The following is a 71,116-nucleotide window of genomic DNA, read 5'->3' as shown; positions in this document are numbered from 1 at the left end:
GACTGAACTTTCTAGCCATTTCCGAGAGTTCCGATTTCCTCGGAGTTTTTAATATTAGTAAAATGCTAGGCATAACAGGAGCTTAAGGAAAGGCCAAGAAACACATTCACGGGACTCATCAGTAGGTGATCACAGCAAACCTGAAGTCCCACGTGACACAGCATTTGAAATACAAACCTGAAAACTCACTTCATGTTACCAGAAGTATTCTTCCTCCCTGAATTTCATGTGGGGCTTGTTTTAAAGTATTTTATGTAAATATTTTTGTCATATTTGGGTGTTTCAAATCATCAAGTTCTAGAAAAATGTAATATCTATTTGTGTTGTATCATCACAACAAGCAGAAATACTACAAATGACAGTAACAGTAAGAGATCACACTTACACAATCCTTTAGACTTTAAAAATTTTTTTATTAGTTATTGATGGACATTATTTGTTTATTTGTTTGCTTGTTTTTATGTGGTGCTGAGAATTGAACCCAGTGCCTCACACATGCTACCACTGAGCCACAACCCCAGCCAATCTAAAGAATCTGATTTAGACTTTTTAGTCAAACTACGTACTATATGGGGCTGGGGATGTAGCTCAGTGGTAGAGTGATTGCCTAATATGTATAAGGCCCTGGGTTCAATCCCGAGCACCACACAAAAAATTAGATACTATGTCAGATTTTTATTCATAAGAAAATGAACCATTTCTATTTATATTGGATTATACTATTCAGTATTCAATGCTTAAAACTAAATTTTATAAAATATTAAAGTTAAATATTTTAAGTATATGTTATTTAAAGTACAAAAAAAAAAAAAAGACTGGGGAGGTAGCTACTGGGCTGGTAATATAACCCCACAATATAACACCTACAAACCTTTGTTATATTCAAATGATCCTTATTTTGTTTTGCTTTATTGTACATTCAAAAAAAGTTGGGTAGGAATTGTATTTGAGTAGTAAAATGTTTAAATATTTGTAGAATATTCTCTCAAACAATTTCTAAAATAATTATGTAATCCCTTATAAAATTACTTATTTATATACATATTTACATGTATTTCCAACTTTACTTAATTACTAAAATCTAAAATGCTATGAAACAAAAAACTCTGGCAATTAAACTATGACATTCCATCAACTGCAAGATGTACTGAACATATGGTGGAATAAGATGTGAAGAAATGAATCCATGTAGTACATAAAATGCCATTCACCACTGGTCATTTTGCAACTGTCATTGCATTCATAAAATATTTCTGATTTTAAGAGCTTATCATGCTTGTTGCTATCTAATCCCCCACAAAAAGCATTCTCTGTGACTAATCATGCCACTTAGGTAAATGTAAGAGTTTGCTGAAGTAGGTTAACTATGATTCCTTAAGAATCTCACACCTCCACTAGATCTGGGTGTTACTGTCTTGTCTGAGAACAGTGTCTCTGCTCTGTGAGGGACGAGGCATTAAGGACTCCAAAGCTATAAATAAACCATTTAGGCAATCACTGAAATTGAGGCCGTTCCTTACTTGGTGTGTAATGGTGGTTGGCTAAGGGCAGATAATTATTGGTATCTATTGGTTTCTCAAGTACCTGATGTATATGTCTCTTTCAAAAACCCTCACATTCCTTCTTTCAAAAGGACTTATCAACTATGAATCGGCTAATATTATAAGTGGCTTTGGACATCTACATTAATGCTTACTATTTACTACATCCGTAGGATTCCTTCTGTATGCATCTGATGAAATACAGAAGCCATGCATTAATCAGGAAGACATTATCACACTCACCACAGCTATACAAGATGGTCTCAGGAAAATTCCTATCATAACAGTCATAAGGTTTTTATTTTTTATTTACAATGAGATGTGAGTTTCCTTGGCTTTTATATATTCCCTGCATCTTCAGGTTCATTTTCTGAAGGAAATGAATACCCTAATACACAATAATTAGTTTGAAACAGAGATTTCTTGGTTTCATAACATCCAGTGTTGCCTCCTTCATCACAGCCTCTGACTGTATTGAACTCACAACGTTGTTTTTCTTGGTGAGAGTCCTATGCTATTGTAAGGGACGTCTTCAGGAGAAAGGGCTACAAGTTTCATAGCACTTATAAAGTTGCTTTCCCACAGGAGTTCCACTTGGGTCTACTACAATGACATCTGTGGCCCTTCTCTTACCCATGAGCTCTCTGAGCAGATGTGACTAATCAGAAAACGTTCTTATATTCCCAGTAACTGCTTGGAGGATTTTCTCTTTTAAGCTGTGATTTCTGGTGGCTAAGAAGAACTGATTTCTGAGTGAAGACTTTCTGGTCTTCTTTGCATCCATGAGGTTGCTTTCCTGTATGAGTTCTCTGGTGGCTAGAGTTGGCAATGTAGCAAATGCTTTCTTATGGTCACAGCTTTACATGGTCTCTCTGCTGTAGGAATTCTCTGATGCACAGTGAGAGATATAGCCATGATGGCTTTATCAAAAATAGTATATCTAAAGGGTTTCTCATCTGTATGGGCTGGCTGATGTGAAATGAAAGTCGACTTACAGGACAAAACCTTTCCACATTCACTGCATGTGTGATTTCACTCCTCCGTGGCGATATTTGTGATATTTAGTGAGGACTGACTTCTGGGTGAAGGCTTGTGGGCCTTCATTGAATCCACAGCAACTTCACTCCTATGTGAATTTGCTGATAAATCATGAGATATGCCTTTCTGGAAAAGGCTCTCACACAATTCAAACCTTCATATGGTTTCTTTCCTGTATGTTCTCTGATGCACAGTGAGTTTTCCCTTTGGTGTGAAGGCTTTCGTAATACAGTGCCTTTGAATGGTTTCTCACTTGTATGGGTTCTCTGATGTATAATGAGGTTTTTCTTAGAGTTCAAAACCTTCCACACTCACTGCACTCGTTGGATTTCCTCAGTGCCTGGTGAGTCTTATGATTAGGCACATCTGACTTCTCCATGAAGACTTGTTGACATTCAATGCCTCCCTGAGGCCTCTCTGCTGTGTGAATTGCTAATGCAGTGTAGACTGAGCCTTTTTAAAGAAGGGGCTTTGTAGTCAGAGCAAGCATACGTTTCCCGTCCTGTGTGAATTCTCTGATGTATGGGGAACTGTATCCTAAGCATGAAATTTTCATGACACACTTTGGGTCTGAAGGGTCTCTCTCCTGAATTAGTTCTCTGATGAGAAATAAGGTTTGACTTTCATGGAAAAGCTTTCCTGCATGTATTGCATCTGTAAGATATCCTGTCTGTGTAAAGAAAATCAAAGAAAGAGACACAGAGACAGGAAAGGGAAAGAAAGAGTGGCTGCCCCTCCAAGCAGCCGGGCTTATTTATATCAAAAGTTACCTAGGCTGTTAGCACAATACTAAATTATTATTTAGTATTCCTTTAATCAATGTGCTAGATAAGAGAGATCAAAGTCCAGGCAGATTAAGACACAGCCCTTTCCTCCAAGGATATTACCAGAGTAACTAGATCCTGCACCTGTATAGTTACCTTACTTGCTTCAAGGGTGGAAACTGCTGGGGATTCCAAGGGTGGAAATCAGAGTGCCTGTTACCCCCCGGGATTTACTCACCAGAGGAACGCTTTCCTGTTCATTTTCATGGTCAGAATACCTACATGTCTATGAGGCCTTTTCTGAATATCAATAAGCACAGACCTGGTCCTGAAACCTTTCTGACATTGATACAGTCTCTCGTGTGAATTCTCTGATGTGCAATGAGCTGTGTCCTGAATATAAAGGCTTTAACACATATTTTGTAGTTGAATGGTCTCTCTCCTGAATGAATTCTCAAAATAAAATGAATTTTGATGGCCAAAGAAAAATTTTCCCACATTTGCTGTAGGTTTTGTAGTAAGGTTTCTTTTTTTCTTTTTTTAATTTTTTTTTATTGCAGATGGATAGAATACTTTTATTTTGTTTATTTTTATGTGGTGCTGAGGAATGAACCCAGTGCCCCACACATGCTAGGCAAGTGCTCTACCACTGAACCATAGTCCCAGCCCTGTAATAAGGCTTTCGGACATTGACTGTCATCCATGTCCCATTCAGCGATAAAATTTGGGGTTCCCCTGCATGGAGTAAGCTGGCTGCGAAATAAACTAAGAAAGAGAAGGCAGTGAAAAAAACCACATGAGACAGAAAGTGATTTTAGAAAGCAGGGATAGGATGGCTCTTCGACCTTAGGGGTCAAACTTCCACACCGGAAGAGAGAGAGTGAGAGCCCGTGTTTGCTTTATTACATGGGGGAAACATCAAAAACCAAGCAAACATGGTATTTCTTTTGCCAAATAAGGTAGGAGGTGGGCTGTCCAGTTTCCAATGGGTTATGTCCAACTCCCTAGCCCAGTGAAGACAGAGGTCAGTGCATTGTGCAATCCATCGAGTGGGAAGAGCCACAGCAGATTGCAATGCCAAACCTAAATCTCCTTGGCTCAAGGTGGAGTGAAAACTCTCAAAGGACTCGGGGTGGCATCCACATCAGTCTCACTCTGGTGTGAATTTTCTGATGAGTAGTGAATGTTAGCTCACTGGGAACAGCTTGCCTAAAATTGCAGCATTTGTGGGATTTCTTGCATGCTTAGCTCTCTGAGGCATGGCCACGAGAGGTTTACAAATCTTGCACATTTATTGCATCCATAATTTCTTTCTTGAAATACTTGGACCATAATTAGTGATCTCTGACTTCTGAAAAAAAGCCAGTGTACCCAAATGAGCTTAAGCTAGATAGAGAAGAGGTACAAAGAAAGGTTACCTTTTCTTTTTTCTTTACTCTAGAAAAACATTAGACAGTTAAATTTGAGTGACCTCCTTAGGTTAGATAATAGCACTGTATCAATATCGATGTTCTGATTTTGATAACTATATTCTGGTCATGCAAAAATGCTCTTGTTTTAAGGAAATATGCACTTAAGTACTTAGGGATAAATATATACCTATGTTTGGGGTTACTATGTATATATATTTTAAAAATATGATAGAGTAAATGTGGTATAACTTTACGTTTAGGAAAATTTGAAAAAATGTGCAAGAAATGTATCATTTGGAAATTCTGAGTCTAAAATATTTGGAAGTAAACACTTTCAAATAGAGAAAAGGAAAAAAGGAAAATGTTCATGAACACATATGTAGCAACACTACTCAAAATGACCTGAATGTAGCAGATAAAGAGACTGTGTTACACTCACACATGCCACCCTGCAAAGTGTCCTGGTACTCTTGAACCAGGTCCTGAATGGTGTAAAATTCACCAAGTTGTAGACTTTTTATCTGTTTAGTTTCTATATACATGCTATACAAAAAACCTTTCAATAAATAAGTAAACAGAATGTGTATGCAATCATCATGATCATTAATAGGAGGATCCTAAAAAGAATTTGCATCTTGTGCTAACAGTAATATCTACCATGCGGCCAGCGCAATGGTTTCATTAATGAGGTTCTTGGCATAAAAGTTAGCTAGCGAGATCGAAATAAACACACAGACTCAGTTACCTTTTTTCTATGACCAGGTCCGAGACGGCTCCCCTCTCTGGTTCCCTCCTCTAACTGCCCGGCAGGGCAGCAAGGATTACTCAGGGCTAACAGGAGAGAGAGAGAGTGAGCATGCCAGGGAGTAGCCTTTTATTGGGGAGCAAGAAATTCAGGGGATAATTCCATCCAATGAAGGTTGAAGGGGGTGCCGCACTCCAAGGTCAGGGTCAGTGATTGGGCCTCCGGGGTCAGTGGTCAGTTACACCCCCACACGGACAGGTTCTCTCAACAGGAGAGGGCCGGGAAAGCTCCGACACAGCCAGAGCGCCTCAGACCCTAACTGGGAGTCACCCAGTCACGTGTGAGAATGGCTCCCGACATATTCCCCCTTTCTTTTCGCAAAAATGAGGCGGCGGTTCACTCTCCGGAGTTTCTGCATTCTTGTTCTGAAGACTCGCCATCCTACAATTACAATGCAATAGAGAATTAGCAGCAAAGAGAATAATCCAATAATGTACCAGGCCGAGTGTTTGAGAATATTTCCAGGGTTGAATCCATTTAACTCCTTCAATATTTGGTTAGCCAAAGAAGAAGGATCTGAAAAATCAGCTCTATTATTTTGAATGTCTTGGATATGGTGATGAAGTTCCAGAATATCCAAGCTATTATTACTATTTTGCCAAATACCTAACAAATGGTTTTTAACCTTCTCCCAATCCCAGAGAGAAGCATTGTACTTGGCAGCTGTAACACACACATACTTATAATTAGCATGGCATTTAAGCCTTTCTTTAAATTTTAAGGCTGAAAGTTCATTACCTATGTCAATAACAGTTGCCTCTAAGGCGTTTAATTTAGTTTCAATCTTTTCATCAATATTTACTTGATTACGCAGAGCCTTGGAAGTATTTTGAGCTAAATTATTAAGAAATTTTGCAGGCTGAATATTTTGAGACAATGTCAGAGACGCAGAGACAGTTGAGGCAATAAAAGAGACTAGCGCCAAAACACCAACAATTATAACTCCAATAGCACGTTTAGGTTTTGCCAGCTGGGCATGAATTTGCCGTAAGACTTGTAAACCAGCATCAGCATACCATGGCTCTGAAATATTAGCAGGTAATAAAACGAAAGAGGGCTGATGAAGTATCAGCACTCCTTTTCCTCCATTATACCTAGTAATACAATTGGTTAGGTTACATTTTTTACAAGTAACAATATATCTGTCATCTATCCATTTAACTTTTACATTTCCAATAATTAAAACATAAGGAGATTGGACACAAGCTCGTAAGCCATAGCAAGATCCCTCTTTACAGTTCTTGCCAATAAATCTTGGTAAGGGTTTGTCTGTAAAATGTAAGAATTCTGAGGCAGCAATTAAACGCCAAATATCTTTTTGAACACCACCTTTATTATAAGTCAAAATATTACTAATAAATCCTGCAGGTGTCATAGCAGAATTTCTTCGTAATTGTCTCTTATCAATTTTTGGAGACCAGTCTAAAATATACCCACTATCTTTAGACACCTTATGTTGTACAGGAAAGGGATTTATACAATCCATCCATTTAGGAAAGGTGCCAATCTCAATTGTAGAACTATTTGGACAGTGGTGTATCTGTGGAGGTTTTGCAGAAATGACTGGCTATTTATGGGAAAGTCCCATCTTAGTTACTGATCTAGTATTAGGTTTTAAATCTCCATAAATAGAATTATTTGTCAGTCTAGGTCTACCAATCGCTGTCTTTTCTTCGAATGATACTTTCAGACAGCCAGCATGTTTATCGTGGGACCAACACAAGGGTAATTGGGCACTATAGCCAGAATAATTAAATCTAGTCACATGATTGGGAGTAATATGAGTATCTGTAAATCCTCCCATCATGAATGAGTCATTAGTAAATACTGGAATAGATTTTCCAGTCAACACAGCTGGGTGTACCAGGGGTGGATCTTGGAAATATGTCCAGTAAGTGTCTACTTGATCCCCCTTTACCTGACAGCCCAGTAGGTCAATTACTGTTGTTACCATCATCATTGGGGTCCTGTTTTCTCCTAGGTCTCGAAGTATTCGGGAAGCCTGGGTTGTTAGCTTCTTCACGTCTTTTCATGAAATCAGCTTTTTGGCTGGGTCAATCTGGTCTTTCTTCATCCTTTTCCGATATCTCCTCCTTCTGGATGGGGGCTCCTCTGGGACGATCCTCAGTCGCTTGAATCTGGGTTCTATCTCTTCCATGTCTGATAGCACGTTCAGGCACCCAAATAGGACGAGAAGAATTTTCTGGGAAAATACAAGCATGCCCTCTGCCCCATATAAGCACCGGGTCTGGGCCCTTCCACTGGCCGGTCTGTAAATCTTTCCACAAAACTCTGCCTAAAGGGCCTGTTACTGAGGGAGACATTTGTCTCTCAGCAGCAGTGTGACCTTCTGCGTCACAGTTTAAAAAATTTAAAACAAACAAGGCATGATTAAGGCTATTTTGGGGAGTCATAAGCCTATCCCCCCTTTTTAATTTTTGTAATTGACGTTTAATAGATAAATGAGCTCGTTCTACAATGGCTTGACCTTGGGGGTTATAAGGAATTTCTGTTTTATGATTAATTTTAAACTCTTGACAAAATTGTTGAAAAGAAGAGCTCACTTAAGCTGGAGCATTATCTGTTTTAATCTGCATAGGGCATCCTAAAACAGAAAAAGCTGCTAGGCAATGAGAAATTACATTTTGAGAATTTTCCTTAGTACGTGCTGTGGCAAAAATAAATCTAGAATAAGTGTCCATTATGACATGCACATAACACTGCTTACCAAATTGAGGAATATGAGTTACGTCCATTTGTCAGATTTGATTTGGTTTTAATCCACGGGGATTTACCCCTGATGGCAGAGATGGAGTGTGAATAACACACTTAGGGCATTGGCTTACAATCTGACGAGCTTGTTCTCTAGTAATATTAAATTTTTTACGTAAGCTAGAAGCATTTTAATGATGCAAGGAATGGGAAGCTAGTGCACAGTCATATGAAGACATCTGTTGACAAAAAGCTACGAGTCTGTCAATTTTGTTATTACTTGAGGCTAAAGGTCCTGGAAGATTAGTATGAGCTCGTATATGTCCTATGAAACATGGATATTTCCGCATTAGCACTGTCTTTTGTAAATTATGAAATAATTTAAATAACTCTTGTGATGAAGTATACCCAATAACTGAAGTTTCAATATTTTTAGTAACTCCGACTGCATATAAGCTGTCAGAATAAATATTAATAGGCTCATTTGCAAAGTAAGTTAAGGCACAAATCAGAGCTTGAAGCTCTGCTCTTTGGGCAGAAGTATAAGAAGTTTGTATTACCTCTGTGTGAACACGACTATAAAAACCTGCTTTACCTGAACTTGATCCATCAGTGAACACTGATAAGGCTTCATCTATAGGATGGGCACGTACAATCTTTGGAAAAATAAGTGACGTTAATGATGCAAATTGTATAATCTTATCACGAGGATAGTGACTATCTGGCCAGGAAAATCAGAAAAAGCTATTTGTCATGGGTTAGAAGTTTGAAAAAGCCAATTAATCTGTTGAACAGAAAATGGAATAATTATGATATCAGGTTCAGATCCAATTAATTGTAAAATCCTAGTTCTACCCTTAATTACTAATTGAGCTATAGAATCATGAAAAGGAATTAATGTTTTTTGAGGGGAGTGGGATAAATAAATCCACTCAATAACTCCTAATTTTTGCCATATGGCTCCTGTTGGTGTATGTTCAGTTGGAAATATTAATAAATACACCATTTCCTTAGGATCAACTCTAGTAAGCCGTGCATTTTTAATTGCATTTTCAACTTTCCTTAAAGCTGTTTTAGCCTCTAAAGTTAGCTGACGTGGAGAGGTTGGAGAGGGATTTCCTTGTAATATCTGAAATAAAGGACTTAACTCAGAAGTAGTTAGTTTTAAGGATGGCCTCAGCCAATTAATATCTCCTAATAGCTTTTGAAAATCATTAAGGGTATGTAACTCCTTAATTCTTATCTGAAGATTTTGAGGACGGATTGTACGTCCTTGAATTATCTGACCTAGATATTGAAAAGGAGACACTTTTTGAATTTTTTGAGGAGCTATGCATAAACCCATTGCTGTAAGCGAAGTCTCTAACTGAGTAAAAATTTCTGAAAGTAACTCGGGATTAGCATGAGCCAATAATATATCATCCATAAAATGAATAATATATGCATCAGGAAAGCTACTTCTTATGGGATCTATCGCCTGGTCTACATATTTTTGGCACAGAGTAGGACTATTACGCATTCCCTGTGGGAGTACTTTCCAGCAATATCTTTTAACAGGTTCCTTAAAATTAATTGTTGGGACAGTGAAAGCAAATCTCTCACAATCTCCAGGATGTAACCTTATAGAGAAAAAACAGTCTTTTAAATCTATTACCATCAAGCTATAATCTAAAGGGATGGCTGTGGGAGAGGGAAGTCCTGGCTGTAAGGATCCCATAGGCTGAATTGCATGATTTATTGCCCTTAAATCCTGCAGCAATCTCCAATTTCCTGACTTTTTCTTAATAACAAAAATAGGTGTGTTCTAAGGACTAAGCGTTGGCTCTATATGACCAGCCTGAAGTTGCTCCTCAACTAACCTATGAATTATTTTAAGCTTTTCCCCTGAGATGGGCCACTGAGAAATCCATATAGGCTCCTCTGTGAGCCAAGTGATTTTTTCAGCTGTCTTAGGGATCGGGGAAGTACTCAGGGCCCCTAATAAAAATTTTGGCTTGGAGCATTTACTAATCTTTGTCGTGGAGACTGGTTTGTAAACAGATACTCTTCCTGAAGGGTCTCCTTATCATCTCCAGGAAAATACCTTTGACTAACTTCCTCAACTGATCTCATAGAGTTAGGAGTAACTAATAATAATCCCATTTTGGTGAAAATATCTCTCCCCCATAGATTAGCTGGTAAAGGTTCTGTGCTGCCGCCATTTTGAAATTGGGCTTTTAAGTCACGTGGCTCAGAAGAAATCTGAGCCCCTCTAGGAATCTCTTCCGCATTTTTTTCTCCAGGAAGATTGTTTACCTCCTCTGGAAGACTCTCTAGGACCTCGGAGGTATCTCCTTTCTGATATTGCTCTCCATACTCTCCCTGCGGAGTAGCCTGATTTTGCAAATTTAAATTTACATTTTTAACTTTGGGCCTGGTCCCTAGTGCCTTTGTTTTTAAGTGGCTTAAGGGAAAAGGTATTAACTTAGCCTCAGGTGGATTTTCCATTTGAATAGACTTGATAGCCCGTTGAATGCCTTTTAGCAGGTCTTCAGGGGGCCACGAATTTTGGCCCATATATTCAAAAAGACAAACTTCCAAAGCTGTCCAGGTTCTCTGAATATTATCTATGCCTCCAGGTAATTCATTAGAAAGACAGACCTTTTGTAACTTTCTTCCTAATTTCTCCCAAGTAAGTAAATTTGGAGATTCTTGTTCATAAAACCAAGGACAATATTTACCTACGATCTCTAAGAATTGTAATAACTGAGCTTTCTTTATCTGTTTTCCTTTCTGATTAATTATACTGTCTAAAATAGTTACATTTCCTTATAGGTAGAAGTTGAATTTTTTATTTTAATTAATTTAACGTCTCTTTCCTTCAATATCTTAAGGTACTTTTGTGACCCAAATTGTCACCACTTCCTTTTGTGACCCAAATTGTCACCACTTCCTTTATCTTTTACTTTTTTCTTTATCTTTATAGCGCGCTCCCACTCAATCTAGCTAATCTAGAATGCCCCCCTCGTGGGCGCCAATTCTACCACGTGGCCAGCGCAATGGTTTCATTAATGAGGTTCTTGGCATAAAAGTTAGCTAGCGAGATCGAAATAAACACACAGACTCAGTTACCTTTTTTCTATGACCAGGTCCGAGACGGCTCCCCTCTCTGGTTCCCTCCACTAACCGCCCGGCAGGGCAGCAAGGATTACTCAGGGCTAACAGGAGAGAGAGAGAGTGAGCACGCCAGGGAGTAGCCTTTTATTGGGGAGCAAGAAATTCAGGGGATAATTCCATCCAATGAAGGTTGAAGGGGGTGCCGCACTCCAAGGTCAGGGTCAGTGATTGGGCCTCCGGGGTCAGTGGTCAGTTACACCCCCACATGGACAGGTTCTCTCAACAGGAGAGGGCCGGGAAAGCTCCGACACAGTCAGAGCGCCTCAGACCCTAACTGGGAGTCATCCAGTCACGTGTGAGAATGGCTCCCGACAGTAATAGGATGCTATTTGCAGGGACAGTAGGAGGGAGGATGACATGTCCTGATTTCCAACTTAAAAGTATCCTGTTGTGTGTGTGCATATCAGTTATCACATTGACCATGTCTAAAATATCATGACACAAGTATTATCTTTAGGTTACTGGTCTACATGTAGTTGAGAAGTTTAGTAAAGATATGACATGTCACACAAGCATTTTTCTCAGATTGTGTTATGGTTTAGACATAAGGTGTACCCCAAAAGCTTATGTGTTAGACAATGCAAGAACTTTGAAAAGTGATGAAATAGGTTTATGAGAGCCTTCATTTAATCAATGAATTAACCCACTGATAGATTAACTGGGTGATAATTGTATCCAGGTGGAGCATGGCTGGAAGAAATTGGTCACTGGTGCTGGGTCTTTGGGGTTTATATTTTGTTCCTGGTGAGAAGAGTTCTCCCTACTTCTGGGTTTCCAAGTCCTGAGCAACTTTCCTGTACCATGCTCTTCTGCCATGATGCTCTGCATCATCTTGGACCCAGATCTATGGAGCTGGCCATCTATGGACTGAGACCTCTGAAACTGTGAACCCCAATAAACTTTCTCTCCTCTGTGGTCTTCTTGTCAGGTAATTTGGTTGCTGTAACAAAGAGCAGATTAAAACACATTATAATCCAGGTCTTTCTCCCCATTCTCCAATTCAGAAAGACTGAATTTTCTATAGGTTCTTTAAATACCTCCCATACCACTTTTTATATCTTTATTTTATAATTATGTGGTGCTGAGGATTGAACCCAGTGCCTCACATATGCTAGGCTTGTGCTCTACCTCTGAGCCACAACCCCAGGTCCATCCTATGTCACTTTTTTCAACTCCAGTCACTGTAAAAAACTATTGTATTTAACAATACAGATGCTTCTGATGTTTAATTTTATGTTAAGGAATTTTCTGGTTGAGTGAAAGATTAAAAGAAACCTCAGAGCCTGCCAATCTCCTTTCCCTGGCCCCTTCTCTGTGCAGTTGAATAGCCTGGGAAGAGAGAATTCAGCGTCTCAACTGAGTTTCAGCTTCTCGTCATTCAGGTGGAAGAAACCACAATAAATTCCAAGTAAATTCCTTGCGCAATAGTAATATTTGTAATAGTTGTTTTTAACATCTTTTCTGTAATTCTACCACCTGTGCCACTTCTAAGTCCCTTCACATTGACTTTTCTTGATATGGGTCGTATTGTCCTGCTAGTTAAGATTTGATTAAGATGCTAGACTCTTTTACAGTGGTTGACTGGTTGTTTGTATTCCTTCGGTTGTTGGATTCTGTTCGACAAAGCTGTTACATTACCTGGGGCAGTTTGTTACAGCAGCCATAAGACAGTAATACAATTGTACTTACACATTCATCATATCCATAGGTTTTTATTACATAATACAATTTTTGTGTTTGTGATTTTATTTATTGTAATTTAAGTCTTTCCAAGTCTCCCAAGGATAAAAGGTGACAAATGAGTTAGTCTGGTGAATGTACATAAATTCCTGATTCTGTAGGTTTTTCCTGTGTATAAGTTCTCTTATGTTATACTAAAAATAGTTTTTTTTCCACGTTATTTCTGTCTTATCTAGAGATATGTTTCTGATACTTAATAAGGTATAATTATCAATAAATCCACGATCACATTTTTCCTAAGAAATCCTGTGAGAATTCTTTGATATCAATATTTCCTAAGGACTCCTGTGACAATAATTTTATATTAATCAAGATATCACCCTCAGGTAAGGCCTTTCCCACAGGAACTGCATTTCCACCCAGGATGATCACACTGATGCTTACGAAGTAGTTTCTCACAGAAGCATTCTCCATAACCACTAATGCATGGGCATTAATCCTGCCCCATCTGGGATCTCTGACATTTCATGATTGGAGGATTTCTGCTAAGGGCTCCACATTTCTGTATCAGAGGATTTTTTCCTTCACAACATCTGGAACATTTAAAGCATAATTTACAACTGAAGGCCTAGTCTTCATGCAAATTCCTGATTATCTATTGATGCCTGATTTCTTGGAAACAGTATTTACAATCCCTGTTTCTACCCACTGTCAGCTCAGTGATGTATATAAAGAGGGCTGGGAGGGTGAAAATGGATTTCCACAAGCACTGTGTTCATGGGGCTTTGTCTCTGTGTGAGTTCACTCACATACAAAGAAGTGGAACCTCCCCCCAAAGAAGAATTCTTCACTGTCAGTGAATTTGTGGCTTTCTCTCTTGTGTGTTTTCTAAAGTGTTATGAGGACTAATATCCAGACAAAGCCTCTGCCACATGGGGTCCCTCTCCAGTATGAGTTCTCTGAAACTATGTGAGCGCTGACTTGCTTCTAGAGGATTTTTCACACTCACTGCATTCATAAATTTTCTCTTCTCTACGGATTCTCTGATGGATTGTCAGAGGTGACTTTAAAAAGCAAGTTCTTCCACACTCACTGCATTCCCAATACTCCCCTCCTGTGTGTAGTCTCTGGTGAGCAAGGAGAAAAAACCTTCTGGGAGATTTTTCCACACACACTGCACCTGTAGAGATTCTCTCCAGCATGAAATCACTGACATCTGTTGAGCTGGCCCTTCGGGCTGAAGGCTTTTCACGTTTGCTCTCCCCATAGCGTTTCTGTCCTGTATGAGTTCTCTGATGTACCATGAACTGTGACTTTCTGAAGGAAGCTTTTTTCCAAACCTTACATTTGTGGGATTTCTCTCCTATGTGAATTCTCTGGTGTTCAGTAAGTCAAATCTTCCTTATGAATGTTTTTGCACATTCTTTGTATCTGTGGTATTTCCCTCCTCTTTCATCTCTCTGATCTATTCTGAGCTGTGCTTTCTTAGAAAAAGCTTTCTCATACACGCTGCATCCTTGTGGTTTCTTTCTTGTGTACGTTTTGGGGTGGTCATTGAGCTGGGTTTTAGTGGTACTGGGTTTAACATATCCATGGTACTTAATTCCAGGAAGAATTTTCTCATATCCATCAAACTCATCAGAATCTGTTCTTGCATTATTTTCTATTCTGAACAACAAATATTAAATAAGATTTCAAAAGTTTATAATGGAACCCAAACTTATCTTGACTTTTTATTAAAGGAACAAGGCTTTTGTATAAATCAAAATTAATTTCAATCATATGCAGAAGTCTCTCCTGATTTTAAAGTTTGTTTTTACTTTCTGGGTTATAATGAATATGGTCAATATCCCATATTCCTTCTAGAAAAACTAATAAAAATATCCATAATAATTTTGGGGGAGAGGTAAAAATGCTGTGATTCTGTTTTACTTTTATTAGATCCCAATTAAAAAGAAATGTACCTTGTGTGCTGTGTGAGAAAGAACAATGTTATAAAATAACAACAAGAAAAACAGTTGCTTTAGAAACAATAATGGATGGTTCATAATTAATATATGTAGGTATTTCCAAATAAGACCTTGCAAAATGAGGGCAGAAGGACAAGCTGAAACACACTGCAACTGGAAAAGTTCAAAAGAGGATTGTTTGTTGCTTATCCAATAAACACTGAATGACTAGCATCTGAGACACTAAAATGACTAATAAATTCTTTCTCTCCATAAAGTTTTCCTTTCTAGTGAAAAAAAGAGTCAAAATCAACTGGCAAGCAAAGTAATAAAAATCAGAGTGTCAAAATTAGTATGAAGAAAGTGACCAAGTACTGGTGGGTCAATATTTAGAAAAATTCATCTATAAGAAAAGTTAGGGTGACATCATAGGATAGAATGGATGACATTATGTAAAGAATTAAATAAAGTACATTCCAAGAGGGAGCAACTTGTGTGAAAACCCAGAGGCAGAAAAAACTAGGCAGGATCAAGAAACATGGGAGAGGCCAATGTACCTGGAGTGCCCTAGCTTGAGTAAACATAGATGGGTTTGGCAAGGATAGTGGAAATAAGACCAGATCTGTCTTTGAGGAAGACTTTGTTAGAAATTTGATTTAAGCTTAGGACAAGGGCAATAAGCCACTGAACATATTTCTTTCTTTCTTTTGGCAAGAAAATAATGTGTTCTGAATTGATAGTTCCAAAAAAGCACGTGAGTTTTCTATGCACAATGAACTGGAAAGAAGTCATAAGAGAGTCAACAGGAGGCTATGTTGGGATCCAGGTTGCTTCAGTGTGAGTGACTCCCACAGAGATACAGAGATATATAAAAACAAAGGTCATAGTTTAGAGGAGCCAAAATGTGTGGACGTGCACAAGAGAAGAATCACTGTTGAAAATGTGAGGGAAATGGAAAAAGAATCAAGCTTAGCGACCTGGTAGGTGCCATATAGTAAGATGGGAGCCATCAGTGTGGCATTTGGCAGAACCAGTTGCCCCACTTAGAGGCAGACCAAGTGTGAGAGAAATCATACATACTAACGCGGATATCTACAACCCAGGGTGGGAATCCACTCCTGAGCTTCAGCTTCGTCCTTGAGCCAAGGAGATTTTGGTCTGGCATTGCCTGCTATTTTGTGGCCCCCTCCCACTTAATGGATTACACCATGCACGTGACTTCAGTCTTTGCTGGGCTAAGAAGGTTGCTCTTGTAGCTCTGGAGTTGGGTCTGACCCATTGGGCCTGGACAGCCCACCTCCTGCCTTATTTGGTGAAGAACATTCCGTAGAAAACCTTTGAAGTTCCCTTGTATAAATAAAGCAAGCATGGGTGCTTTCTCTCTCTCTCTCTCTCTCCTTCCCTCCCTCGCACCCCCATCCCCCTAGTGTGAAAGCTGACCTCTATGTTCGTGGAGCCGTCCAGCCCTTGCTTTTCAGAATTACTTTCCGAGTAGTGTGGTTTCTTCACTGCTTCTTTTTCTTAGCTAAATTTCGCAGCCAGCCCACTTCACACAGAGGAGATCCAAATTCCATCGCCTGCGCAGTATGTGGGCGAGAACCCAGTTATACCCAAGTCTGTGGGCAAAGAGTTTTATCTACCATGCGACCAGCGCAATGGTTTCATTAATGAGGTTCTTGGCATAAAAGTTAGCTAGTGAGATCGAAATAAACACACAGACTCAGTTACCTTTTTCTATGACCAGGTCCGAGACGGCTCCCCTCTCTGGTTCCCACCTCTAACCGCCCGGCAGGGCAGCAAGGATTACTCAGGGCTAGCAGGAGAGAGAGAGAGAGAGCGAGCACGCCAGGGAGTAACCTTTTATTGGGGAACAAGAAATTCAGGGGAGAATTCCATCCAATGAAGGTTGAAGGGGGGCTGCACTCCAAGGTCAGGGTCAGTGATTGGGCCTCCAGGGTCAGTGGTCAGTTACACCCCCACATGGACAGGTTCTCTCAACAGGAGAGGGCCGGGAAAGCTCCGACACAGCCAGAGCGCCTCAGACCCTGACCGGGAGTCACCCAGTCACGTGTGAGAATGGCTCCGGACAGTTTTAGATTTGAGGTAATGATTCTCAGTCATGATTAGGTATATGTATTCTTTACATGTTTGGTAATGCACGGGACTAGATGGATCATGTAGGAAGAAGGCACAGAGAAAGAAGAGGGATATGTAGAGGATATGACAAGCTCGTCTAGAGACACTGTACTATATCCATGATGATCAAGTCAACAAATAATGTGGGTTTTACTAACAAAGGTTTAGAATCAGAATGCAGGACCCACAGCATGTCACTCAAAGATTATTGTGGTACTATACAATAGAATAACTGCTTTACTACTTGATCCTTCTTGTCTTTCTTCAGACTAAAACTAAACTTTCCCCAAACACCAATCATTTAAGAGTAAGACAGTAGTTTATCCTCCAACTCCAATTGGGATACTGTTCTATGCTAGGTTAGTATCACTTATATCCAAATGCTTGGAACCAGAGTAATTTAGATTTGGGACTGTTTTGGATTTTATAATATGGACTATTTGCATGGACCTTACTAATTGAGCATCCTTAATCTGAAATTCTGAAATCCAAAATGCTTCAGTGTAAATCCAAAACTTCATGCTCAAAAACTTCAAGTTTGAGAGCACATCCCATTTCAGATTTTTGGATCAGAATATTCAACTGTGTTGAGAAATGCGTATCTAGAGCCAGGCATGATGGTGCATGCCTGTAGTCCCAGCAACTCAGTAGGCTAAGGCAGGAGTATTTTCCAGTTAAAGGCCAGCATGGTATTGGCACCAAAACAGACTGGTAGGCCAATGGTACAGATTAGAGGATGCAGAGACTAGCCCACAAAATTACAATTATTTTATATAGATAAAGGTGCCAAGTACATGCATTGGAGAAAGAATAGCCTCTTCAACAAATGGTACTGGGTAAAATGGAAATCCATATGCAACAAAATGAAATTAAACCCCTATCTCTCACCATGCACAAAACTCAACTCAAAATGGATCAAGGACTCAGGAATACAACCAGAGACCCTGCGTCTAATAGAAGAAAAAGTAGGCCCTAATCTTCATCATGTGGGATTAGGCCCCAACTTCCTTAATAAGACTCCTGTGGTTCAAGAATTAAAATCAAGAATCAATAAATGGGATGGACTCAAAACTAAAAAGTTTCTCAGCAAAATAAACAATCTGTGAGATGAATAGAGAGCCTACATCTTGGGAGCAAATCTTTACCCCTCATCAGATAGAGCACTAATCTCTAGGGTATATAAAGAACTCAAAAAGTTAAACACCAAAAAAAAACCCAAATAACCCAATCAACAAATGGGCCAAGTACCTGAAGAGACACTTCGCAAGAGAAGAAATACAATCGATCAACAAATATATGAAAAAGCGTTCAACATCTCTAGCAATTAGAGAAATGCAAATCAAAACTACACTAATATTTCATCTCACTCCCGTCAGAATGGCAATCATCAAGAATACAGGACACAATAAATGCTGATGAAGATGTGGGGAAAAAGGTGCACTCATACACTGCTGGTGGGGCTGCAAATTGGTGCAACCACTATGGAAAGCAGTTAGGAGATTCCTCAGAAAACTGGGAATGGAAGCATCATTTGACACAGCTATCCCTGTAGGGGTTCTGTCTTTGGGATTGGGGTATCTGATAAACTCTGATTGTGGCCTGCTTGGTGGCTCTGAAGTTTCTCTGCAAAGGCTCAGAATGCCTTGCTGCTAGGAAGTTTCTGTGGAAAGACCTGGAATGCCTGGCTGCTGAGAAACTTCCATGTAAAGAAACAGGATGCATGGATGCTGTAGCAATGTTCTTCACAAGGAAGCTCTGCGTTAAGAGTTTTATGAGTTTCAACCTAGATTTTTAGGCATATAACTCCTGGGAATAAAGGAACTTGCTTGCTAGATAACTACAATGTGTCACCAAGCTTCAGTGCTGCTGGATCTGCCAAGACTTAGCAGTAACTTGAGACAATGGACTTTCTTAATAGCGGCACAAAGCTCCTGACATTACACAGTGTAATTCTGAAATGTGACTGCAGAATTAGAACCTGACTGATACTCTAAATAATAATGTAGTTATGGTACTAATGACCTAATGTAACCTATTTATATAAATAAAAGTGGCCGCTTGGTCAACCAGCCACTTCCTTTCCGCCTCTGCACCTTGTCTCTGTCTACTTTATTATTTTCTTTACATATCCCACTCCTCAGTTTATACCAAGGACTTAAAATCAACATACTACAGCAATGCAGTCATGTCAATGTTTATAGCAGCTCAATTCACAATACCTAAACTACGGAACCAACCCGACCAAGGTGATTCTCAATAAACGAATGGATAAGGAAAATGTGGCATATATACTCAAGGGAATATTTGTAAGCTTTAAAGAGGAGTGAAATTATGGCATTCACCAGCAAATGGATGGAGTTGAAGAATATCATGCTAAGTGAAATAATCCAATCCCACAAAACCAAAAGCCGAATTTTTCCTCTAATATGTGGATGCTAATTCACAAAAAGGCAGGGGACACTAGAGAATAATAGAATTATTTTAGATTAGGTATAGGGAAGTGATTGGAGAGGAGGGTAAGGGATGTGGGGATAGGAAAGACAGTAGAATGAAACGGACATTATTACTGTATGTATACATGTGACTGCATGACCAATATGATTCTGAAACATGTACACTCTGAAAAATGAGAAATTATATCCCATATACGTATGATATGTCAAAGTACAAAAATGCATTCTATTGTCATGTATAACTAATTAAAATAAGTTAAAAAATTAAAAAAAACCCTGCTGCACATTAGTGGAAACCAAATTATATTATGTGAAAGAAATTCCAAGTCCAAATGTTCTCTTTTTTTTAAACTTACAAAAAATATTCTCTATGGTTAAATACACATAAGATAAAAATTTCCACAACCATTTTTAAGTGTACAGACTTGTGTCGATTAGTACATTCACAATATTCTGCAATTGTCACCACCTCCATCTTCAGAACTTTTCACCTTCCCCAAATGAAAACTCTACTCATTAAAGACTAACTCCTTATCTCTTGGATGTGGACAAATACCCAGTAACATAGGAAAAAATACCCCAAAGAGAACAGCCACAAGTGTAAAACAAGATTAGATAATTTGCAATTAGTAAATGTAGGTTTGGCTGCTGCCTACATAGGACCTTGGCAACAATAACCCACAAGGAAGCCCCTGTGGCACTTCACCACAGGCTGGGTCCAAACTGACAAGGGGCACAGTCATTCATTCAGCACAGCCTCATGAAATGGCTACTGCCATAGACTAGGCATGATGGCGGTGCTGGGAAGCACAAACCTGCTCTTCATTTTTACTGATGTCCTATCCTAGGGGTAGAAAGAGAAACAAGATAAACCATAAAGAAAAGGAAAAGCTATGAAGCTGCAGATGTGACAGTGGTTTGAAGAAGCACAGGAATGATGACAAGTGGATGAAATCAGGACTTCCATGAAAGGAGCGATGGATGGCAAGGCTCACTAAGGTCCTGAGGTGGGAAGAGGTACAAAACAGAATCAAGGGGTATTCCTACACAGGTGGATGAGAGGGTAATGCCTTCTAACAGGATGAGAAATATTATGAGGTTCAGAAAGGAAGGAAATCAGGCATGCCTTTTTGAGCACATTACTTTTGATATAATTACTAGGTATTCAAGTATAGGTAGGGGAAAAAAGGCAAATATATGAAACTTTAAAAAGGTGTTATTCAGCCCTAGAATCAGCCAAGGCCTCTAGCCCCATGATTAAGCAAGACACTTTCCTTTGCTGTACACACTTGAGCAATTTTATTGTCTACAGGACAGCTGTGTGAGATAGATTTGAAAACTTCAACTGAATATTTTCCTGCCCCATGTATACAGAGCATCATCTATACAGTGAACTGTGTGTGTGAAAGCAAATATACTTATTTATAAATGGTTAACAATAAATGGGGAAAAGGTGTTATTCAGGTACAGTAGTGCACACCTGCAATTCCAGCTACTTGAATGCTATCTCGGTTATATACCCAATTTTCACATGCATGGATAATGTTTCCTGCGTTGTTACATTTTAGAATATGTATCTATCCCTATTCCAAAATCACACTTTAACTTTCTGGTGAATCTTGCTTTCTACCAAGTACAGAAAAATTCTTATCATATTTCTCTGTTAGAATTGTTAAAATATTCTTGGCTGTTTGTCACCTTTGAAAATTTTAGAACTGCTCTAAGATTATAAAAAATCCTGTTGAGATGTTTTTGGGTTACATATCAATAGAAAAGTCTTCAAGATTCTACAGACCATACCAAGGAGGTCGTACAGTCATTTGTTTTTTTAAGGCCCTAAAGAGTTGGAAAACAGTTTAAAGGGTTTCCAGATTGCATAAGCATTTGACTCTGGGGACAAAACTGAAGATTTACTTCTCACTCTAAACCCCTGTGCATGGGAGTGGGCTGTGTGGGAGTCCTCACTTGGGCAGGACCCAGGGGAAGGAAGTAATCCCTTCCTGGAATATTACTGGTGACCAGGGGAGATGGAACTAAAACACAGAAAAATACACACTAGTTCCTCGGGCTTCTATTGAGAACTGATGGGCTTTACTCTGGCTTCTTCGGCTACAGGAGATCACATTGAGTTATGTAATGTCAAATGTGTGGAGAAAGGCATTCCTTCCACACATCGGTAAGAAGAGCATCTGCCCCAGGTGACGTTGGCTCCTCCTGGACCGGGAACCGCCGCCCCGGGCAGAGGCCCCGCCCTCTCGTGCCATCCCCTCTCCCCATTGGCTCGCTACTTTTCCGCCTTTCCGGAACGGGAACCGCGCCCCGCCCTCAAAGGGAAAGGGTGCTCCTCTTGAGCGCTAATTTTCACTTCCGTTTGTTTTCGAGGCCGAGATCTTCGTACCGCCGTTGCCTCTTCAGACCTTCTTCTGCCTTCAAAACTGTGTTCCTGCCCTTCCCACGCAGCCAGAATCGTTCTTCGGTGTTCACCTGCTGGTCAGCTTGCTCTTTTTCCTCGCGGAGGAAGCCTTTTCATCTGTACGGACACCTAACTAGGAAGATGGCCGCGCCCACTGTTCCGTTTCCAGCGATCTCCCTGTGTAGAGTCTGGTGTTCTGGAGGTGGCCGTAGCTTACTATGTGTGTGCCTAGTGTAAACGCGAGCATTTGAAAGCCAAAGGAATCTGGCCGGGACGAGGTCGAAGGTGCCAAGAAATGGGAGTCCTTCAACAGATCCGAACTGTGCCAGCTAACTGGGCAAAACGGCCGCGATACCGCCTGTATATCCAATACTGCAAGATGGCCGGCCCCGGCATCCGCGGCGGTGTGAGCGCCAACCTATTTCCGCCCCTACAGACGAGCCGGAAGTCCTGGTGTCGGCGCTGGGCAAAACATCCTTAAACCTTGCCTCGCAGGCCGCCGTAGGCCGGGCGCGGAGGCGTCCTGGTTTGGGAAAATTGGCGGAAGTGCAACTTCGCGGAGGTCCGCTGGATTCCGGGGAGACTCCGGCGAGTCCGGTTCTTCTGTAGAACAGGGTTCCCGGGCGCATTGTCCCTAGGTGTCGTGTAGGCGGCGCTGTTAGGGAGGGCAGTCCTGGAAACTTGCGACGAACGCGTTTGAGTCGGTCCTGAGGGAGCCGGCGGTGAGCGAGTGGGTCTGCCCTGGCTGGATGTCTGCAGCTCGCCGCGGAGCGCGGTGACAGAAGTGGGGCCGCGAGAGGTTGGTCCAGGTGGGTCCGTGTCGGGACTAACCCGGGGTTTCACCGAGGGGACAGGGTCCCCGGGCTGTCTCGGGGTGCAGACGCCGCGTCCCCTCCCAGGCCCGAGCCCCAGCGCAGGGCTGCAGTTCCCCGGCTTCGCGCATCTCGCTTCTGCTGGTCCCGGAGCCGGAGAGCGACGGGGGGATCGGGGCGAACCCGAGCTGAAGGAGTCGCCCACCCCGGAGCGCGCCCCCAGGGTGGCGTTGGTGGCATTGGTGACACGTATTTCACATCCAGACTTCATTTTCTATGTTTGGTTTTTACGATTAGGACAAACTGCTGCAATGTTGGTTGAATCTTTTTTTCTTCATACGCACACACTACGGGGATTGAACCCGGGGCCGCCTAACCCCCGAGCCCCATCCGCCCTTTTAAATTAATTAATTAATTATTGAAGCTGTCTCCTTAAATTGCTCAGGGCCTCGCGAGATTGTTGAGACTGGCCCTGAACTTGCAATTCTCCTGCCTCAGCCTCCCCAGCCACTGTGCCCGATGGTATGATTTTTCTTATCATTGATTTCATTTCATGAACATTCATATAATAAGCATAAGTTTTTTCTTTAAAAATAGCTTTTATAATTGTTTTTTGAATAAAAGTAGTTTACAAAAGTTCAGTGATAGATCCAGACTTGGTGATACACACCTGTCGTCCAGCTGCTCAGGAGGCTGAAGGGGGCGTATTGCTTCTGCCCTCCAGTTTGAGACAACCTGGGCAAAATGATGAGCACTGTCTCAAAAAATAAAAGAGAATTTTGTGATAGTATACACCAAGAGGCAAACCTGTGCCGTTGTGACTGGATGCACTAAGTATATGCATATGCTTAGATAGAATACTAATAGTTTGAAAGTTCAGTTATCACTTTCAAGGTGTGGTAATGAGACTGATGCCGTGGCACATGCCTGTAATCCCAGCTCCTCCCAGCTATTGTGGAGCCTGGGGTAAAAGGATGACAAGTTCAAGACCAGCCTGGGCAACTTAGTGAGATCCTATCTCAAATAAAATAAATAAATAAATTTAAAAAAAGGGCTGGGGATGTAGCTCAGTGGTAGAACACTTGCCTAGGGTGTGAGAGGTTCTGGGTTTAGACCCTTATATCATGTGGGAAAAAAATGAAAACAGGTTTTGATTCTGTGTTAACCCAAGCGTGTTGCTCCCTCTGATCTTTTTTATTTTTCTCAATTGTAAATGATATTTTTTTGACCTTTTTGATGTCTTTTAGTTTACTATTACACAGAAGAACAGTTAGGTAACTGGAAACAAACAAAAAAAATTTTTAAACTAACTTAATTCTTCTTAGTATAAGCTTTGCCAGCTCCTAACACCTGAAAAATTTCAAATATAAAAATTTCATCTAGATTTTGTTTTCTTGCTTTCTTTATCATGTATCTATCTATGTATTGCCCTTTCTCCTCATTAACACATCTTTTTAAATATTGGGGGGCAGGGGACACATTTCAAAGTAAGTTGCTGACATTCATACTTTTCTCTATAAATATTTCAGTGGGTGTACAGTGATTAAGTTGTACTGGTAGCCTTTTTCTAATATCAGCTTTACTATTCACATACTTAATTCACCCACTTAAAATGTGAAATTGAGTGGTGTTTCCTATATGCAATCATCACCAAGTCTATTTTAGAACTTTTTTTTTTTTTTTTTCAGTGCTGGTAATTTACCTAGGGCCTTGTGCATGCTAGGTAAGCACTCTACCACTGTACTACTATTTCAGTCCCAACTTTAGAACATTTTTATCACCTCGAAAACAAACCGTAAAACTTTTTGCTACAACTCCCTACACCTCTTATTCCCCTATTCCTGCACCCCCACCCCACCTTTAAGCACCTACTAATCTACTTCTTGTCTCTATGTATTTACCTATTCTGGATATTTCATTTGAATGAAATCATACATTATGTGGTCTTTTGTGACTGGCTTTTAAATATAACATACCGCTTTTAAGATTCATCCATGATGTAGCATACTGTTGTACTTCATCTGTTTTTATGCCTGAATAATATTCTCTCATATAGATATGATACATCTTGTTTAATTCTTCCCCAACTGGTGGACGTTTTTTTTTGTCTCCTCTGTTCTCTTATAAATGATGCTTTTATAAACATTTGTGGGCAAACTTGTGCGTGAATATGTGTTTATTTCCCTTGTATGTAAACCTAGGAATAGAATTGTAGGTTACATAGTGAATATGTTTAAGCAGTTGAGGAACTACTAGGCAGTTTTCCAAAATGGCTGCTGCACCATTTACTATTCCCACCAGCAGTATATGAGGGTTCCTGTACCTTCATACTCACCAACAGGTTATTTTCAGGTTATAATTAGGGTCATTCTGGTGGTGTGATGTGGTATCTCATGATTTTCTCTGAAAGACATCATGCTGTTGAGCAACTTTTCATGTGTTTATGCTGTACATTTTTCACTACATGTAGACTCCTGGGGTTTTTAAAGTTGTTTTATTTGTAAGCTGGGGATCAAACCCAGAACCTTATGCATGTGAAACAGGTGCTCTTCCAATGAGCTACACCCTCAGCCCGAGGTTGTTAGTATTTTTAACAGCTGCTTAGTGTTTCATTGGATATATATCTTTACTCATTCAACCGCTTCTCTTTTAATAGACCTAAGTAATTTGGGTGTGTGGTACTGGGGATTGAACTCAGTGGTGTTCTACTGAGTCCATCCCTTTTTATTTATTTGTATATTTTTATGCTTGAGATAGGGTCTTGCTTGGTTGCTCAGGCTATCCTTGAACTTGCAGTCCTCCTGTCTCAGTCTCCTGAGCAGCTGGGATTATAGGCATGTGACTTGAAAGTATTCAATACAGATTGTTAAGCTGTTCCCCAAATTGTTTCATCCTTTAATACTGACAAAGAAATGTGCGTTTTGGAATATTATCATTTTTTTTAGATACAAACTCTGTAATCTTCCATCTGACTGAAAACTTGTATTGATATATGTTCAGTTAAATTTGTGAAACTCTGATTCTTGCTTATCATATTGAGCAATGTCTTATAATTTGCTTCCTTTTAAAAATATTGATTATTATTAGTAGAATCTTTACATAATTAACTAGATAGTATTTCCAAAATAGCTCTAGATAAAAATGGTGATACTGCTCCTCCTTCCCTTGCTCTTGGCTTTAGAGAAAGTACTTATATTGTTTCACTGGGTATATGTAGGATGTGTTGGAAAATTTCTGTTGTTGTTGAGGCAAAATTCACTAGGTATATCTTATTTTGAGAAAGTGTTTTAAATTTTGTTTTTACTTGAGTTTCTGAAGTTTCTGTGGAGGAATAGGCCTACTCTGCCATTTTTTCTTAGTGATGTATGTGATTATTTGTTGTTGTGGTGGTGGTGTTTTTTTAAAATTTTATTTTTTAAACAATCTTCTGCAAGTACGCCTTCAGTGATACCTCTAGTCTGTGTCTCCTCCCTCCTCAAAGGTGGCTGCTCTTTTGGACTTGTTGTACATCATGCATGTTTTACTAAATGTGTATGTGTCTGTAAGTGATAGTTTTGTTTTACATATAATAAAGTCTTTCTGTTGATTTTCCTGTGTTGTTTGTTTTTCACATAGTGGTGTCTACAGCCTGTTTGGGAGTGATGCTCTGGAGCTTGTGGAGGTCTTCTGAGTAGCTCTACGTGTATACATACACCTGCACTTTCAAGAACAATACTCACCATTCAGTGAAATGATCCAGCCTCTAGAGGTAACAGAAATGATTATATTCCACAGAAAGGTTTTAAAGATTGAAAATGAGGTGGAATCTTCTTTGATAAAGGCTGTGGAGACGTGAGAAAGGAAGCCTTACCATGTAAAGTGCATACCTGGGTGCCTCTGAAGTATTGTACCCACTACCTCCTACTCAGGACTACATTATTGGGCTCTACACATTTCCGTTGGTAGTGTTCCAATAAGGCAAGTCTGGAAGTTCTGCTGCCTTGTTGGTGGACTTTTGGCACTAATATGGGAGAGGAGAATGTACAGTCATGGGTTGGAGGATGTGTAAGCACAGGCCTTGTGGGTTTGGAGGATTCAGGAGAGCCACAGGGAACTTGTCATCATGTTTTTAGCCAGTGGGGTAGAAGGGGAACTCAAGGTGACTCCCTCAAGTTAATGCTTTCGTGATGTGAGCTTCTCACTGGAACTCCACAATTTGGCCCTTAGAAATCCTCAAGGCTGATGATTCCCTGCTGCTATCAGGACAGGTGTGCGACATGAACTTTCCCTTTTTGTGGAAGAAGGTAGTTGCATGTGTCACTCTTAAGAGAGCTGATTCTGGAAGTTGAAATCATATGTCTGTCTGTGTGGCAACTCACCATGTGACCTTGTGCAGTTCAAACTCCCTAAGGTAGTAGAAAAGAGAAAAGTCTTAGGAGGGTATGTGGCCAAGGGAATACAGTGGCAACTAAAGCCATGTTCTTAGAGATGGGCAGCTGAGTGCGAATTCTAGCTTTGCCACTTGGCATGTTTTCAGGGGGAAGATGGTCAGGGTCTCACTGGAGGGTTCTTCTTCCCAGAGGAATCCAAACCACCCTAAATAGCCACCCTAAGTCTTAATATCTCAAATAATTAGACCATTTTAAATCTTAATATCTCTAGTAATTAACAAATAATAAAACAAACACTCAGAAATATGTTACAAAAGAGAAGCCCCTGACAGATCTAGTCCACATGAGTTCTTAAACTAGACAAAGACAAAATGGCTCAAAGTGGTTTATGTAAGGCGGGGGTCTATCATAGGCAGGGTTGAGGTTTCAAGGGCAGAGTCTTGTTTTGTGATGTCTTGCAGTCAGGTTGATTTGACATCTTGGCAGGTCACATCTATCTCTTAGGGGATCTTAGGTGGAACTTAAGGGGGAAGTTCACCTGCATCAGGTGGTCAGTCTCTGTGGGGAGTGCCCCAGGGAGTTCCCAGTGCCAGACTGATCCCCTCAGGAGCTACTGTGTGCAACATAGTCCACACACAGCCCACAGATGGCTCATGACAGTATGGTTTTAGGAAAGACAGTCAACCCGTAACCCTTTGGTCATTGCTGGAATTGGCAATAATGATTTGTAGCTTAAATGTAATAAAGTGGTTAGTGATAAATAATTAAGATAATGGCTATGTTTTACTTACTACATTTGTCTTTAAACGGAGTGTGCATACACACAAGGTGTCTGTAGACTTTTACACAGGTACATGAGTGCACATGTTTTTAAAGCAATAAATGTCCAGATCTTCACCTTCTGTATGTCTTCTTTCTAAAAACAGACCTGAGCAGTCTTTTGGTATTTTGCTGGTTCGCCTTTCCCACTTTACCATTCAGTCATCCCACTTTTGTTTCATAGGAGAAAGACACATTGCCCGTACATTTAAAATAGTGTTATTCCCCTCAGGTTCTGGGACCCCAATAAAGGCTAGAGGTGGGCATGAAATGCATATGTGAGGGGATGTATGCTCAAACTGTGTTCACTCCTCAGCACACAGATAGCTCCTGGAGCAAGACACATCACGGGAAGTGAGGACATTCCTGGACCTGGTACCACCATTTGTGGAGACACCATTGACTGGAGACTTAAGATTTCTAACCAGAAATTTTGGAGCAGTTCAAGAAGGAACTGAAGGCACAGTCTCCAGGTTATTGGCCATCTTCCAATAGCAGAAGAACATGATCAATCCCCAGGTGACTTTGGGTTTGCTTTATTTTTCTCTTCATTCCATGATTCATTTCTGGAGGACTTTAGACCTAGGATCATTTGTGGTTCATACTGTGGTCTCTAAAAAGATATATGGTCTTTGTCCCCAGGTCCTGGTGTTCAGCTCTGAAAAGCCTTGGAACTTTCTGAGTGGGATAAGGATGATAGAACCCTTTTTTGTTCTAGTAAAGTGACTTTTAATGGAACCTAGCTTCAGGATGGAGGCTGGTCACCAGAAAGACTGAAACTTGTTCAGAAGCTTGGAACTTTGAGCTTTCCTTACCCCCATTCTCTAGGGAGAGGAGTGGGGCTGGAGATTGAGTCCAGTCCCCCATGGCCAGTGATATGATCAATCATGCCCATATAATTAAACCTGCATAAAAACCTCTGAACGACAGTATTAGAGTTGGGTTGTGAACATATTGTGGTGCACCCAGGGAAGACTTAGACGTCCCCAGTTCCCATGTCACATGCCTTACCCTGTGCATCTCTCCCATCTGGTTGCTCCTTGGTTATACCCTTTATAATAAACTGGTAGTAGTAAGTTGCTTTCCTCAGTTCTGAGTTGTCGTAGAACGTCATTGAACCTGTGTGTGGGTTGTGGGAACCCCCAGCTTAATAGCCAAGTCAGACAGAAGTGTGGATAACTGTGGATAACCTGGGGACTCCGTGCTTGCGACTGTGGGACTCAGCCCTTAAATGGTGGGCCTTCACTAACTCAAGAAGTTGGTGTCAGAATTGAATTAAATTGTTGGATATTCAATGGTTCTGATACTTTGTGTCAGAAGTGTTTTGAATAAAAACAGTACAGTAGAATTCATATTGAATGACTAATACTAAAGCATAGTTTGTGACTGGAGGATACTGTTACTTACATGAGCTATTACCTTCTGTTGAATGTCCGACAGTCATCACAACCAGAGAGAGACACCTCATGGTCATGTGCACTGACTGAGGAGAAAGCAGACTAGTTTGTGGAAGGTGTCACTATTTCATAGCACCTAGGCCTTCCAGAAGTAATGTGAAAATTTTTTTTCCCCCTGATAGTGCTGGAAATCAAACTCGGGGCCTGTGGGTTGGTGTGCACGCTCTCTACTGAGCCACACCACTGCCTTATAGAGGATGTCCTTAACTGCAGCTTTCTCATAAATGTCAAGCACAGTTCTTAAAGTATCCTTTAGGTCGAGGCCAAGAGAAGTCAGGACACAGTTGTTCATGCAGCCCATAGCAAGATGACCCATGGGCCCAGCCTTAATGGATATTAGGGTCAATCTAGGAATAAAATGTAAATGACTAGGAAAATGGAAAGATTGTTTGGCTTTTTTCTGTATGAACTGGTGGCTAAACTGGTGTTTGAGTGCATCTTTGACAGTAGGGAGTTGAAGGTATTGTTGTCTTAAAACTTCCCCCTAGCCAAGACAGTGCATACTTCTTTTCATTTAAAGTCAGTCCTTACCTATTGCTTCCTTTATTATATTATTTAAAAAGTTAATTATACAATTGTGCATGAGTATACCAAAAGATTAAAAAACAGTTTCTCCAATCATTAGATTATATACAGTTAAAGGGAAAAAAAAAAAGGATTTCTTTTCACACCTTCTTTCCTAATCCCCTCGTGCAGATTTAACAAGTGGGTATTGGAGTGTACTGCCTGTACGCATGTGTGCCTCTATAGGTGTGCATACATAGGTGTGTGGGGGGTGGGAATATCCTGGGGATTGAACCCAGGAACATTCTCCCTCTGAGCTAGCCCTTTTTATTTTATTTTGAGACAGGGTTATCCTTAAGTTTCCCATGTTGCCTGAGCCTCCTTAGTAGCTGGCATAAGCATATACCACTTGGCCCTGCACAATATATTGTTTTTAAAAAATTACAGGAATGGATGAACTCTAGATAGGGCAGAGGGATTGGAGGGGAAGGGAGGGGGCATGGGCTTATTAATGATGGTGGAATGTGATGATCATTATTTTCCAAAGTACAGGTGTGAAGACAGGAATTGATGTAAATATACTGTGTATACAACCAGAGATATGAAAAATTGTGCTCTATATGTGTAATAAGAATTGTAATGCATTCCACTGTCATATAAATAAAAAATAAATACTCTATTAAAAACAATCACAACACCTAGGTATATAGATACAAGTTAAATGGTGAAAATGAGCAGCATAATATCCTTCACATTTCCTCTGTATCTATGAAAAAGAAAGACTTCATATTAAGTAGGATTTTTTCCCCCCCAGGAGTTGCTGACACTGGAGGATGTGGCCGTGAAGTTCACCTGGGAGGAGTGGCACCTCCTGGGCCCTACTCAGAAGGACCTGTACCGGGACGTGATGTTGGAGAACTTCAGGAACCTGGTGTCCGTGGGTGAGGATGGCTGCCCAGTGCAGCTCAGAGGGTGCCAGTCTGTGGCCTTTTCTTTCTCAGTGTCTGAAAGCCTAGGAGGTCCTGTGGTGTCTCAAGGGTGGCCTCTCAGTCCCTCTCAGGCCCCAGATAAGAGGGTGTATTATGCTCCCTTCTGAGAGCAAAGCCTTTGCTTTGCAGATGTAAACTACGGAGTTCCTAAAATAGAACATTGTTGTTGACAGATCACAGCCCAGTTTGATGAACCTAAGACTGTCATTTCCCATGAACAGGGTGTCAAGCCAGCAAGCCCGATGCCCTCTCCAAGTTATTACGAGGAGAACCGTGGACAGTGGAAGATGAAATCCATGGTCAGATTTGTTCAGGTGAGTGAGTGAAACCTGCAAGGAGGGTGGACCAGGAAGTCCTAGTCTACTTGTCAGAGGAGTCGCAGATGTGAGAGGGCCTGAGGATGTGTAAACAGCCTTCACAAACCCTGCTCCCCACACGGAGCCATTTCTTTCAAAGCTCCTCTTTGTCTCTTCTTGGATTTGATCACTGTTTCTCCCTAGTCTTGTTTTTAGGATTCTCAGCTCTTGCCATTCTTTCCCCACCAGCATACCACTACCTGTTTCTTCTATCTCTGTTACTTTGAAATCCTACCTTCCACGCCTTTCTCAAGGAGAGGTCTTTGGTTTCAAAGCTGTCCTCCTAGAGCCCTTTTGCCCCTGTGGAGGAAGTTGCTTTCCCTTCCTAGTATCCACCCCATCTGGGGTTCTGTGTCCCCTGGTAACCTGGTCTGTCCCTCTGCACCTGTCTGCCTCTTAAGCTTCTCTTTGCCCATTCTGAGGTCCAGCAAAGGTTTTGTTTCCCACATTTCACTCTGTTCTTGACCCTGTAAAAGTTTCCATCATTCCATTGACTTCTGTTTTCTGTGGAGATTGCCATGTTAGTATGTCCCTCTGTTCTTCTAAGCTAAGTGCTGATACTGTGTATTTACCATTCCACTGCAGCTCCTTGAGTCTGTGCTGGCCACTGTGGAGGGGCCTTGAAACTCTCCTACCTCTTCGGCTCTCTTTTATTTTTCCCGAGTCCAAACCTCATCATTGAGCCTTATGGCTGCTGTGCTTTAATTTCCTTGTGCAGTTGTTAATTCTGCATTCTGCTCATTGTTTGGGATTTTTCCCTGAAAGCTTTCCTTTTCTTACCATTTATCCAATGGAATTAAGTCCCAGGTAATCATCGTGGTCATTCACATGAGATGGAAATTTCTCTTCTCTCAAATGATGTTCTCGATGGATCTCCATGATTGGTATCATCTTGCTTATAAAACTTTTTTCTTCTTTCTTCTCCTAAACTCAAGGTCATCTACCTTTAAAATAATTTCCCCAAAGTGCTTTATACATATAAATCTTTATTTCATTGCTTTAAATACTTTTTGATTACTTTAAGTAGTTTTTTTAAGCATTCTTTTTATTTAATCTTTTATGTATTTATTTTTATGTAGTACTGAGTATCAAACCCAGTGCCTCACACATGCTAGGCAAGCACTCTACCACTGAGCCACAACCCCAGCCTTCACATTAATAGTTTTGATAGTTTATTACATATTGATCTTGATAGCTGTAAACAACAATAACAACAAGAATTTTTCTTGGGATTAGATTCTGAAAGGAGGCAAAGTTAATAAAAAAATACCTTGTGGGCTGGGATTGTGGCTCAGTGGCAGAGCGCTTGCCCAGCATATGTAAGGTCCTGGGATCTATCCTCAGCACCGCATAAAAATAAATATATAAAGAAAGGTATTGTTTTCATCTACAACTAAAAAAATAGTAAATAAAAAAATACCTAGTTATGAAAATTGCTGGGAAGAATAGTAAAATACCATAATAGAATAGTGTGTGAGGCGGACTAGAGCTGCTCTTTAGGATAGGAAGGGCCCTTGAGTGGATCATTTAGGTGAATTACCTTTCACATAGACATGGTCACAAGTTCAGGGGCCCAGGGTAGGTGTATGTTTGAGAAATTAGTTCTTCTTTGGACTTTCTAATTAGAGTGCTTGTAGTACTCTCTGGTTGGATGTCCCAAGTCACGAGAGATTAGGTGAGAGAAATATGGCGTGAGTAATGTCTTCTGTAAAGGGAGTACAGATGAAGAACTTGGACAACTCACAATCAGAAAGATGAGTTTTTATTAACTGAATGGTTTCCTATGGTGTGTATCTTTATTCTTTCTGTCTGTTTTTCATAGTACTGGAGATTGAACTGCCTGAGCTACATCTACAACCCTTTTAATTTTATTTTGGGATGGGGTCTTGCCAAGTTTCCCAGGCTGGTCTTAAACTTGTGATGCTCTTGCCTTATCTTCCCATTCTGAGTCTTTTTGGTAGATTTGGGGTGATAGTCTTGGCTTGTGTATATATGGTGCTGTAAGTTGGCTCTCTTGAGCCTAGTTGTTAAATCACAGCCCTACTGTGTGCTAGAAGAGATGGAAGTTACTGAGAAATAACAGTGCGTTCCAGGAATCAGATTTTAATAGAGGAGAGACCTAGTTGTAATAAATACATAGAAGTTCAGCATTTGAACTGGAGGCATCTTCTCCTGCAGTACTGTGTGAAATTAACTCTCAAAATAAGCAATAAAGATAGGGAATGCCATGTACAACCAGAGAAATGAAAAGTTGTGATCTGTTTGTGTAAAAAATAAAATAAAATTTATTTTTTTAAAAAAAAGATAGGGAATGCTTTAGAAATTTAGGGAAGACATCTTGTGTTCACCTAGAATGGGGAATGAGAGCATGATATGTAGGAGATGTATCTAGGGTTTGAATAAAGGATATGATGAAGGGCAAGGAGTGAAGGTCAGTAGATATGTCAATTAGGTGGATCCTGGCGATCATTTTACACCATGTATGTGCATCCAAACATCAGATTGTGTGCCTTGTATATATACAATTTTTCTATGTCACTGGTATTTTACTGACACTATTAAAATTTAAAAGAATGAAGGTGTGAAATTGGAAATGTACAGTGCCTTGTGAGGAACTGTTAAAGATTGGCCTGAACCGGCCCCATGAAGGTCAGAAGGTGTTTGTAGGGGAGTTAAGTGAGTGTGAACCTGGGTATAAGTTAGTTTCAGATTTATAGCCTTCCTTTTTTTGGTGCTGAGGATTGAACTTAGGGCCTCATGCACGCTAAGCATGCGCTCTACCACTGAGCTACACCCCTAGTCCTGGAGTCTTACTTTTAAACTGGGTGGCAGGAGTGTAACAATAAAGTATATCCAGTATTTCCTAGAAAAAATAGAAGGCAAAACTGACAGAAGCCTTGGTTTGGGGTCCCAGCTGTGATCCTTTAGGACCCCTTCAATTATGGCCACTAAGCCATTTACATAGAAGTTTGAAAGGCAGTGCTGAGAGTGCCAGGAAGGGGGTTTGGGCTGGCCATGGCGGCAGCTCAAGAGGCTGAGGTGGGGAGACTGCAAGTTGAAGGGAATCTCAGCAACTTAGCAAAACCCTGTCTTTAAATCAAAAATTAAAAAGACTGGGGATTTAGAGTACCTTGGGTTCAATCCCCAGTAACCCCCACCCCCCCAAAAAAAGAAATATGAGTTTGGGGATCATTACATCAGAGACATGAAGTAAGAACAGTTTGATTCCATCAGTACAAGCATAGAGTGTGATCAGAAAAGGTGACCATTCCCTGCCTAGTTCAGCAGCATGTCACTTGACCATGTGATCCGAGTTCCATGGGCATAAGAGATTGTGTCACAGCCGTCTAAAAAGCTGACATGTTTACTGCAGAAGTTTGCTTTTAAATGTAAAATTGATGCTTTGGGAAATTTGGTTTGATGATAGTCTGTGAATGAAGTATTAGAAAAATAAAATGACTACCCAAGAGTCTTCCCAGTTTTCTAGAAGTTGAGTGTTGAGTTTATGATATTCTCACTTAGGTCTAACAGTTCCAGTATATCTCTACTTATTTTCCAGAAGAGTCAGTGTTTGGAACCTCTCAGTGAGCTTTCCAAAACCCAAACTCTAAATATTACAGCAATTGTAAACTTGGCCCTGTGCCTTCATCTTGTTTTCATCCACATGTTTTTTCCAAACCTGATCTCACCCAGTCCTCTTTCCTTAATATTTACATACTGATGATTCCCACATAATTTCCAACCATGACCTTTCTTGATTTATATATGCAATCAGATTTTTTTTTTCTGTATTTGACTATCTAAAACCTTCTCAAGGATGATGTGTTCCCTAAAGTGCACATTTGATTTCCCCCATATTCAAAACTCGGTGTTATTCCCCTTTTCATGAAAACAGTGCTACTCCAGTAGGAATAATCCTTAATTCCTTAAGTTTACTAATCTCCCATGTTGAAATCATGAGTGAGCCTTGTCTTTTCTTTCTGCAGATTGTATCTTTCTCCACTTCCATCTCCAATTTTTATAATTTGTACCTTCTTTCTATGTTTCATTGCTTCCTTGTTTAATTTTCCCTAACTAGAATTTATACTCAGAGAATATAAGGATTATATTACTGTGTCAACATCACTAGCACAATGCTTAACACACAGTCATAATTTAATGAGGATTTGTGGGTATGTGAATTTGCCCCTCATTAGTTTGATATTCCTCTAACTTCTGTGATCCAGTTCTCACAGTGGCTTAATTTTATTTTAGCTTGCCTTTTTGTCACATTCATTTTGAATGATGTAACCTTGCTTATTCTCTGACCATTTTTACCTTGTTTTGTTTAAACTGTTGTGTTTTATCCCTGTCCAAGTGACAATGAACATATCCACTTGGAGTTTCTTTAACTTTACATAATAATGCTGTCAACAAAGAACCAATCTATACAAAGCTGTTTGTGGAGTGGTTTTATTCTGTTCCATGCTCATAGAATGATTAATAAATCATTATATATCATAATAAATCATGTTCTGCTCTTCCCTAGAAATCAAGAAAGCTGATGATCATCTGCAGATACAGTTACGAAATCAAAGATGTCAGAAGAAAGTGGAACAGTGCCATAAATACAGTGCATCCAGAAACATCATCCATCATAGAACAAATAACTTTTCTTTAAGGCAAAACCATGATATATTTGACTTTCACAGGAAAAGATTAAAATCAAATTTAAGTTTAGTCAACCATAACAGAAGCTGTGAAGTAGAGAATTCTGTCAAGGCTAATGGAATTGGAAAATCATTCCTCCATGCCAGGCATGAACAATTTCCTATTGAAATTAAATTTCCTGAATATGGAAATTCTGTGAATACAAATTCACATCAGAGATCCCAAAAGGCAGAGAAGCCCCATGTATGCATCGAATGTGGGAAGGCCTTCCTCAAGAAGTCTCGTCTCATAGATCACCAGAGAGTGCATACAGGAGAGAAACCTCATGGGTGCAGTGTGTGTGGGAAAGCCTTCTCCAGAAAGTCCCAGCTCACTGAACATCAGAAAACTCACAGAGGAGAGAGGCGGTATGAATGCACCGAGTGTGACAAAGCATTCCGCTGGAAATTACAGTTTATTGCACATCACAAAATTCACACAGGAGAGAAACCCTATGTATGTAGTGACTGTGGAAAAGGCTTCATCAAGAAGTCTCGTCTCATTAATCATCAGCGAGTTCATACAGGAGAAAAACCTCATGCATGTAGCCTGTGTGAGAAGGCATTCTCCAGAAAGTTCAGACTCATTGAACATCAGAGAACTCACACAGGAGAGAAGCCCTACGAATGTACTGAGTGTGACAAAGCTTTCCGCTGGAAATCACAACTCAACGCACATCTGAAAACCCATACAGGAGAGAAATCCTATATATGCAGTGAATGTGGAAAAGGCTTCATTCAGAAAGGCAATCTCACTGTCCACCAGCGAACTCATACTGGAGAGAAGCCTTACACTTGCAATGAATGTGGAAGAGGCTTCATCCAGAAGGGCAATCTCCTTATACATCAGCGTATTCACACTGGAGAGAAACCCTATGTCTGCAATGACTGTGGGAAAGGCTTCAGCCAGAAAACATGCTTGATCTCACATCAGAGATTCCACACAGGAAAGACTCCCTTTGTATGTACCGACTGTGGGAAATCCTGCTCACACAAGTCTGGTCTCATTAATCATCAGAGAATCCACACAGGAGAGAAGCCTTACAGGTGTGGTGACTGTGGGAAAGCTTTCAGAAATAAGTCATGCCTCAATAGACACCGGAGGACTCATACGGGAGAGAGACCCTATGGGTGCTCTGACTGTGGGAAGGCATTCTCCCACCTGTCATGCCTTGTTTATCATAAGGGAATTCTGCATGCAAGAGAGAAACAGGTTGATTCAGTCAAGCTAGAAAATAGTTTCTCAAAGAATTGCAGCTCATCACATACAAATGATCCCATGCAGGAGGAGAGTCTTGTTAGCATGGGAACTATGCAGATTCCTTCTGTGGCAACTCAGACTTCATTGGGCAACAGTGAGTTCCAAGCAGATAGGAGCATAGCTATTGTGGGACAGCCAGATGTCAGACATTCACCCTCAGCAGAGACTAGACCTTGCACAGAAGAGAAATCTTATGAATGCAATGAATGTGATAGTGCTTTCAGTGACCAATTACATCACATTTTATGTCACAAAAATCACACAGGAGTAAATCATGATGCATTGAAGATAGAAAACCCTTGAGAAATATAGCTCATTATATAGCTGACAGTATGCTGGGGAGAAATAGTATGAATGCTTGCTGAATAAATGATTTATGGGAAGATAAACCTTATTATCAATGGTCACAGATTAGTGAGCTCAAAGCTGGTAGAAATATAATGACCATGGAGAAGTCCTTGCCCAAAAGAAAGATCTCTGTAGGTGTCATGCAAAGAAAAATGGTTGGAAGACCTTTGAAGGCAGTGAAGGTGGCAGGGTTGCTCATGGTACATTCTGTATCATGACCAGAGGAAAACAGAAATAAAAGTGAACACTTGAAACATCTTCAGTAAAATATCAGAGAATACTTGAAGCAAATAAGCCTGTGAAGATGAAGAATAGAGATTTGCATCACAAGTCTAATATTTTACAAGAGATAACACAGAGTGCATTTTAGGACAGTATGCCTTAAGTCAAACTGTCAGTGGCTCCGTCATTAAAAGGAGGTGATTTGTGTTAAAGTTATAATGCAACTTATCTCCCTTTTTACTGGCGCAAGTCTTCTTTTTCTACCCAGGATCATTATGATTACCTTTACACTTTTTTGGTTATAAAAGAAACAATGTATTTAAATACCACTAGGGGGAATGAAGTTCAAACCACATGACTAACCAGCCTTACTCTGAACCCAGGATGCAGTTATTATCCTAACCCTGTGGTTTGTGTTATTTTTGATAAACACACCACACATCAAAATGCTAACTATTTGCTTTTGCTGGTGCTGTTGCAGAAAGTAGGTGATGGCGGTGATGAAGGAAACAAAACCCCTGGCTATTTTTTGTTTGTACTGGGGCTCTATCACTGAGCCACATCCCTATCCCTTTTTGTTTTGAGAGGGGCTCTTGCTAAATTCACAAAGCTGGCCTTGAATCTGTAATCCTCCTGCCTCAGCCTTGGGTCATTGGGATTACAGCCAAGTGCCACCATGTCTGTCAACGCTTGCTGGTTTTAAATGAGCATTTCTTTTAAGGTGGGCCCTGTGCACATATCAGTGTTACCCTCCAGCATGTGTGGAGAGCGTTTGTAAACACTGGTTGAAAAGGGGTGGAGTTGTGGAGGACAGATGATTGATTTAGTTGTACTCACATGAAGCAAGGTATGAACACTTTTTAAAAATGTTCATATCTTTGTGTCTACATAGATTCCTTTATACTTTGTAGATAATTGTAAGTTACCCAGTACATAACAAAATAGAAATTAATTGTAGACTTGGGAGATGGATGAGGAGGCATGAATGACTTCATGGACTAATCAAAATGTTGTGGAAGGAAAGGGCCTAATAGAGAAATTCTAAGGATCATCATTTTCCCCACAAACTTAAAAAATAAAAATCTTAATAGTGACTTGCATCTGGCATAATGTAAAAGGAGCAGACCACAGAATCCTCAATGGGGCTGGGAGTGTAGCTCAGTGTTAGGGTATGTTTTGCATGCACAAGACCCCGAGTTCCATTCCAGCATCACCTTTCCTCAAGTCACAGAATGCACCCAGTTAAAGGATTAGAGGAACAAAATCACAAAACACAGGACAGCAGTGTGTGAGATGGGTCAAGGAGAAAGAGCCCTTTCATTGGTCCACAGGCCCCAACCTTCAGAGTTGCCATGATTGCAGAGATGCTGGCTCCTAAGTGACATGCTAAATGAGAGGTGATTTATTTTTGTTCCTTGCCAGTCTCTGGGGAATGGGGGCCCTTGACATCTCTCCCATGCTCAGTTCAATTTTGATCCAATAAAGACGATATCCAGGTTAGAAACAGTGAGTCCTTTTTGGTATAAAGTTGCCTCACAGTGGAATCCCTCACTGAGTTCTTGGGTCCATCGTTTACAAATAGTATGGGGGGGCACACTTATCAGGCACTACTGTAGACGCTAGTTAAGCTGGTGAGCAAAATGTGCAAAGCAGTGGCTGTCACTGCATTCAGGACAGGGGCTCAACAGTAAAGAGTAAGAAACGGATGCTCTGCCCACACTTGAGCGGCTCTGCTCACCGCTGTGAATCTGCCTGTCCAGCGCATTACTACCTGAACTGACAGCCAGAGTCTTGGGCTGCCCAGGCCTCCTTGAGAACCAGACGGTGAATTCACTTCAGAGGCTGGCATCCCAGGTAAATAAAATTTAATAAGAATTTCAGATTGTGTCTTTAGAAGGCAATGCCAACTTAAATCCTTTACAGCTTCACCCTGGCCATAGCTGGTATTAAGCATGCTGTTTCCCAAAGGAAAACAGCATTAGCTGTTTAATACTTTCGTGTGCTCCATTTACAATTTTTGTGTTTTTAGGGAAATAATCCAATTACATCTGAAACCTCTCTTCGGTTGTGCTTGGGCACTGGTCTTCACTGGCACTGGACTGCCCTAGATTTGACCTATGATTCTCTCCATTCCCTGACGGACACACAAACGCCAGCAGCTTTGGTCCACTCTGACCGCTGCCTCTGTGACTTCTGTCAGCCATCTCGCCTTTTGCAAACCTTGCTGGTCCTCCAGCGGCACTTCCAAGCTGGAGGCCCTCCTTAGTACCCTCGAGTCCTTTCCTAAAGGCCGGGAATCTCTCCCAGAAGACTCTTATTTGCTGAATGGAAAACCGTCACGTCCTCCGATGACTGCGTGCACAGTGCCGGCTCCTAACAGCCAAGTGTGCGTCGGGCGTGTGGCCCCAGGTCCTGACCTTCTCAGCGACACCTGCCGGTAGCGTCTGGGCGCAGGCGGCCCTGTGCACACCGGCTGAAGCGACAGGGACGCGGGTCCAGTCGGCCCGGTCGTGGCTTGGGAGCGGAGGGCCGTGGACGTGGCGGCGAGGGCGCGTCAGGGGAGTCTGGGTTGGTGCTGGGCCTGGTGGTCACTGGATAGGGGTCCCGGGGAGGTTAAGGAACAAGAGACCCGCGGTCGGGGGCTCTGGTGGTCGAGGCTCGGTGCACTGCACGCGGGGCTGCGGGCATGGAGGGAGGCAGTGACACGCGGGGGGGGGGGTTCCCTGGGTCTCCGTGCGGTGCCTGTGCTCCCCTGCAGCGGGACCCCGAGGCCCGGGCTCCTGGAGAGGGTGGGTTGAGGCTCGCACGTTGGATGCTGGTCATCTTATGTCTGAGGCCACGTTTATCTGGCTGCTCCAAATTCGGTTCGGTACTTAAGGTCCGAGTCCACCCTCGTGATGGTGGTGGGATTCTTACCATCTACAGCGTTCCAAATGGCACCCTGGTAAGTAACTACCAAAGACGCACGCTTTTTTGTTTTGTCATCTTGTTTTTGACAATCCTCCAGGAGCCAGCGAGAAGAAATCAACCAAGGAGACCAAAGGATCCCCCCTGCCCAGCACCAAGGCTTCCCCCCCTCCTAGGGTGGATGCTGTCACTGGCAAGGTGAGGGGGTCACTGGCAAGGTGAGGGGTCAGTGTTTTAAGGACACGGAAATGGGACTGGTTTAGATGTGGGCATCTGTATAGGTTCAGTGTGTAGATCATGGAGGTCAGTTCCTTTCCCGTTCGGATGCTCGGCTACTCCTAGGGACCTGCACGCGGTCCCACCGCATTCACACTTCCCAAAGGACGCTCATTCATCTTTCCCTCTTGGGAACATAAAAGAATGTGTGCACAGACAGACAGAAGTTGGATATTGAAAATAAGTGTCCCCCAAACGTGAGGTCAGAACTGTGGGTAAATTACTACAGCAGGAAGAAAATGAGTACATTTTAGAAGTGGAATATCACAGATATCAAAAATATCGCAGATGCGCTCAAATGAACATGCCGATTTGATACTCTGACTTGCCTCTTCGATGCGATTTCTGAAACAAGTGTCCTGCTTATTTTTCTGATCTGTACAATCCATATTTGGTCACCCTTGGTGGGCTTTTCCAAACCTGAAGTTGGAATATTTGCATGATTGAAATCTTGGTTCTTTGCTGTAATCGGTCCATCTTTGCCTTCTCCCCACTTTCTTCGGTGGGGCCTCAGGAATGCCCCCCAAGCCCTCTACACCGAGCTGACTCCCCAGACGTCTCTCTCTCCCTCTCCCTCTCTGTTTCCTCGTACTGGGGATTGAACCCAGGTTGCTTTACCAGCTGAGCAACATGCCCCCCAGTACTTTTTAGTTAGTAAATTTTGGGGGCCCAGGTCTCAGTGGGTCACTGAGGCTAGCCTAACAGGTGGACCAGAGGCATGTGCCGCTGCTGACTGCAAACATAATCCCCAGTTGGTATCAAATGAAAATACACGTTCTGCGTCCCCTAAACCACCTCCCGCGTCCCTGTTTTCTAGAGTCCTCGCCCCCTCCTAGGTGGAGTCCCGGTGAAGCCAGCGTCAAGACAGGCAGGCAGTGTGAACAGGCGAGTCGGGTGGATCCACCGAGGAGGCCCATCTGAGCCGGGCAAGTCGGAGACCCACGACCGGGGGTCCCCGGAGCCGCTTCCCTGCGGCGGGACCCCCAGGTCGCTCCCTCACGGCACCGCCAGCTCCGGGCCAGCACGGTCTCACACGGCCTCGGAAGCGATCGCGTCAGAAACGGTGACTGAGGCGCCCTAAAGCCGTTTGAAGATCCCGCCGGCCGCCCTGGCCCCGGGGGCGGAAGTGGCGCCTCCGGGAAAACGCCGGCCAGACCTTCCAGGTTTGGGCTGCATGTCGTCCGTGGAGAAGAGCTGCCCACAGTCGTGCTTGCCTTGTGTGAACTCGAGCCTCTGACACTCTCTCCATTCCCCGCCAGGGCCTAAGCGCTCTGCCTAGAGACGGTCGCAGCGGCGCCAGCGGGTCCCGGAAGCTGTACGGAAGGTGTGCCAAGATGGCGGGGCCCAGGGCACCTGGCGGCTGCGGCGCGGGTCCTGACGTCACAGGACAGAGCCGGAAGCTCGCGGTCTGCGGTTGGTTCTCCATGGAAACGCCGCGGCCGCTGGCCCTGGTCATTTCCAGGGGGAACGGAAGCGCAGGAAGTTCGGGGAAGTAAGTTCTGGCCCTTGTCGGTCGGTGTGGGGCCCTTGAGAGGGTGAGAAGGGAGCGTTCCCGGCATTTCCGGGCGGGCTCCGCACGTCGGAGATTGGAAGGCGGAGCCGGCGGCTACCGCGAGGCTCGGGCAGGGCTGCGGGCGCTCCGCCTGCGGGCAGGAGGTCCGGCCCGGGCAGGTTGCCGAGTTCGCGGGCGGGCGCGGGTCCGGCGCTCAGCCTGGCGCCGAGCGGCCACCTCCGGACGCCCGGGAGCCGGGCTGAGGGGGCGGAGGAAGGCTCAGGGCGCTGCAGAGTGTAGTTTTTTGACCTCTTGTGGGTCGCGGTCGCCGAGTGTCCGCCGTCAGGTTCCTGTGGGCGTGAGTGACCCGGTGAGCTGGGCTTCGGACGTGTGGCTCGGCTCTTGGCCTTTCTCCGTCCTTCCTCGGCGTGCGCCTCGCTTTCCTGTTGAGGTCGGGGTGCAGGCACTAGGCCACCGTCTGCCCCTGCGGCCGGGTCCCCGTGGGCGCCTCCTCGGGGACGCGGGGTTGTCCCACGCAGCCGCAGGCGGCTGAGAGTCCCCCGGAGAAGGGCACTCGGACCGGGAGCTGAGCTGAGCGCTAGAGAACGGACCTGAGAGGCGTCGCGCTGTCCACCCCGCAGGCCCTGCAGCAGGACGAAGGGAGGAGTCATCCCGGACCCCGACACCCCTCCTGATGACGGGGACTGCTCACCAGGACATCGGGGCACACGCTAGCCACTTACTCCCACAGAAGAAAATGAGCAGTGTTGAGGTGACTTTTTCTTGTTTTATCAGACTGCCTTATATTTGCTCGTAGATTTGTAAATGCCTGTGATTTTTTAATCATCAGAAAGTGTCGAGAGAAATCAAGTTTGACTCTTTTAACTCCAACATCAAGGCATCGTGGGACTCTGATGTTCTTATGATTCCCACTAAGTGACTGGTGGAATGACATGTGTGAATCAAAAGGATATTGTGGTGGCGTTAACTGTCAGCTTGTGCCTTCAGCCCTGACAGCCACCACCACGGGGAATGGCGCTGAGTTATAGAAACAGTGATTGTGAGGAGTAAGCAGACCGGTGCTGGGGGGATGATGTCACTGGTTTTGTTTTTCTATTTTTTAGTTGTGGATGGACAGAGTATGTTCATTTCTTTTTTTTTTTTTTTTTCCTTAATGTGGTGCTGGGGATCAAACCCAGTGCCTCATGCAGTCTAGCAAAGCACTCTGCACTGAACCCCAGCATCATCCCTGATGTCACTGTTTCATGGCATTCAGGTATTAGGAAAAATTCGATGGCCTTTCTAGAGGTGATGGGTGGACACTGAACAGCATTCTTTATATATACACAAGGGTATGTTTTCTATTGTTTATGGTAAGGTTCCTCAGAGACTCCTGTGGGAATAGACCAAGCTAACTGGGGACACAATTTATGAAGGCATCAAAGTAAGGCCACTCAGAGGACTCAGTTTATCCAGGAATAAAGAGAGGCCTTGGAAATGGAAAGGGTTCACCTGTCCTGAACAGGTAGCTGAACTGGTGTTTAAGTACAGAGTTAGCATTTGGGAGTTTTAAGAAATATTGTTTGATAAATGCCTGAGTTGTTGGGTTCTTCAGTGTTTGTCATCTCAACATACAAACACTTCCAAATTTCTTACCTACTTTTATGTTTTGTAACTAAATATCATATACATTTTAGAGAACAAAATTTCAACACTGACATATGTATTAACAGAAAGTAAATTCTCTCTTCAGCTGGGCAAGGGGGTGAAGTCCCAGTTACTCAGAAGACTGAGGTGGAATAATCAATTGAGCACAGGAGTTCAATGTCAGCCTGAACCATGTAGTGAGTCCACCCTCATCTGAAAGAAAAAAAAAAATTCCCTAACTGCATTGTAATTTCCTAAGTTCCTCATACTGGTTTAGCAAATGTTTGATGGTTACTTAACTGTCACCAAACATGTGTTTGGTCTACATATGTATGTTTACAAATATGTGTATATTTATGTACATGTTTGTGTACATAAGCACATGTATTTAATTTATACATTTTTTGCACCAATGGGATCATACTCAAAAGAACATAACCTATTGGTCTACAATGGTATAATTTAAAGATGTAAAGGAATAACAGCTGTGATCAAATGAAGAATGTTCACCATATAAAATTATATTTGATTATACTCAGACTACAAAATATGAGTTAATGTAAATAAAGCATTTAGATGAGTGCCTACTATACAATAAGTGATATGTGGTGTCATCCATGCCTTAAGTAATACTTAATGATGTTACCAAGTTTCATAGCTCATAGAGTGTGGTGGCACACAAGGTCACAAATTCAAGGCCAGACTGGGAAACTTAGATAAGACCTTATCTCAAAATAAAATAAATAAAAAGGGCTGGTGATAGTTTTGTGGTAGAGAGCAACCCTGGGTTCAATCCCTAGTATCACATACACACACACCCCCAAAAAAAAAAAAAAAGGAAAGAAAGAAGCAAAGAAAAAACATAATTTTCAGTCTTCTGAGTGTCCTAATATTCTTTTTCCTTATTTTACATTTTCCTTATTTTCATTTTCCTTGTTACATGTAGAGTTGAAGTCTTTTGTATATTTGTTGGTTAGTTGGACTTTTTTCTTTTGTGAAATGCCTGTTCTTATTTGTATATTAAAAATCTTTTTTCTTAGCTTAATAGGGGTTGTTTATATGATTTTTGGCTTGTGTATTTTCTAAGTGGATTTGTTTCATGTGAAATAATTCAGAATGTGATAAGAACAGCAGCGTTAAGAACTTCCAGAGACTGGGGTTGTTGCTCAGTGGTAGAGCACTTTCCTGGCATGTGTGAGACACTGGGTTTGAGCCTCAGCACCACATTAAAAAAAGAGGAAAGTTAAATAAATAAAATAAAGGTATTGTGTCCACCTACAGCTTAAAAACAAAGAACTTGCAGCCTCCTTGGGTGTGGTGCCACACGCCTGTAATCCTGGCGACTTGAGAGGCTGAAGTAGGATGATTGGCAAGTTAAGAAGACTCTAACTCAAAATAAAAAAAATAAAGAAGTATAAAGGGCTGGAATGTAGTTCAGTGGTAGAGTGCCTTGGGCTCAATTCCCAGTACTGGGGGGAAAAATTGTAGCCTTAAACCAGGGACAGTGTCTTGTAGTCCCAGCTGTTTAGGAGGCCGCGGTAAGAGAGTATCATTTGAGGCCAGCTTGGACAACATTGCAAGATTTCATCTCTTTAAAAGAAGTTTTTGCGGCCTCTACCAAGTCTTCTTTGTTTTCTGTGTAATAATCTCTGCAATGACATTGGGATAAAATGTCTTCGGTTTCCCCCTAGGCTTCCCCATCTCAATTTCCCATACTGCTCTATGATTGCAAGCCATGTTGAGACAGAAGAATGCAGTTCAGTGGACAAACAGGTTCCAGTTCCTCCTCCAGTGGCAGTCAGGGCTAGGCTGCTTTGCCACATGAAGAGGCATCTGTACACTTCTCTGGATTACACCGTATTTGTGGAGAAGTCACCTGTCAGTACATGTTATCTTTTCTTTGTAGTAATGTTTTTCTAGTGTTGTCATGATTTTACATTTGCATTAGTGTTACGTAGTTTCTATCTGATGTACCTAAATGTAGATTTCTGGCTTGGCTTTGCGGTTAATATAACTAACTCTGGTTGTGGCATGTTTTATCAGTTCTGAAAATTGCTTATCTTCAGATCTTTGTATATTTTTTCTATTTCAGTATGAATTATGTGTAGGTTTATGTCTCACTGTTCTCCATATTTGTTAAATTTGCCTTTTGTGTCTCTGCTGGCCTTAAACTTGTGGGCTCATAAAGCCCTCTCACCTTGGCTTCCTAAGTAGCTGAGACGACAAGTGCACACCACCATGCTTGGCTTTCTGCTTCATTTTTGGTTATTTATTTATTTATTTTGATACCAAGGATAAAACCCAAGGGCCCTTAACCACTGAACCACATCCCCAGCCCTTTTTTTTTTTAAAAAAAAAATTAATTTTGAAATGGTGTTTTGCTAAGTTGTTTAGGACCTTGCTAAGTTGCTGAGGCTGGCCTTCAACTTGAGATCTTTCTGCCTCAGCCTCCAAGTTCCTGGAATTATAGGTGAGTACAACTGTACCCAGCTGATTATTTATTTTTTAAAATGCACATTCCAGTTCATTATCTTTTCAGTTTGTCTAATTTAACCTTTCTGTAAGCAGATATCTGGATATATGGGGGGTGTGTGTGTGTGGTGGGGTGCATTCTTATATATACATGTATTTAATACATATATTTTCAAAAAATAATTTTTTCAAATTTGATCAGTCTATAACAATTCTTATACTCGATGTACATTTCTTTTTGTTGTTGCATTCTGTAATTAAACACTTATATAGTGTCCTGAAGTTCTGGTATCTCTTCCATGTTTTACTCTGGTGTCAGTCAGGAAGACTCACATACAGAAATCTATAGTATATGTCTGGATGTCACCAGCATTTAATTTTTCTTTCTTTCTTTTTTGTGGTTTTGGGGTTGAACCCAGGGTTTGGGGCAGGTCAGACAAACACTCTACCCAGTGAGCCACATCCACAGCAGTATTTAATATTCTGATTGTCAATAGATGCTGAAATGAAAAATTGTACATAAAATTTGTTTTTAATGAGTTAATGGTGCATGTTATGAAACCTTATACTTGGTTGGGTGAATAGCTCACTGCACAGTTGTAGAATATCTGGAGATTGATTCTATGACTATGTATTAAAAATACAGTAAGCTTATATATTCAGCCAATATACATTATTATGAGCAGCACAACTTCCTTCTCGTTCTTTGTGAATCAGTAAATAACAACCCTCAGATTAATTAGGGTTCTGTTATTACAGGAGTTGCTGACACTGGAGGATGTGGCTGTGGCATTCACTTGGGAGGAGTGGCAGCTCCTGGGCCCTGCTCAGAAGGACCTGTACCGGGACGTGATGTTGGAGAACTACAGCAATCTGGTGTCAGTGGGTGAGGATGGCTGCCCTGTGTAACGCAGAGGGTGCAAGTCTGTGGCTTTTCCTTTAATAGCTACTTAATGAGCCAGAGCCTCTGTAGTGCTTTTTCCTGGTAAATTCTTGGTTCCAGACAAGAGGGTCTAATGTGCTATCTCCTGAGAGAAAAGCCTCTGCTTTGCAGTTGGGAAAGCTGTCTAATCCTTGAACATAACCTCTCCCATGTTGACACATCTCAGCCCCATAGCTGTGTCCAGATCTTTTCTCACTTCCCACAAACAGGGTATCCAGTCAGCAAGCCAGATGCTCTTTCCAAGTTGGAACAAGGGGAAGAACCTTGGACAGAAGATGAAATGCACACTTGGATTTGTCCAGGTGAGAACTGCAAGATGTTTCAGCACAGAATCTTATTCTAATTGGTCAGAAAAAGACACATGGGTATCTGAGTATACAGAAACACAGCTTGCATGGATCTCTTTCCCCATCTCAGAATGTTTCTTTAAGTCTTGAGAGGGAAGTATATCCTTTTGTTGCCTTTGGATGTCTGATACTTGCCCATTTCATCTTGCTTTTTGTTTGTTTGCCTAATTTTGTTCTTCCTTGGCTTCTATCACTCTGCCGTTTTAAATTACTTTTTTCTTTTACCCCTTTTTATACCTGTCACAGTGTCTCTGCCTGTTCTTTGGAATTCCACCTTCCAGACCACAGTCCAAATAGAGATCTGTGAAATCATCATCTGTCTTCTGATTTCTGCTTTCCTGTTCCATTGGGAATGACCAGTTCCTCTTCTGAACATCCAGACCCACCATGTATATCGTGTCCTCATTATAATTTGAGCTTATTGTGAATTTAGATGATTCCTTAGCTGCTTTTCCCCCATTCTGAGGGTTCTTCAATAGTTTTTTTTGTGTTATGTGCTGTTTTTCTAATCTTTAAATTTGGTCTTTGTACCATGATCGGGCTTTCTTTGTTTTCTAAATGAGACTGTCAATTGATGTCTTGCTTAATATTGCCTAATATGTACTTTAGTCCTACCTGTTTTACTTTCCTCTATGGCAGCTGGCCTGTGGCTTTCCAGTTTCTGAGGAAAGGAATCATCTTCCTTCCACAAAAAACCCATCTCGCTGGAGTCGGGTTGTAGCTCAGTGGTGGGGCATTTGCCTAGCAGGTGTGAGGCACTGGGTTTGGTCCTCAGCACCACAGAAAAATAAATAAAATAAAGGTATTTTAAAAAGCACCATCTCGTCATCCTGTTCATGCTGGTGGCATCTTGCATGTTATAAAGTTCTTTCTACACATGTAGACCTTAAAGGTCTGCTTCTGTTGACTGTCATAACTAGAAAGGACTGTTTTGCATCCGGTATCACTTCTAGTCCAAACCGGGTCATAATTTATGTCTGCCTCAGTTTATCTCCTCCATGCATTTTTTTTTTTAAACTTACAGTGCTGGGTATTGAACCTAGGGCTTCTCTCATGCTAGGCAAGTACTCTTCTAAGATGTATTTCACAGAAGTTATGAAGGATTCATTGTTCTCTTGTTTCCTAGAAAATGACAATGTTGATCATCTTCAGGGTCACTCAGAAAATCAAAGAATGCTGAAGATTATGAAAAAATATGAACTTCAAAGCAAAAGTCATTTTCCTTTCAAAGAAAATAATAATAGGACTGAGGTATATATAAGGAATTTGAAGTCAAATTTAAGTTTAGTCAACCAAAACAAAAACTATGGCATTAAAAACTCTACTAAATTTAAGGGAAATGTGAAATCATTTCTGAAAGAGTCGTATGAGGAATTCCATTCTGCAGTTAAGTTACCTGTAAGAGGAAAACCCATTAGTGATAAGTCCCAAGTCATTAAGCATCAGAGAATCCATGAAATAGAGAAAACCCATGTGTGCAGTGAATGTGGGAAAGCCTTCTTCAAGAAGTCTCAGCTCACTGATCACGAGAGGGTACATACAGGAGAGAAACCCTATGGATGCAATATGTGTGCCAGAGTATTCTCCAGAAAGTCCAGGCTCAATGAACATCAGAGAATTCATAAAAGAGAGAAGTCCTGTATATGCAGTGAATGTGGAAAAGTCTTTACTATGAAGAGCCGATTGATTGAACATCAGCGAACTCATACTGGAGAGAAACCCTATGTGTGCAGTGAATGTGGAAAAGGCTTCCCGGGCAAGCGTAATCTCATTGTACATCAGCGGAACCATTCTGGAGAGAAGTCCTATGTGTGTAGTGAGTGTGGGAAAGGCTTCACTGTGAAGAGCATGCTTATTATACATCAGCGAACTCATACAGGAGAGAAGCCCTATATCTGTAGTGAATGTGGGAAAGGCTTTACCACAAAGCACTATGTCATCATACATCAGCGAAATCATACAGGAGAGAAACCATATATATGCAGTGAGTGTGGGAAAGGCTTTACTATGAAGAGTCGTCTGATTGAACATCAGCGAACTCATACTGGAGAGAAACCTTATGTATGTAATGAATGCGGAAAAGGATTTCCCAGAAAGAGTAATCTCATTGTACATCAGAGAAACCATACAGTAGAGAAATCCTATCTATGTAATGAATGTGGAAAAGGCTTCACTGTGAAGAGCATGCTCATCATACATCAGCGAACTCATACAGGAGAGAAACCCTACATCTGCAGTGAATGTGGGAAAGGCTTCCCCTTGAAGAGCCGACTGATTGTACATCAGCGAACTCATACTGGAGAGAAACCTTACAAATGCAGTGAATGTGGGAAAGGGTTCATTGTGAATAGTGGACTGATGTTACATCAGCGAACTCATACTGGAGAGAAACCCTACATATGTAGTCAATGTGGAAAAGGTTTTGCCTTCAAGAGCAATCTTGTGGTACATCATCGGACTCATACTGGTGAGAAACCGTTTACATGCACTGAATGCGGAAAAGGCTTCACCATGAAACGCTATCTTCTTGTACATCAGCAAACTCATACAGCTGAGAAATCCTACATATGTAATGAATGTGGAAAAGGCTTTTCCATGGAGACCGAGCTCAGTTTACACAAGCAAGTTCATACTGGAGAGAAACCATATGCATGTAATGAATGTGGTAAAGGCTTCACTGTGAAAAGTCGCCTAGTCGTTCACCAGCGAACTCATACTGGAGAGAAACCCTTTGTATGCAGTGAATGTGGGAAAGGCTTCTCTTCAAAGAGAAATCTCATCGTACATCAGCGAATACATAATGGAGACAAACCCTAATAATATAATGAACATGGTAATGCCTTCAGGTAGAAAAAGTCTTGTTTAACATTCCAAGATTTCACATAGGATAGACTTCTTTGTATAGAATAAGGGTGGATAAGTTTTATACACCTTCCATCTCATCCAGGAAGGAATTTACACAGGAGATGGACCATATTAACTCAGTATGGGAATGCCCTCAACATGATCAGTCTTTAAATTTTATGATGCACCTAGTATACATCAAAGAATTCATACAAGGGAGAAGAGACTTTACTCATTCAGTTATTAGGGGACCTTGCTGTCCTGTCAGACTTCATCAAAAATATGACAGTAGCAATTCTTTGCACAGAATCTCAACTCATTACATATAAGCAAACTCATGTAGGGGCAAACTGTGTTAGTACTTTGAACTCATTAAACATCACTGTGCTTCTAACACATATGATTATTTAGCATAGAGCAACCTGTTCATAGATTTTCACCATTGGGAGATTGTGGAATTTGCATAGGGGTGAAAGTTTAATGAATACAGAGAATGTACTAGTGCCTTCAGTAATTACCTCACATAGCATGTGAAAATAAACAGAAAAACACTCTGATACATTTAAGGCAGAAAAGTCTTGAAAAAAGTGTATAATGAGATAAATATAAATAGGGAGACTAGAAAGTCCTTCCAGGAGAAAATAAAAAACTCTTAACTCATTAGTGATCAAAAGAGACCATCAATGAACTCCTACATAGTAGCAACATAATGATCATAGGAAAGCCATTACCTGGAAATAAAACCTTAATAGTTGTCAGGTATCTTACTGTGGACAAGAAAGAATTTCAAATGGCAATGAATAGGGCAGATTTTAGTAATATGTTCTGCTTCTTATATCTGTCATTAATACACACAGAAATAAAACTTAACACATTAAATGTCGAATGACTTTTTACGGAGTGGATTCTGGGGATTTAACCCAGGGGGCACTTTACCACTAGCTATATCCCCAGCCCTTTTTATTTTTTTGAGTCAGGGTCATACTAAGTTGCTGAGACTGATATTGTAATCCTCCTGCCTTAGCCTTGGGAGTCACTGGGGTTACAGGCGTGCACCACTGTGCCTTGCAATAGAGAATGCTTTAGCAAATTCAGAAAATCAGTGTAGTAAAGAAGTCTCATGAAAATGATGTCTCTTGGAGGGCTATCACGAGTCAAAGTCATCATACTTGATGTCCATTTTGAGACAGGATAAGCTGAGTAATATCAACTATCCATAATTTTAAAGTGAGGTGTTTTAGTCACTAATTTTAATGCATATATACAATACAGGAGTGCTACGTGCTCATCTTGTATCATATAATTAACTCAAGCATATCTTAGGCTCTATTGATGTACTTTAAAAGGAATATATTAATTCTGTAAATTCATATTTAAGTTTAAAGTAGCATCAAGTAATTTACAAAATATGATTTTACTAAAAATGTTTTGAAAGAATTTTAGATTCATAAGAAATTACAAAATATATGTTCCTGGGTAGCCTTTATGCAGCCTCTTTAGTGACAATTATCTTAACCAGAACACAAAACCAATTCAAATGACATTTGTATAATTGCTTTTGTTTTTTGGTACTAGAGATTAAACCCAGGGCCTTGTGCATACTAAGCATGCATTTTATCACTGAGCCACATCCCAGGCCTATGAGTTATAGACCTTATTTGGACTTGACTAGTTATTGCTTTTCGTACCAGTGTTTGAACCAAGGGTCACTTGACCACTGAGCCACATCCCCAGCCCTATTTTGTATTTAGAGACAGGGTCTCACTGAGTTGCTATAAGTGCCTCATATTTGCTGAGGCTGGCTTTGAACTCTAATTCTTCCTGCCTCAGCCTCTTGAGCTGCTGGGATTTCAGGCATGTGCCACCAAGCTGGCAGGACCTTACTAGTTTTTGCATATGCTAAAATGGTGTGGGTTTGGTGTATAGAGTTCTGAAGAATTTTGTATACATATACAAAATTTTGTTTACATATCGACATGTAAAAGTTCACAATTAGGATGCCAAACTGTTGTGCCAACATTAGGACATGTCACATCCCCCAATGCAAAGCCATAGCAACCATCAATCACTTAACCTCCCTCCATAATTTTGTCATTTCACAAATGCTATTAAATTAGAATCATAGCATATATAACCTTTATTCACTCAGTAAATTGCCTTTTAAGATCCATCTAAGTTGTTGGGTGTGTTGTGTTAGTAGGATTTTGTATGGCTGAACCATGGTGTTTCTCCACTGTTGATACACGTTTGAGTTTCCACTGTTTTGCTGTCATGAATTCAGATGCTATGAACAGCTACATATCTAATTTTGTGTGAACATTAAGTTTTTAGGTCTCTGCGATAAACACTGAAGAACACAACCGTTGGTTCATAAGTGTGTGTTTATAAGAAACTGTCAAGCCACTTTCCACAGTGGCTGTGTACATCCCCACTAATAAAGTGTGAGCACTCCATTGTCCCATGTCCTTTCTAGCACTTCAACTGTCACTGAGTTAGCCTTATTGGGTGTGTGGTGGAATATAATCATGGCCTTAACTTACATTTCCATGATGCAAATGTCTGTCAACACCTTGACATCTACTAGAAACCATATGAGACAATAATTTTTTGTTTCAACCCAATTTTTAAAATTCAAAGGCATAGCCTACCATACTTGATATTTGCCTCTTTTATTTCATTCCCAATGATACATTTCCTTCCATTATTTCCTCTTTTCTAGAACATCAATTTGAATAACTCTGCTTGAAAAAATTTCTAGATTTCCTAGGAACAAGGATCTTGTTTTCTCTCTCCAGTTATCATTAAGTTTATTTAATCCAGTTTATAAATGCTGAGTCCTCTAATCATCTCTGCCATGTAGAATCTGGTCCCCAACTCCATGTTGAGTGGATCCTCCTTTGAGTTTCATTGTGGTTGGCTTCTGTATGTTGCAGGCCTTGTTGTCAACACTGGGAACACATCAAAGAACCAAGCAGGTGAAGTGATGGCCTTGATGGATTATGAGGGGACTGAATCCACACAAAGCAATTCAGTTGGGGGCTGGGGATACAGCACAGTTGGTAGAGTGCCTGCCTCGTGCACAAGGCTGTGGGTTCCATCCCCAGCACCACCAGAAAACAAAAGCCCCCACAATTCAGTTGATAAAATCTAGGAAGAAATATAAGTCTGGTGCATTCATTGATTGTACTCAAAGGCATATTTTAGTAAGTTTTCAGGGAAGACTTTTCTGGGCAGATGGAATTGGAGCCAGGACTTCAGTGTATGGAAAGGAGATATATTTGTAAGTCTAGAACACTACAGGTTGTTTCTGTTTTTTCTAGGATACTGCATTTCTTTTTTTTTTTTTTTTATGTTGGTGGGGATCAAACTCCGGGCCATATGCATGTGAGGCAAGCATTCTACCATCTGAGCTATATCCCCAGCCCAGGACACTGTATTTCTAAAAGAAACTTTCCTGGAGAGAACATAATAACGAAAAATCAAACAAGCTAGATGTGGTGGCATATGCCTATAATCTCAACAATTCAGGAGGCTGAGGCAGGTGGACTTAAGTTCATGGCCAGCCCTGGCAACTTAGTGAAACCTTGTTTCAGGATAAAATTTAAAAGGGCTGAAGATGTTGAGTTGCTCGTCGTTACACTGGCCCAGTTACAAAAAATTATAAATTCCTGTACATCTGAGCAAAATGAAAAAAATCTCAAATCACCATAACTGTACCTAGGAATCAATAACAATATATTCTCCCAAAATGTTCAAATGCATGTCAGTGTACCTTATAAAGGGAAATGAGACGAGTCTTTTATATTTATTGCTTGGTGAACTTCTGTATCAATCATCTAAAACTATTTTTCTAAAGCCAAAATGTTTATGATAAAGTAATTAATGATTACACATGTTAACTTGAGACTCGCAAAATAGTTTTTTTCTAAGTAAACAATTATTCTCTACCTCTAGTACAAATTCTCATGCTATTAAACCAATCGCAATTAAAAAAAGAAAGAAACCAAACTTGATTGCTACCAGCGAGATGACACACACTATCTGCAGGTTGCCTTTTTTTTTTTTTTGGTATTCTGAAAATAGTTAAATTTTATACTGACAACTGTAATACAGGCTTTTTTGTGTCCTTATTTCTGTCCCTGGGCACTGGGAATCGAACCCTTACTGCTCCTCCACTCAGCCACATCCCCAGTCTCCTAAGTTGCTGAGGCTGGATTTGACCTTGTGCTCCTCCAGCCTCCGCCTCGCGATCCGCTAGGATCACAGGAAGGGCCGGCGCTCGCCGGAGGTTAAGTGGGCTTAAAAACAAAGGCAGAACCTTGGTACCGACGCAAGGCGTTAGGACCGCGGCCTCCTGACTGCCCGTCCCCAGCGCCCGCCGCCATCTTAGCTTGCTTCCGGAAGGACCGACAATCTGCAGCTCCTGCCCCTTCCCCGCTGGAGGCAGCTGCACAGCCCGGAGCAGGAGCCCGCCATTCACAGGCCCCCGCCCATTCCCGGCTTCGCCTAGCACCCAATCCTGGTTCCTCGCGCTCCACCTACGCCTGCGTCACAACCCAGGATGCCCTCCTTGCCCGGTGCGCACGCCCTTCTGTGCGTCTCGCGCGCCGACCCGGCATCTCTTCCGGGTCGCGGGCGCTAGCGTGCCCTGTGTACGGACCCGCGGTCCTCCACGATGGCCGCTCCCATGGCGTCCCTCGGGAGCCGCCATCTTTCTTCCTCCCCGACCGGACGTGCAAGATACCGCCGGCGCCCAGTCGGCCTCGGACAGGCACTGGCCTCCGAGAACGTTCGCGGTTAGCACGGCGTCGCAGACCGTCCCGGTCAAGCGGAAGGATGAGGCCTTGAGGGGCGGGAGGGATTTGCCACCTTGGGTCCTGGAGTTCCTCTCGGCAGAAGGCCGCGGCGGGCGTGGCCTGCTCGCTACTGTGCAGCTGCCTCCATCCCCTCTGCCCCTTCCTGGCGTCGCGGCCGGCGCAGGGACTTCCGGGTGTGGAGGCGTCCCGCAGGTGAGCGGCAACGCCGGAGTGGCGGGAGGCAGGCGGGCGGGGACCCCCGCGTGGGGTGGGCCGCACAGGACCAGGGTCTAGGACCCCACCCAGGGCCCGACCTGCGGGCGGATGGCACCGTCGCCTTAAGCTGGCGCAGAGGCGTCGTTGGTCCGGCCGCTGGGGAGGCGAGGCCGAAGGAGGCAGGGGAAGCTGGAGGCCAGCCTCAGCAGCTCAGCCCCAAGTAAAAATAAAGGGCCGGGGCGTGGCTCGGTGGTTAAGCACCCCGGGGTTCAGTCCTCGTACGGGGGGTGGGAGGGGGTTGTGGTGGGCCACTGGGGCAGCCGGCGGTTCCAGGCCCCTGGAGGAGGTTCCCGGCGGTCCTGCCCACGCTCCTCCAGTCTCCCCCGACCCTGCTTTGGCAGTCATTTGTAGCGCCAAGCCGGACCCCGGAGCTATCCCCCTGACCCCGGTTGAGGCTTTTTCATTCCCTCTTTCCCTTGGAGCTGTCGAAGTTTCTTTTTAGACTTTCCCGAGGTTTAAGTGAAGTACTCTACGGCTCCCCTCCTGAACCACTCCAGGGTCTGACGGTGTGGCCAGGGTCGTGCAGCCATTGCCACAGTCGGATTTTAACCTTGCCTCATCCCCACCGACGGGCCCCAAGCCGCAGCCCCTTCTCAGCCCAGGCACAACCGCGGACCTTCCTGCCTCCCCAGCCCGCAGCTGGACTTTGCTTCTGGGTCTGGGGCTGGGGATGGAGCCAGGGCTTGGCAGGTGGGGCCAGCACTACCCCTGACCTGCGCCCCGCAGGCCGTGTTTGTGGGTCGTCCTCCTCCTGCCTGGGCCGCTGAGTAGCTGCGGTTACAGGTGTGGGCCTCCTGCTTGACTCACGAGGGCCCTTTGCCTGGTTTGTTCCACGCAGCGTTTTGATGTCGCCCTCTTGGTGTGAATGAGCGGTTCCTTTTCCTTAGAATTCTGCTGTGGGCTGCGCTCTTTCTGCCGGTGGGTGGATTCGCTGCTTGGTCAGCACCTTTGGCTACTGAAGTCCGACTCCTGTGAATACTGTTGATCGGGTCTCTGTGTTCACAGATATTTTTCTTTCGCTGGGGCACATCTCTAGAAGTGGATTATGCTGTTGGTGTATGTAAGACTTTTTGAGAAACTCTGGAGCGTTTCCCAGAGTGGTTGTACTTGGCCTGTGGTATCAGGAAGACCATGGCCAGCGTCTCTTTGGGGGGTTCTTCCTGCCCAGGGGAATCCAAGCCACCCTAAAACTTAAGATCTCAAATAATTAGCAAATAACAAAGCACAAATACTCAGAAATATATTTACAAGAAAGCAAAGCCCCTGATAGATCTAGTCCACATGGGCTCTGGAATTAGACAAAGGGAAAATGGCTCTGGAGGTTTATTTAAGGGGTCCATCAAAGGCAGGGATAAGGTTTCAAGGGCGGAGTCTTTGTAGTCCAAAGGTTGAATGACATCTTGGCAGGTCACACCCATCTCAGGTGCTGGGTGGATCTTTGGCCGAGCTTGAGGGGGAAATTCAGTGTATCAGGTGGTCATGCTCTGTGGGGGCGCGGGGTGCGCCATAGGGAGTTCCCAGTGCCAGACTGATCCCCTCCGGAGGCTGATGTGCACAATGGTCCACACACAGCCCAGGGACAGCTTGTGACAATGTGGGAGTTCAGCATTTCCACAGCCATTCTTTGTAGGCATTGTAAGAGGCGTAAAGTAGTATTTTGGGGTTTTGGTCTGTGTCTAATATTGGCTGACTATGGTAAGCATTTTGTCATGTACTTGCCCTTGTGTATCATCTTTGGTGAATATGTCTTTAGTCCTTTGCCAGTATTCTCGAGAGGTTTATTTTGTATTGTTGATTTTTGAGAATTCTTCATATAGTCTGTATACTAATTCTATGCTTTGCAAAGGTTTTCTCTCAGTTTTTGGCGTTTCGTTCTTAGGATTTCCCATATAGAGATCATATTGTCTAGGAATAAGGACAGTGTTACTATGCATTTCCAATCTTGATGCCTTTACTTATTTGTTACCTTACCAAACTAGTTAGACTTTCTAGTATAGTGATGTATGGAAAGGTTGAAAGCAACTTTGTTCTCAACTCTAATGGAAAAACGTTCTGGATTTTTACTATTAAGTTTGTTGTTAGTTTTGGCTTTTCATAAATACCCTCTATTAGTTTGAGTAAGTTCTCATCTGTTCTTAGTATTCTGAATGCTTTACTTATGAATTGATTTTAACATTATACACTGCAGGGAAGCGATGGCCAGCGTCTCATTGTGGGGTTCTTCTTCATGCCATCGAGGGTGTAAGCCACCTGAGAACTTAAAGTCTAAAATAATTAGTGAAGGGGCTGAGGCTGTGGCTCAGCAGTGGAGCACTTGCCTAGCATGTGAGGCTCTGGGTTCGATCCTCAGCACCACATATGAGTAAATAAATAAGATAAAGGTATTGTGTCAACTACATCTAAAAAATATTAAAAAAATAGTGAAGAACAAAAGACAAAAAGGATAGAAATATATTTCCAAAAATGGAGCCCTGATAAATCCAGTCCACACAAGAGGCTGAGTTAGACAAAGAAGGAAGGCTCCAGGGGTTTACTTAAGGGAGGACATCAAAGGCAGGGATGAGGTTTCAAGGGTGGAGTCTTTCTTGGTTATATCTTGCAGTCAGCAAGTTGATTGACATCTTGACAGGTCACACCCATCTCAGGTGCTGTTTGGGACATGGCAGAGCAGGATAGGAATTCATAATGTGTGAGGGCAGTGAACCAGAGCACATGTCCACTGCCTTTCCCAGACCCCACATGTTCCTGTTTACTAGGCTTCATGTGTGGTGGCCCACACGCAGCCCATGGATGACTTGCAGCAATACACCACCCAGGATTCCCACAGTCCCTCTTAGCCATAGTTTATAATTCTTGGTAGATTGTGCCTCATAATATTCTGACACATTCTGATTAATTCATCAGGTCAATGTAAAAGCAGAACATGCAACCTGTATTGCTGGCAGCAACACAGATCTAAATCTGTTGCCACATCTCAACTCCAGTTGAGGGTCAGGACAGGCTTATAAAACTAAAAACTGCAAAAAGTGGGGACAGAAGACGCAATTGTAATCACAAGATACATTTCAAAAAAGTGGAAAATTATCAGGTTTTATATCAAAGAAAGTTACATTCTCAGAAATTACATTTTCGGAAGGGAGGAACAAGAGGTATGAATTTATACAGTGGTGCTGTCAAAATAGGAACTTGTGGTTAGGAGGCATAGGGGGCAGATGTGGGCACCAGGTGGGAGGGGGCCAACTTCATATAAGGTGGGATATCTGAACAAAATGGGCTAAGTCGGTGAGGAGTTTTGAAGTCAGCCCATAACAATCAATTTTGCTGGTATGTTGTTGTTTGTCGCCTGTGTTCATGAGGGATATTGGTCTGCAGTGTTCTTTTCCTCCACTGCCTTTGGTTTTGTTATCTGAATTAAAGCTTAGTGATCCTTAATGGCTTTGTAAAGCTGACTGGACCTCGGCTTTTCTAGTGAGATGAGTTTTCACATAGTATTCCTGAAGTGTTCCTAATTCAGTTACAAGTTCAACTTCTGTAGTTACTATATAGCCATTCAAATTTTTTAAAACTCTTTTCCTGTTATTTATGTCTAGACAAATGCTGATTCAAGGGACGAATGCCTAGTTATCGCCATCTATCAGAGCTGGTGACCTAATGCTGGGTTCACAAAATATGACTATTCCGATAACTTAAGAAGATGGCATAGAAAGCACAGAAACAGAAGAAGTACACTTTCAAAATCTGGGATGGCTCTGTGACCATAGGGGTCTGTGGAAAGAGACAGAACCACTGGAATTCTTTATTCTTACACAGGGGACGCACAGGGGGAGGTTCCATGGAATATTCCTTCTATCCCAGAAAGGCCAAAGGAGTAGGATTACAAAGCAACAGGTGAGTGTAACTCAGCCCTGTTGGGTGACGCCCACTCCTGGAGCCACACCTTCCTTATCCGAGTGGAGGTGAAGCCCAGTGTATTGTGGGTGCAATGACTGTTCAGTACCCTTTACTCAAGACTTCTGTCCATAGTAGCTCCCAATACCTAGTCTTACCTGCATCCCACACAGGTGGTGGAAATGGGGTTCCCCTTAGTGGAACGGGGTGGCTGAGAAAAGCTAGGAAAAGTAGAAGAACAAAAAAAACACAGGACACAGAAAATAATTTCAAAAGCAGGGGCAGGACTGGCAAGCCTATCACATGGATTGAGCTTCTAGACCACTGGCGAAGTGGAGCTTGTGCTTGCTTTATTTATATTAGGAAACATCAAAAACTCTCCATAGAATTTCCTTCACCAAAAAAGGTTAAAGGAGGGCTGTCTAGTACCCAACGGTTACACCCATCTCCAGAGCTGCTATGAGGGGTCTTCCTAGGAGAGTGGACATAAAGGTCATGTGCATTGGGCAATCTATTGCCACAGGAGAGCCATGATAGTTCGCGGTGCCAAACCAAAATCTCCCCAGCTACCATACCAAGAGAAGACCCTCAAGTAATTCACAGATGGCTTCCTGCAGCCTAGAAAGATAATTTTTTATGTGGGGGTAGTTTCGTGTATCTATTTTTTGTTTATGGCATAAAATTGTTTGTGATATTATCTTGTAAACCTTTCAATTCTTGATGATGTCATCTTTCTTTTTTTGGTAACTGGGGTCACTTTACCACTGAGCTATGTCCCCAGTTGTCGGGGGCCATCCTGAGCAGGAGTAAAGCACCCCCCCATCCCCGGCCTTGAGTAATGAAGGTATTGAACTGGCATCGCAAGTCACATGTGGGAGGCCAACCTTACACGTGGCTGAGTTACATTTCCCTGCTGGGTGCTGAGGTTCTCAGTTGCAGAAATGTGGCACCCTTCTTGGGTGTGTCTTGCTACAGCCCCTGGGTGAAGCTATGCTCACCTGTTCCTTTGTAATATAAGCCCTTGCCCTGTTTAGGATAGAATCTTCCATGGAAGTGCCTTGTGTGTGTCCCCTTCTCTTACTGTGCCCTTGGTGTGGCCTACCCAGGTGTCAGTCAACCTGCTGACAGTGGACATCATGAAGACACTCAGCCCCCTGAAACCTGACCCCTTGCCTCATTTGAATAGCTTCTCCTCAAAAGGGGTCAGTGTGTGCTCTTGCTCTCTCTCTTCCTGTGGACCCTTAAGATCAGAGGAGCCGACTCAGCGACCCCAAAGAAAAAGGTATTTGTGTCTCTTATGTGGTTATTTCGTGCAGCCCAGTTAGCCCAGTTTAACTGGAGTGACCCCTGAGCCTTTTAGTCGCAAGAACAGAAACCCGGCAGTCACACGCTGTGCAAAGCTGCCGTAGTCTGGCTGGGCACAAATCACGAGCCACTCACAGCTTTGTAGATTCAAACAGCAATTCTTTATTCCCGATCTCACACCGGCCTTCTACAAACACGTTCTGGGGAAATCCACGTTCTCTGCCCAAATCCACACCACTTCACTGGGCTTCTGTCTCCCAAATATATTCTGAATCCCGTGAGAACTCAAGGGGAACTCAGGCAGCAGGATACGCCCTATTCTAAATGGGGAACGCCCTAAACTTGGATTATGCTAAACCGGGAACACCCTAAACACGGATCCACCCTGGTCCTTGAGCAAGGTCACCTTACATGCAATGTCGCTGCAAAATGTCCTATTTCCATGAGTACTTCCACTAAAGAAACATGGGGGTACACTGGCAAGGAAATTGTCATACCTACTTGGCTGATGGCTCCCAGCACAAAGCAAGTGGGCCTTACCTTTGCTGGCAAGGGAGTCTTCAGCCCTGGGCGTGAGTGTTATCCAGTGGGATTGGGCCATCTCCCTTTCTGAAATGCTATCCCCTGCCTTATTTGGTGGGATATTCTATCTAATGTCTTTTCCCTAATAAATAGAGGGGTTCTGGATGCACTCTTTCTTTCTAGCACTGTCCAGCGTGGAGCTGACCCTTAAGGTCCCAGAGTAGGCCCACCCTCCACCTGAGAAACTCATGTTTGTTGATGAGTCGTTGGCTTCCCGTTTCTCAGTTTATTCCTGCAGCCAGCTCCCGGGAACCCAGCTCATCTTGCCAGCCCTGCCAGCTGCCAGGATCCAGCCTTTTTAATGTTAATTTTGAGACACACTCTGGCAAAGTTGCTGAGGCTGGTTCAGAACTTGGGGTCCTCTTGCCTAGCTCCTGAGTGGTTGGGGTCACAGGAGTGCACCACCACACTCAGCCACCTGCTTATTTCTGCTTTTAGCTTTTGTTGTAGTGGGGACCAAAGCCAGGTATCTTCAACCACATGACCAGCATTCTAGCTTCATAATAGAGGTCTGAAGCATAAAAACTAACTAGTGAGTTTTAAAATTAAAGAGACATGATTCTTGTTACCTTTATTGCCCAGCTCAGAGATGGCTCCTCCTAGCTCCTCCAGCCACCTAATGCGGTGGTGAGGTTAACACAAGAAGCGAGAGGGAGGGAGGGAGGGAGAGGGGGAAGGGGAGGGAGAACATGCCAGGGAGTGAGCTTTTATTGGGGAACAAACAATTCAAGGGAAAATTCCATCCAATGAAGGTCGAGGAGGGCAGCATTCCAAGGTCAGGGTCAGTGATTGGTCCTTGGGTCAGTGGTCAGGCACACCTCCACATGGACAAGCCCTCACACCCGGGACAGGGTGGGGAGGGCTCTGACACAGTTGTGTCTAAGTGCCTCTCACCCAAGCCAGGGAGGTAACTCAAATCATATGTGAGGATGGCTTCCCACAAGATATGCAAGCAAGCCCTGTGCCACTAAGCTGCACTCCGCACTCTCACAGATTTGGGTTTTTTTTTTTTTGTTTGTTTGTTTGTTTTTTCCTGACTTAGTTAATTTCTTTCTTTTTTCTTGGTTGCTCTATGGTTGCTCTAGTTAACATTTTCATTTTTGTTGATTTTTTTTTCAAGTAAATACATTTGGGTTCACTGACTTTTTTAATTACTTTTTTGTTTTCTAGTTCATTGATTTCCACCTTTGTCTTTATTAGTTTTTTTCAGTCTGCTGCTTTGGGTTTCACTTTCTCTTTCTATAGTTTCTCTTGAGAAACTATATGGGAAAGTTAGAGTAGTGATTTGAGAGTGCTGATATGATCTTTTTCTTTTGATTTAAAGCTATGAATTTTCTTTACTATTTTAGGAGTATTTAGGTAATGCTCTTATTTGTTTCTAGTCAGTTTAAATATTGTCCCATGTGATTTTCTTTTTTAACACAGGGTTCTTGGGAGCCGTTGTGGAAACATGCCCTGAAGTCTTGAGCAAGAGAAACTGAACAATTATTGCGGCCCACAGTAACTTGGGCTCTGCCTCAGCTCAGGTAAGGAGGCGTGGCTCCAGGAGCAGGCGTCACCTGGTGGGGTTGAGCTGCACTCACCTGTTCCTTGTAATCCTACCCCTTGCCTCATTTGAATGGCCTCCCCAATAAAACCGGGTTTGAGGCTGCTCTCTCTCTTCCTTGCCTGCCTTGCCTCCTTTATGGGAGCTGGGTCAGAGGAGCCGTCCCAGAACCAAAGAAAAGGCATTTCTCTGTCTCTGTGTGATTCTTTCTTTTTCTTTCTTTTTTTTTTAAGAGAGAAGAGAATTTTAATATTTATTTATTTATTTTGGTTTTCAGCGGACACAACATCTTTGTTTGTATGTGGTGCTGAGGATCAAACCCGGGCCGCACGCATGCCAGGCTAGCGTGTACCGCTTAAGCCACATCCCCAGCCCCTCTATGTGATTATTTCATGCCAGCCCCATTCACCTGGAGTGACCCTGACTGGTCGTGTGTCACGACACATGGTTGTTCAAAACTGATCTCTTTGGGTTAGGTCGTGCCTGTGATCCCAGCTGCTCTGGGGGTTGAAGCTGGAGTATTGAATGTTCAAGGCCAGCCTGGGTAACTTAGCAAGACTCTTTCAAAATAAAATATAAATAAATAAATAAAAAAGGACTGGGGATGTAGCTCAGTGTTAGAGCGTCTCTGAATTTTGTCCCCAGTAGGGTGTGGGGGCTGGGGTTTGGGGGTTTGGGGGAGATCTGGTTAGAGGAGTGTACTCTTTAATATCTAAATGCTTGGATATTTCTTAAATTTTCTCCTGAAGTATTCCTAATTCAATTCTGTTGTGGTTGGTAAATATATTGGATTTATTGGTACTTGCTTTACACCCTAGCATATGATCTTTTGTGGAAAATGTTATGTGCACTTTTTTTTAGTTATGCATGACAGTAGAAAGTATTTTGGCAGAATATACACACCGAGTGTGACTTATTCTACGTAAGTCCCCAGTCTTGTGGTCGTGCGTGGTGTGGCTGGGTATACAGATCCCAGGCTGGGGAGTTAGGACCAGTTGGCTCTGCTGCCTTTTCTAGTCCCCTCCCCTGCATGTACTCTTGAAGTTGGATGTACAGCTTGCTGCTGATGAGTGAATGTGAAATGTAAGTGAAGTTGGTACTTTTCCAGTCTCCTGTGTCCTGCTGACTTTCTACTTGCTTTGTTTATTATTCAGAGTGAGGTGCTGCCTTATTTTTGGTTTGTCTGTTTTGCTTGTCAATTCTGTCAGGTTTTGCTTCCAGTGTTCTGGAGTTCTCTTGTTAGGTGTGTTTGGTTTGATGGTTATCATGTTTTCCTCATCTATATCTTTATAACTTTATTGCCAAATAGGAAAAGTCATCCAAGCCTTCATGTTCAGAGTTCCTGGGGTCTCTGTGGACATAGACTTGATTGGCTGCCTGCACGGCTGGCCTTTAGTCTCTAGCCTTGCAGAGGTCTAGCTGACAGCACTTGGTCCAGGACCCCTACCATAAATCACCTTGTTGACAAGGACACCCTCCCAAGGGCTGAGCTGCCTGGGTTAGCAAAGACCCTTATCAGGTCTGATCAAGCAGGATATTCCAAGGATTCCAAGGGCTTAGGTATTTCCTCACAGAAAGGAAGGGCCAAGCCTCTCTTATGTAAAGTTAATCCTTTGTTGCACAATATGAAATCAGATGATCTTTCAAAGTAAAAGTGTGTTCCTATGGAATGTACAAAGCCTTGTGAAGTGGTACATGCACACACCTGCTTTTTAAAGAGAGAATGTCCAGATCCTTAGAACCTTTTGTATCTTCTTTCCTAAAATTGATCTCTCTGAGAATTCACCTGCCTCTGAGGTACTGTGCTCTGCCCCTTGTGTTGTTGTTGTTTTTTTACTTCCCCTTAGTTGTCATCAACTTCTGATTTGCAAAAGAAGCTTGTCTTTCAATACAGTAGAGCCTTGGTGTATTGCCCCAGGGTGTGAATCCTTTGAGGTGCAAAGTAAAGGCAAAGTGTGAAATACTTGTGTCCTTTACTTAAGCTAAATGCAGGGCAACAGGGACAACATCTGGACCCAGGGGGAATATACACTTAAAGTCAGTTTGCTCTTTCCCCCACACAGGTCATTGCTTGGCAGAATCAAGAAGAATGGAGGAGAAGAATGAAGGGAAAAGGAAGAACTCCTAGAGTGTTACCATTTCTAAGGAACCTTAAACTGGATGCCAAGGTTTCTGAACATAATGAATGACTCCAGGGCTGTAGTAGAAGAGATATAAAACTTAGAATCCTGTTATCCATCATTTCCTGGGTATAGAGGAAAATGATTGAGCCTCAGGTGACTTTTTGATTTTTGTTGTACTTTTCTGATAGACTTCTGGAAGCCTGAAAAAAAAAAAATCTGTTCAACTGAAATAATTATAAATTGAATAATTGGGTTCTGGGGAGAAATTAACTTTGAACTAACTTCACAATTAGGGCAAATGGGGTCAGGAATATACTGTTCCACTAAATGACTTACTGTTTTGAACATAATAATGACTTGGTGGGTCCTGCAGGTTACAATAGATATCACCTCGCATCTAACATCTCCAAGAGCCATCACAACCAGAAAAACAAAATGATGTGTATTGATTTTTGGGAAAAAGCAGACCAGTCTCTTAGGAAATTTCCTTGCTGGGGTTTCAGAGATGATCTATGGACATGGAAGCTCTCTTTAACCCAAATCTTCTTAATCAGTTTTAATGATCTCTTATATTTTGGACAAATCTTGTATAATTTTTTTCTTTAACATTTATTTAAAAGCACTCTTATAAATTGAGAATGTGGAGTCTGTTCATGATCTATTCTCCTATTGACCATGAAGTCTGTTGTAATGGAGGCATGTTTAAATTGTCCTGATGTTATTTGCATGTTTACTATTTGGAAATTGTACTAAAATGTATGAATTTTACTCCTTCCAAAATTTGAGAAAGGTCTAAAGAAGTAGGCTATATGGTGAAAATTAGAGAACTTCCCTCATATTTCTTTTATATCAACGATTGGAATTTACATTCCTTTAAACAAAACTCTGTTTTTACAGGAATTGGTGACATTGGAAGATGTGGTTGTGAATTTCACCTTGGAGGAGTGGCAGCTCCTGGATCCTTCTCAGAAGAATCTGTACCAGGATGTGATGTTGGAAAATTATAATAATCTTGTCTCAGTAGGTAAGGTTAGGTCCCCTGTGTCACTTAGAAAGTCACATACTGTCCTTTGTCACCATTCAAAGCTTTGCCTTCATTGTGGTATTCTGAAGTGTTAGATTTTTAGTTCTCTAAAGTGCCATTTAGTTCCCCAAAGTGGCATTACCACTCCTGTTCTGGAAAACAAAAAAACAAAAAACTTTTACTTTGCATATGAGAAGTTTTGTCTCTCAGATATAATATTTTCCCACTTGACATCCTGTACCCTTATTCAACGTGTCTAAGTCATCTATTTTTTTTCTTATAAACAGGGTTTCAAAATATCAAACCACATGCACTCTCCAATTTGGAGCAAGGAGAAGAACTGTGGATGATAGAAGATGAAGTCCAGAATGGACCCTGTTCAGGTGAGTGTCTTAGTTCCTTTTGTGCTGCTATAAAAACACCTGAGACCGGGTAATTTATAAGGAACAGAGATATATTATTTATAGTTCTGCGGGCTGAGAAGTCCAAGATCAAGGGGTTTGTTTATGGCAAGGACCTTCATGCTGCATCATCACATGGCAGAAGGCAGAAGGGCAAGAGTGTGCAGGAGAGACAGCAAGAGGTCAGACTTGCAGCCTCATGCCCTTTTATATCATCACCATTAATCCAGTCATGAAAGCCCTTGGAGCCTGGTTACCTCTGAAAGATCCCACCTCTTAATACTGTTGCATTGGAGATTTTTAAGTTTCCAACATGAAGTTCTTGGGGACACACATTCAAACCATAGCAGTTAGTGAGAAGCAGTAGGGGAGTGGCTGTGAAAGTCATGGTCTGCTCATTGAGGGAGGTGTCACTGCTGTGAAGCATCTGAAGATACCTAAACAGCTTCTCCTCATATTTACCTCCCCATTTGGGAACTTTTGTTTTTAAGGTGTTTAGTTTTAAATATGTGCCTCCATTATCTCTTTTTGGATATAGTTCTTGTTTATTTCATCTCGTATCTTTATTTTTTTTCTTTGCTACTAGAATCATTCGGTTGACAATAAAGAGCTGTACCCCTCTTTATGTGTTTGTGAGCTCTTCATCACTGTGACCAAAATACTTGACCAGCTTAGGGGAGGAAAGACTTATCTTGGCTCATGGTTTCAGAGGATGCAGCTCATGGTTCACTCAAAGGCAGAAACATCCTAGTGGAAGGGTGTGGCAGAGGCAAGCTGCTTATCTCATGACAGAAGCAGAAAGAGAGGCAGGGGCCAGTGAAAATAATCCCTTCCAGAGAATGGCCTACTTCCTCCAACTTGATCCCATTTCTTAGTAGTCCATTTTGCCATTGCTGAATTAATCCATCTGATCAAATGGATTAATTAACTGATGAGCTCAGAGCCCTCATGATCCAGTCACTGCCTAAAACCCCAACTCTGAACTTTGCTGCATTGGGAACCATGCTTTCAACATACAAGCTTCTGGGGAACTTTCTAGATCCAGAATAGAACACCCACCAGATCATCTTCCAGGCATTTTTACTCCATACCATTCTCATGGAAAAATTTATTCTCTTCTTTCATAGAAATCAGGAAAGTTGATGGCCACCTGCAGAAGTACTCTCAAAACCAAAGATTCCTGAAGAGTATGCATCAATGCAGTGATCAGAATGCATTTAAAAATATCACTCATCTCAGCAAAACACATTTTATTCTACTGCAAAATCATGACACAACTTTGAAATTAAGATTAGGTTTAGTTAACCAGAAGAGAAGACATGAAATAAATAACCCTGTTGGTTTTAATGAAGGTGAGAAAATCTACCTACGCGATAAAGATGAACATACATTTACTGAAATGAAACTCGCTGAAAGTACAAAATGCACAGGTATTAAATGTCAAGCGTTCAAACATCAGAAGACTCAAAAAATTGAGAAACCCCTTGTATACACTGAAGGTGAGAAAACCTTCACCAGAAAGTCTCTGCTCCCTTATCATGGGAGCATTCATACCGGAGAGAAACCTGGGAGTGGTCAAGGTGAGAAATCTTCCAGAAGTGTCCTAACCACTAAGCATCAGAGGACTCATATAGGAGACCTTCCCTGTGTACTCAGTGAGTCCAGGAAGGGTCCTGCTGTGAAGAGCAGCCTCACTGTCAGTGAGCAGTCCCAGACAGGAGAGAAATCCTATCTGTGCAGTGAGTGTGGAAAGGGCTTTACAATGAAGCGCTATCTAATTGCTCATCAGCGAACTCACAGTGGAGAGAAACCTTTTGTATGCAGTGAATGTGGAAAAGGCTTCACTGTGAAGAGCAATCTCATTGTCCACCAGCGAACTCACACAGGGGAGAAACCCTATATATGCAGTGAATGTGGAAAAGGCTTCATCATGAGGCGCTATCTAGTTGTGCATCAGCGAACTCACACTGGAGAGAAACCCTATGTTTGTAATGAATGTGGAAAAGGCTTTACTGTGAAGAGCAATCTCATTGTGCATCAGAGATCTCATACAGGGGAAAAATCCTACATATGCAGTGAGTGTGGAAAAGGCTTCACTGTGAAACGCACTCTCATCATACATCAGCGGACTCACACAGGAGAAAAATCCTATATATGCAGTGAGTGTGGGAAAGCCTTCACCACCAAGCGCACTCTTGTTATACACCAGCGAACCCATACAGGAGAGAAACCCTACGAATGCAATGAATGTGGTAAAGCCTTCAGCCAGAAGATATGCCTCATACAACATGAGAGATGTCACACAGGAAAGACTCCCTTTGTATGTACTGAGTGTGGGAAATCCTATTCACACAAATATGGCCTCATTACCCATCAGCGAATTCACACAGGAGAGAAGCCCTATCAGTGCAGTGAATGTGGGAAAGCCTTTACTACAAAGTCAGTGCTCAATGTACACCGAAGAACTCATACTGGAGAGAGGCCCTACGGATGCAGTGATTGTGAGAAAGCCTTCTCCCACTTGTCGAACCTTGTTAAACACAAGAAAATGCACACCAGAGAAACGGATCGATTCATTCAAGTTGAAAATTCTTTTAATAGAGAGTCACAGCTCATCACTTAGGAGTGAACTTGTGCATCCCCAAAACACTGTGCAGGGTGGAAATATCTTCTGTGGCAACTCAGATTTCACTAAACATCCGTGTCTCTGGCTGATTGGAATGTAAACACGGCACAGCCAACTGGGTGCCCTCAGAACGATCTTCCCAGGAGATATGCCTGGTTGCAGTAAATATGATAGTGCCTTTGGTGATCCTTTACCTCTCATTTTCTGTCAATGAAAACAGATAAACTCAGATATACTCAGTATGGAGATCCCCTGTGCAAAATTTCTAGCTCATAATCTGGAAAGGCTATAACTAGATAAATTCTGTGAATGTAGAGACTAAGAAAGTCATCTTTGGAAAGACTATTTTCAGGGCTCTTCATGAATTATTGGCTTATTAGTTGGCAGAAATAACAGTGACCATAGCAAAGCCTTTACCCAGAAATAAGACCTCGATTAGTGTCAAGTGTTTACACTGGAGAATATCTTTATGGTAATAAATACAACAAGATTTAGTAACACATCCTGCTTTATGATATGTCAGGAAATCAAATAGAAAATAAAAATTCTCTGAACATGTTAAATATAGACCACCTTTGGCAAAATATTGGAGAGCCTGAAAACGGTAAAGTCCAACATTTAAGTGCTTTTGAGTCTAACCTCAGTGTGTCAAGACGATACGCCCGGTGTGCATTTCCAAGCAGCCTACCTCGTACCCCACGTCTAGTTGCTTTGCCAATGAGTCCATATTTTTTTTTCCATTGATGCTGGATATCAAACCCAGGGCCTTCAAGCATGCTAGGGGAAAGTGCTGTACCACTGAGCTATGCTTTTAGCCCCAGTTCCATAATTTAGAAAAAACTGCTTTCTATGGCACTGATTATTATTGTAAGAAATATATTTGGTCTTTGTCCCTGATTCCTTGCAGAGAGCTAAAAACCTTGCCTTGGAGTTTCATAAATGATAGGGATGTCTTGTTATTCATGAGGTCCTTTTAAGCACACTTTAGTACATCCTAATAAGGTGATAGAGGGAGGAACTGGTCACCATAAAGATCAAATGATTATAGGGTAGAATCCTGGGCAGAGGGGTCCGAAGATTGAACTCCTGAATAATGAAACTGTAGAGTGTCCAAATTGGTGAAAAGACCTGTGTGCTGAAAGGTTCTCACACTCCATCTCCGTGGGTACAGAGGCTTCTGAGCTCTGGGCCCTTCCACTCTTTGTATCTTTTTGTCTGACTGTTCATTTGTTTCCTTTATAATAAACTGTTAAATTTAAGTAAAATTTCTCAGATTTTTGTAAACCATTCTAGTAAATTATTTCATATGAGGAATATCATGGGGCCTCTCAGTTTAATGCCAATAGGTTAGATGTACAGTTAGCCTGAGACTTGTGACCGGCATCCGAAGTGAAGGTGCTCCTGCAGCACCGAGCCCTTGCACTTGTGGAGTTTGCACCAACTTAGAATAGTGTCAGAATTGATTATAGGATGCCCACTTGGTGTGGGAGAGTTGTTGAGGTTGTGAAGTTGGGACCCTAGCAACTTGCTGGTGGGAACATGAAGTGATGTGGCAACTGGAAAATAATCTGGCAGTTTCTCCAAGGTTAAGCACAGAATTGTCACATGGCCCAGAATTCTACTCCTAGATATACACTCGAGAAATGAGAACTCAAGAATGCTTGCTACTCCTTAAGTTTGAGGCCACATACTGAGGCCCTATCTCAAAAAAAGGGGGGGCTTGGTGGTCAGTGGTA

General features: G+C 42.2%; 3 protein-coding genes and 1 long non-coding RNA gene across 10 annotated transcripts; 3 read left to right on the top strand and 1 right to left on the bottom strand.

Annotated features, from left to right (window-relative positions):
* Positions 1–21,996: 21,996 nt before the first annotated feature.
* On the top strand, positions 21,997–39,309 carry Znf613 (zinc finger protein 613). The gene is given in 7 exon segments (XM_076838615.2): positions 21,997–22,868; positions 26,487–26,619; positions 28,377–28,579; positions 30,836–30,962; positions 31,232–31,324; positions 35,895–37,482; positions 37,484–39,309. Coding segments are annotated over 5 exon segments (1,926 nt in total). The 5' UTR covers positions 21,997–22,868; positions 26,487–26,619; positions 28,377–28,564; the 3' UTR covers positions 37,587–39,309.
* Positions 39,310–42,486: 3,177 nt separating this feature from the next.
* LOC143383727 (uncharacterized) lies at positions 42,487–53,264 on the top strand. 7 transcript variants are annotated; one of them, XM_076838610.2, is made up of 6 exons: positions 43,256–43,332; positions 45,899–46,085; positions 46,602–46,677; positions 47,439–47,565; positions 47,832–47,924; positions 49,096–53,264. In XM_076838610.2, the coding sequence occupies exons 4-6, from the start codon at positions 47,532–47,534 to the stop codon at positions 50,784–50,786; spliced, it is 1,818 nt and encodes a 605-aa protein (XP_076694725.2). In that variant the 5' UTR covers positions 43,256–43,332; positions 45,899–46,085; positions 46,602–46,677; positions 47,439–47,531; the 3' UTR covers positions 50,787–53,264. The 7 variants fall into 7 exon arrangements, with proteins under 7 accessions (XP_076694720.2, XP_076694721.2, XP_076694725.2 ...); XM_076838609.2 differs by having other exon boundaries at positions 46,594–46,677; XM_076838605.2 differs by lacking the exons at positions 45,899–46,085; positions 46,602–46,677 and adding an exon at positions 42,487–42,560 and having other exon boundaries at positions 43,202–43,332.
* A 199-nt stretch (positions 53,265–53,463) lies between these two features.
* Positions 53,464–55,395, bottom strand: LOC143384008 (uncharacterized). Its single transcript, XR_013089237.1, has 2 exons — positions 55,132–55,395; positions 53,464–53,761 (listed from the first exon to the last, which is right to left on the bottom strand). It is a non-coding gene; the product is annotated as an uncharacterized LOC143384008 (long non-coding RNA).
* Positions 55,396–55,582: 187 nt separating this feature from the next.
* LOC143383733 (uncharacterized) lies at positions 55,583–69,478 on the top strand. The gene is made up of 7 exons (XM_076838620.2): positions 55,583–55,822; positions 60,880–61,055; positions 63,086–63,186; positions 65,270–65,482; positions 66,227–66,353; positions 66,641–66,736; positions 67,882–69,478. The coding sequence occupies exons 4-7, from the start codon at positions 65,468–65,470 to the stop codon at positions 69,375–69,377; spliced, it is 1,734 nt and encodes a 577-aa protein (XP_076694735.2). The 5' UTR covers positions 55,583–55,822; positions 60,880–61,055; positions 63,086–63,186; positions 65,270–65,467; the 3' UTR covers positions 69,378–69,478.
* The last annotated feature ends 1,638 nt before the right edge of the window (positions 69,479–71,116 follow it).

Source organism: Callospermophilus lateralis, chromosome 18 (assembly GCF_048772815.1).
Source record: "Callospermophilus lateralis isolate mCalLat2 chromosome 18, mCalLat2.hap1, whole genome shotgun sequence".
Lineage (NCBI taxonomy): Eukaryota > Metazoa > Chordata > Mammalia > Rodentia > Sciuridae > Callospermophilus > Callospermophilus lateralis.
Note: the sequence above shows the minus strand (reverse complement) of the source record. Positions and strands in the feature narration are given on the sequence as shown.

Coding starts and splice junctions, on each gene's coding strand:
- LOC143383727 (XM_076838605.2), top strand. CDS start 43,255: ATGACGGGGACTGCTCACCAGGACATCGGGGCACACGCTAGCCACTTA. Junction 43,333..47,438: donor AGAAAATGAGCAGTGTTGAG/GTGACTTTTTCT, acceptor CTGTTATTACAG/GAGTTGCTGACACTGGAGGA. Junction 47,566..47,831: donor CAGCAATCTGGTGTCAGTGG/GTGAGGATGGCT, acceptor TCCCACAAACAG/GGTATCCAGTCAGCAAGCCA.
- LOC143383733 (XM_076838620.2), top strand. Junction 66,354..66,640: donor TAATAATCTTGTCTCAGTAG/GTAAGGTTAGGT, acceptor TCTTATAAACAG/GGTTTCAAAATATCAAACCA. Junction 66,737..67,881: donor CCAGAATGGACCCTGTTCAG/GTGAGTGTCTTA, acceptor CTTCTTTCATAG/AAATCAGGAAAGTTGATGGC.